General features: G+C 36.7%; 2 protein-coding genes across 5 annotated transcripts in view; one reads left to right on the top strand and one right to left on the bottom strand.

The window, feature by feature from the left end:
- Positions 1-3,943, top strand: part of LOC144974986 (dnaJ homolog subfamily C member 2-like) — a 62,816-nt gene extending 58,873 nt beyond the window's left edge. The window contains exon 18 of the mRNA XM_078918596.1: positions 3,258-3,943. Coding sequence (XP_078774722.1) covers positions 3,258-3,326 — 69 coding nt within the window. The 3' untranslated portion in view covers positions 3,327-3,943. The remainder of the gene's footprint in view (positions 1-3,257) is intronic.
- A 15,814-nt stretch (positions 3,944-19,757) lies between these two features.
- On the bottom strand, positions 19,758-70,901 carry LOC144974985 (scm-like with four MBT domains protein 1). Of its 4 annotated transcripts, none has more exons than XR_013645840.1 (17): positions 70,807-70,848; positions 63,901-65,305; positions 58,963-59,051; positions 56,666-56,906; positions 50,860-50,948; positions 50,191-50,440; positions 46,799-46,902; positions 45,455-45,713; positions 44,616-44,698; positions 41,852-42,132; positions 41,471-41,529; positions 39,881-40,118; positions 32,780-32,955; positions 28,650-28,825; positions 27,336-27,596; positions 25,382-25,524; positions 19,758-20,300 (listed from the first exon to the last, which is right to left on the bottom strand). XR_013645840.1 is itself a non-coding variant. In XM_078918593.1 (17 exons), exons 1-17 carry the CDS (start codon positions 70,879-70,881, stop codon positions 20,157-20,159), a joined length of 4,143 nt encoding a protein of 1,380 aa, XP_078774719.1. In that variant the 5' UTR covers positions 70,882-70,901; the 3' UTR covers positions 19,758-20,156. The 4 variants fall into 4 exon arrangements, 3 of the variants coding, with proteins under 3 accessions (XP_078774719.1, XP_078774720.1, XP_078774721.1); XM_078918593.1 differs by having other exon boundaries at positions 25,382-25,594; positions 70,807-70,901; XM_078918594.1 differs by having other exon boundaries at positions 25,382-25,594; positions 70,665-70,852.
- Between the last annotated feature and the right edge of the window lie 1,188 nt (positions 70,902-72,089).

Here is a 72,089-nt window from a genome sequence, read left to right as displayed (position 1 = left end):
TCATCATCCCTACCACTACATCTACAACCACCGCATCATCATCCCTACCACCACTACTACTACAACCATCACCACATCATCATCCCTACCACCATTCCGTCCTAGTGGTATCAGAAATTGCTGGGAGACGCATTTTGGATTGCATCTCAGTAAATTTTAATGAAATTCAAATCTACAGGTTATTTTCGCATGGATGACTCTTATCTTCTCGCTGAAAAATTTCCTTCTTTTTTGTGACCAGTCATTCTCACCCCTGGTTACCAAAGGCTAATGATGCATCACCATGTGTGTTGCTCATTTTGGCTCAGATGCCTAATTACCTGTTTGTCCAAAATGCTATTGTCATAAATTGAGCAACAGCATGAGATTTACACTCAGAGCTTCAACATTTGACTGATGTTGACTTTGCAACACATAATAGAAAAGGATTCGAATTAACTAAGTATACTATTACATTTCTGACTATATAAGAAGCAACAATTTTTCTTCCATCTGCTTGAAAATTACATTTATTATTCACCTTTACAGCCAAGGTTTGGGATCCAGTTGCTAAGCCAATCACCTAACCTCTCTGTCTACTCAGCTATTGGTAGCTGGGTCTCTTAGATTTAGTGGAATGTATATCTGTTTCTGTATATGTTACTTCAGCCGATCTCAATGATGAGCATTATTATGCTGAAGGTGTCCAGTATACTCTGAAAAACAAAGCTTGAATTCCACTGCCTAAGAGCCGAAAGAGTAGATTTAAAAGATTCACTTGTGGTATATGTAAGTGATTTCAGTCTCGGATGGCACTTTGTGATAGATCAGTGTGGGCGGTAAACTCCAGGACTCCATGAGCCTCATTGCCCTGAAAGATTACTTAAAGTTGGGTTGCTTGATTTGTAGAATATCCAACTACAACAGGCCTGGTTAGAGTTTCACATGGAATAATCTTTTTTGCCGACCCTGTCCATCAGGCAACAGTTGGGATTATATATTTTACATTAGATCTTCCAGGAATTGAGATTGCTTGGTTTTTATTGGTCCTGGCAGGGATCCTTAGCTGAGAGGGAAGCAGTCAAATATATAGTTTTTTTGTTTTTTTTGAGAGATGATATTTTTTTTCATGAAAATCATCTTTTTGTTATGTCTATTACTATTACAGGTTTTGTAATATAAATACAGTAGAATTACCCGAAATTTTGGGGACCTTCTAAACCATTTCGGTTTAAAGACATTTTGATTTAAAGCAAGTTCCCGTTTTGCAATGTTTTTCAAGGGTAGTAGCTATTTAAGGACTTTGCTCATTTAATCATATCATGGGTTTCCCGTTAAATGGAGTTGTTGAATAAATGCTGTCTTCGTAACCATTAATTTATTTATTTTTTTGTGTGTGTTTTAAAAATACTTTTGGGGGTTTTCGTTTTCAATTCAAAATTATTGAAAGAGTTGAGTTCGGGATGCCGTGTATTTTACATATCTCCGTCTTGATCAACTTTTTTTTATCGACTTCACATAGTATTTTGATTTTAAACCTCAATGTGTAAGCACAGTGCTTTCTTTTAGTAAAATGCAAAGCTAAAATAAGATCGAAAGTTCTTGTGCGATAATTGATAATGAATGATGCGCAGCTACTCAGAGGTGAAGTGAAATGGAAATGAAAAGGCGTGTCAGTGCTAAGCTGTCTACTACACATCTCTCTTTTGTTGAAAAGCCATAAGGTTCAAAGGCCTAATTACATAGAACCTCCCCACCCTCACACACACACACTTAAACAAAGTGGAAATGAAATGGCATGTCAATGGCAAGTTGTCTACCACCACCCCCTCCTTATTGAATTGTCGTGTTGAAAATCCAGTCAGTTCCAAAGCATCAACACATGAGCGAGAACATCTTGCTTGCGTGATTCTACACCCCAACTCCCCCTCTTTCCTCAAACTAGGATATGCAGATGACTGGGCCTTAGCATACCAATCAAGAAACTGGGAAGATATAGAAACAACGCTTAGCAAAGACACCACGGCCATGAAAAGGTATTTTGACAGATGGTATTTAAAAATGAATACGACAAAAACAGTTGCAACTGCATTTCATCTTAACAACAGGGAATCAAAACGATCAAGATTTATGACACAACACTACCAACTGATCTTGAGGGTACAGCAAGAAAGCTAGGGAAACGAAACTGTCTACTCAGAAAACTGGCAGGAACAACATGGGGAGCATCGCAAACTCTTCTCAGAACATCAACCCTGGCCCTTTGCTACAGTGTGGCAGAATATTGTGCTCCTGTTTGGACGAGAAGTGCCCATACAAACCTTGTTGATGCGAATCTAAGAGACTCGATGCGAATAGTAACTGGATGCCTGAAATCAACTCCCAACACAATGGCTGCCAGTCATGAGCACTATAGCACTTGAGGAGAGAGGATGCAACACAGAAATGGATATCCAGAGCAGAAGAAGATAGTGGAACTCCTCTGCAAACCATATACAAAACTGCGCCCCCAACATCAAGACGAAAATCTTGTTCACCTTTCTACCTATCAAAGCAAGAAGCCTGGTGCGAGGAATGGAAAAGGAATAAACCAACAGGAGGGGAACTAATTGAAGATCCCTGTAAAAGTCTCCCAGGTCTACATGATCAACCAAGAAAATACTGGGTAGCTCCAAATAGACTACGGTCAAAACATACAAGAACAGCTGCGAACATGCACAAATGGGGGCTCCAAGAATCACCAACATGCCCAAAGTGCAACCAGCACCACAAGATGCAAACCACCTCGTACTAGATTGCACAGAGACAAAACTTGAAGGGGGATTTGAAACCATCAACAAATCTGATGATGACTTCCGAACCTGGATTGATACCTTGAACATAGAAGTGTAGCCGAACGATACTACTACTACTACTGTATATCATATGTATTTGGTAAAGTTTTGAGTGTATCCTTCATAGGCACAATGATCTCGTGGATCTTTTGATAACCTTACTTGAGCCAGTCCCCTTTATCTAACTTTTTCTTTGGTGCTTTTAACTTCAGATCTATAACTTTTCCCCTATCATCTTCCGTTTTACAAGTGCTGAAATGACTATAAGTGACGCTCGCACTGGCTTCTAACAAAACTTGTCAGCGTCTTATTTAAAGGGGTTGCAACAAATAAATGCTAGACTCCACAGGTGTGTTGTCTTTTAAATTATGATTTTGATTTATTCACTCCACCCCTTTTTACTTTTTCACGCCCACTCCCCCCCCCCCCCCCCCTCTCATACAGGAACTATGTGAACTTGTGAAGGCCAAGAAACAAGCTCAGGGTGCTGTGGCAGCCAAAAAAAAGTCTTGACAATTGGAAAACTACTGATATTTATTTTAGCAGTCATCCAGTTTGTTGATAATTTCAGACTATTAATATTTTACATAACTTCTGGAGGAGTCACTCACCCTCTTCCGAGTTGATCCTTCCTTCCAATGAATCATTGGCTAAGGATTCACACAGGAATATACTCTTCTTCAAATGAATAAATCTTTATATCTGTGGTTAGTCACTTATTTTTATGGTAAACATTAGAAAACTATAAATTCTGCAAATATATATTTACCAATAGAATTGTGAGAAATTATTGAGTTAACGTTATCAAAAGTAAACTTCTTCATTTTGGATTATAACTAGTTTTGTAATATTATTATTTTTGTTTGCCTTATGAGCATAGGAATATAGGGATATATGCTCTTTTTTTTGTATTTTCACATGTTAAAACGGACGTTTTATTAAATCATTGCAAATCATTTATCAGTGATATTTAGAAAAAAAATATAAAAGTACTTTTGTGTATTGAATTTTACATCTTAATGCATTGCTAACGCAGATAAATGCTCTTGTAATGACAATTAATTATTATTATTAACTCACGAATTATGCTTATCAGACGTGAAAGCTGTAATAAAACATGTAAAAAATAATTTCATGTCTTGTTTTATATATCTATCCTCCTATGCTTTATTTTGAAATGTAGCTTGATGGGCTCCCATCTATCTCTCCCTGTTCGTTGATCACCTTGGTGGGACTCTGCCACTTGAACTCTCTTGTGAAACAACACTGGATCCCTTCAGCCCGCCATCCACGATACAGGTTTCCTTTGAGCCTGTTCAAACCAAAATTCCAACCCTCAAGGCTGCCTCATGAATTCTGTCAGTGACAGATATTTCATGCCAAGCCTTGAGGCCAGAGTACTGGTAGAAAAATAGCCAGGTATATAAAAGTTATCAAAATTGAAATTAGACTTCAGATTCGTAATTAGCCTCTAATTTTAATGCGGAAAAATATCAAAAACTATAACTACAGTGGAGTCCGGATAAGACGATGCCCAGGGGAACCGTGAAAAAAATCGACTTAACCGAAAATCAAGTTAACCGGAGTGTAATCAAATTAGCAAAAATGTATGTGAACAAAGCAAGCCAATCTAGAATATGTCCCTTCTTGTCGCGCTTTTCGCTGACGTTGCTTGGTTGCGTTGAATTGACCTGAGAAGTAGAGGTCCTGTAGTGGTCATCAGAGACTCCTACCAATAGCGAATCAGAATACATAAAAAACGGAATTTGAGATCAAAAAGCGGAATCAACTTACTGTTATTGACTATGACATACTTTGCAACAGAAAATGTAATAGACAATCCAAAAGTACTCAAATGATAAAATATAAAATGTGTACAAATGTGCAGATAATGTAAAGAGTACAAAGGGGATCAAATAATAATAGAGGACACACAGGTCCTGGCAGTCTCAGAGTGAAGCATTGAAATTGAATGGATGTCAGGACCCTCCTACCCCCTCCCCTCAACACACACCTAATCAAACAAACGTGCGTGCCGGCACACAAATACACAGGGCTAAAATTAAATGGGGAAAGAATCTGATCGTACTCAATAATATTACCGATTGGAGCCAACATATAATATTACCTAGGTCATTGACCTCATACATTGAAGTCAACGCAATAATAATACTTCGGTCAACCCCCTCCCAAGAATATAATATTATCTGACATCAGCTGCACACACTTTGAATGGACTACTAATCAGACACAAAATGTGTGTTGATTGACCATAGGAGATGCTGATGAAATAAGCCATAGCTCACTTTTTTTTTACTAGAGATTAAAAAAATAATAATTTTCGTTGATTGGAAAGCGGAATAATGTTTGCCTTGAATGCGGAATGTAGAGCAATTAAGTTGAATAATTCCGCGAAAATCGGAAGGGTAGGAGCCTCTAGGTCAAGGTCATGCTTCTTGTAGATCGTTGAGACAGAAATAGCGGGTATGCCAATTTCTTCTGTGATGATTTTCTGTCGCATGCCAGACCTTTCAAATGCATCGATCAGCTGGACCTTTCTTTTCTCCGATAGGTTTGCCATTGTAGTTTTAGACTTGACTTGAATTCTTGATAAAGTTGATACTGATTAAAAGGACCATTACATAGGATGGTCTGGGATTAGAACTAATAATAAAAAATCTTGAAGTTGCGACGACGATGTAAAAAGTGAGATGGAAAAATCAAAGTTATTCGATACTGCTTATGTACATTGAACACGGACGTCAGGCAAAGTACCAACATCACATTGGTGTGCGCCAATCGTTCGCGGATATTCTTAACTATTGAAAATTCTTACTGGTAGCTTTTTTAATCAATGGAAATTCTTGTTTATTTGTGATTTTATTGTGGTCATGAGAGATAAGAATATCGACTTAAGCGACATCGACTTATGTGGAGTCTTTTTTTTTTTACTAATGTTATATAGGAAGAAGGGGGAGGGACCTAGAAAAAAAATCGACCTAAGCAACGTCGACGTATCCAGAGGGCACTGTATACATTTGACTGTTTCCCTCCCACCAAAGGACTCCAGCCGAGGCCATGACAATGCCAAGAAAACCGATATTGGGGGATAGAAGACACAATAAGTGCCTCCCTGTCTACTTTGGGAGGACAAGAGACCCCACCCAGAAGTTGGGTTTTTTTTTTTGTCTGGCACTAAATAAAAGTGGATACATCTGATCTTCCTTCTCTAACTTACCCTATTGTTTCACTTTTCATTATCAAAATGAAACACAAAACACACAAGCAAATCGAGTATGTTGAAACATTTAAAAAAATTTATTTTGACCATCAATTTACCTGTTCAAAAATAAAAATTGATGACTGATGATGAAAGATTGATGATGATGAAAGATTGGTGACGATGATCTGGGTGGGGTTCCCGACCTCCACAGTGGGCAGGGAGGTACTGTCTTCTATCCCCCTATAGCTGTTTTCCAATTTGCTTTCTGTCTTGGTCTTGGTGTGGGATTACTTGGTTTTGTCCTGACCCTGGCCGGAGTCCTTGGCTGGGAGGGAAACAGCCAAATGCATAGTTATTGTTTTGGGAGATGATTTTTTTTTCATTGTAAATCATCTCTCTGTCATGTATTATTATATTAGTTATTTTGAATGTATTATGAAATGTAATTATTTGAGTGTATTCCTCTTTGTTGGATCTTGTGCTCGTGTTGTCCGAATGAGACTTATAGGTGATCTCAGACTAAGTACATTGATGGTATGCTATTGGAATCTAATTCTAATCCCTATTTGTTTGCACTTCCCCTTTGTCGTAATTTTTCTTGGGTGGTTTAATTGTAATTCTATAATTTGACTATCCCATTTTCTTCCTTTTTACTGGTGCTGATATAACCTAAATGTGTTCCCTGAAAAATAAACAATTGATGATGATGATGAAAACGTTATGACAATTGATGTTGTTTTTGTCTGTTTTTAAGGATCTTGCGGCACTCGTTATACTTTTAGTTCATTTCAGCACCAGTAAAATGGAAGATAGGGCAAAAGTTGTATATCTGAATTTAAAAGCACCAATGAGAAAGCAAGACAAAAGGGACAAATATAGGGAACAGAAGATTCCACGAGCTGAATTAAAAGCACCAATGAGAAAGCAAGACAAAAGGGACAAATATAGGGAACAGAAGATTCCACGAGCCAAAGGCTAAAAGTCCCATCCAGGCAAAGATTCCCACTCTAAAGTATAAATATAAACTCAAACGTTTACACAGCGCAATATATGTTTGTGTTATTCTAAAGGGGTTTACGACGCTTGCAACACATTGTTTTGTTTTGTTTTAAGGGTTTTACGGCGCTTGCAACACATTTAGGTTATATCAGCGCCAGTAAAAAGGAAGAAAATGGGATAGTAAAAAGTTATAGAATTACAATGTAAGCACCCAAGAAAAAGTAAGACATAGGGGAACTGGGAACAAATAGGGAATCAGATGAGATTCCAAGAGCATACCACCAGTGTACTTAGTTTGAGATCACCTAAAAGTCTCATCCAGACACAAGCACAGTCCAACTAGAGGATACACTCAAATGGTTACCAATCATTTAATATAATATGTAAACTCAACATAATACAATGCAAACAGAGAGTGATTTACAAGGAAAAAAATATCATCTCCCAAAACTAAACTATACATTCGACTGTTTCCCTCCAGCCAAAGAGCTCGGCAAGGATCAGGACAAAACTAAGTAATCTCATTCCAAGACAATGACAGGAAACAATTGGAAAACGGGTATGGGGGGGATAGAAGACACAGCATGTACCTCCCCGCCCACTATGGGAGGTCAGGATCCCCACCCAGTGCAACACATTTAGGTTATTTAAGTGTCAGTAAAAATAAAGAAAATGGGATAGTCAAAAAAATTATAGACTTACCATTGAAAGCACACAAGAAAAAGTAAGACAAAAGAGAGTTCAAATAAGGAACAGAAGAAGATTCTAAGAGTACACTATTGGTGTGCTATAATTATAATTAATTGAGCTTTATATAGCACAATATCCACTAAATGTGCTCAAAGTGCTTTACAAGGGATCCCTGGACAATGGCAACATTTAACATGTAGAATTGGACATGACGCCTGTTAGACGAAATTACAATTTTTCGGACAAAGACAACGCTGTTAACGGCCAGGTACTCATTTTACACCTGAGTACGGTGAGAGAATGTGAGTAGAGCCTTTTCCAAGGACTCAACTATGCGTCGAGCGCGAGGCTAGAACCCAGGACCTTCCAATCCGAAAGCGAGTGTCATACCAACAAGACCACATAGCCGCACATGTTTATGCTTATGTTTTGTTTTTAAACGTTTTAAGTGCTTGCAACACATTTAGGTTATATCAGTGCCATAAAAAGGAAGATAATGGTATAGTCAAATTCTAGAATTACAATTAAAGCACCCAAGACAAAGTAAGACAACTGGGAACAAATAGGGATCAGATTTCAAGAGCATACCATCAATGTACTGAGTTTGAGATCACCGATGTCTCATCTGGACACAAGCACACTATCCAACAAAGAGGAATACACTCAAATGCTTATATTATACATTCAAAATAAATATAATAATACATAACAGATGATTTACAAGGAAAAAAATATCATCTCCCAAAACAATAACTATGCATTTGACTGCTTCCCTCCCAGCCAAGGACTCGGGCAAGGCTCAGGACAAAACCAACCAAGTATTCTCATTCCATTGGTTACTACTGCTGACTATGCATACCTTCACCGAAGAAGACCGGTCACCCCTGATTCCTCACACACTTTACCGGTACACCCAATGATCAACAACGACTTTCATTTCATCGGATTAATTATCCAATTTCATCGAGTTCTTCCGAACAATTTACTGGATTATATCAGTATTAAATTGACTGTGACTGTGTTATTGTGGAGAATTTAGAATTATTTGTTGTATTGGACTATTCATCCCTCTTTACCGGTGTTTGCTTGTTTTAGCTAGACTAGGCTGAGTTCGTTATAAACAATGGCAGACGCCGTGAAATCACTCCTGTCTCTTAGTGAGAGATCGGAGAAAAATGTCGCAGAAATAAACCATGATGACTTTACAAAGAAAGGTCCTAAATCGTGTTCTAAAGGGAAAAGAAGAGTCAAAAAATGAAGCGTTGAACACTAATGGTGTTACAACATCGCAGTCTACGGGACAATCATCAGCTATGACTTCTCTCTCACGCACTAATTGTGCTAAGATGAGTCGTACTAATTCCCTCGCTAATCGCGAAGAGGCGAATACGAGCCACACTAATACTCTCGCTAATTGCGAAGAGTCGAAAGGGAACAAATGCGAAAACAGTGAATTATCAATGATTAGAGAACAATTAGCGGAGTTGACTAAAATTATTCCCGTAGTTGCCGAATTGAAAACGGCGTATGATAACTATCACGAAAGTGAAACTCAACAAGATAATGAAACCTGTGATTTTCCAGGTAACGATCATGAAATGATGACTCATGTGGCTGGGACTTCCCAGGCGGATATAAACAGACATGACCAAGACGTTGCTAGTGATAACTGTAGCATCGCATACTTTAAGGACGTGTCAGGCACAGTTGTGCCATCAGGGCCCATAATCAACGATGACATTGCAGTTGGAATTTCTAATATTTTAGAGAAGGGAATAGATAATAGCACCAAAGACCGACTATATGCTAAATATGAAGTCCCGCAGAATTGTTCTAGACTTAGAGCGGTAGAATGCAATGAAGAAATTACTAAGATGGTGTCTAATCCCACTAGAGTTCGAGACACACATTTAGTCAAAGTTCAAGAAGGAATGATGAAGGGTATCACTGCGGCTATTGGCGCTTTTGACAGTTTAAGTGCACTGGACAATTTAAACAAAGATGCTAAAAATGCGGTAACAAGACTTGCGGATTCACTGGCCTTAATGGCTAACTCGTCTCATTATCTGGACATCTGTAGACGATTTTTGTTTAAAGGAGAACTTAAAAAAGAATTTTCTCAACTGTGTAGCGACTCGTATCCTGTCAAAGTCTCCTATTTGGAGAACAATTACCTGATAAAATCAAGGATGTGTGTGAAACTCAAAAAATTACACAACGGCTCACAAAACAACGTAAGGAACCATACAATACCAACCGTGCTGGGAAAAAGTTCCCTTTTTTAGGTCAAAGAACCCCGTTCTGGAAGAAAGGGGATGGGGAGGGGGGGGGGGGGGGGGGCAAAAAGGTCGTCAGATCCAGACACGAAGGCAGAACAAACTACCAAAACTACAACCACCAAACTCACAACAGGCAGCCGTACATGAAAAGGGGTTCAGGAAACAAGAAGTAAAAAGAGTAAGTTTTGAGTTTGAGAATTTAGACTATCCGTTAGGAGGGCGCACTCGACATTATTTACATACGGTATATGGAAGAAATTTACTAATGACCCTTTTGTTTTACTATGTGTTAAAGGTTGTGTAATTCAATTCAATACGGAGTTATAGTTACAAGCCGAAGCAGCCCTAACGATCGACTTACCGATCCCGTGTTCAATTTTTTCTCGCGTCCTCTCGTCTAATCTCGTCACTCCGGAATAGAAAGAGGAGGCGGAGCTTATATGATATAACGCAATGAAAGTTCTGTCCGATGACGGGTGGGGGGATATCACCTCTCCAAAACTTACCTTATTATATGAGATCTTGAGATTCTTATCCAATCATCGATTGCTCGTTTGACAGTTCGCTTGTGAACAGTTAGGAGATCATCTCTTGATTTATGGGCAGGCGGCTTTGCGTAAAGGCGGTGAGTGTTGTATGCATCAAAGAGTACCGCTGACCGATGGGTAAATAGTGGTTGTGTAACCCAAAAGCCCTGCCGACTCGACTGCAAGGTCTTGTATGTAATAGTTGCGTCACCATCTCAACGCTCAGGAATTAATTAGTGAGGCAGGACTCTCAGTATATATATATTATAAAAACAAACAACGCTTTTGAATCACACGAGATACATAAGTGTGCTCGTCGCATTGAGAATTGAAAAATGAGATATAAATCAAGAAAATCGACCGGAAAATAAAGAAACTATCATTAACTTTAAAAAAATTGAGCAATATTTTTTTCAAAATCAATCTACTAGAAACATTTTTTTTTAATTTCTAAACCTATTTTTGTGAAACAAAGATAAATGTTCTCCTTTTTGCAAGCTGATTCAAACAATGTAGTTTTCAAATTTATCGTATACGTAATCATTTGGAAGCTACAGAGAAAGGTGTTTTTGTGTAATCCCTTTCACACACACACACACACGCGCGCGCGCACACACACACACACACACATATACAAACAATACACATCCCTGGTCATCTATTGCCTATATTATTAATGTTAATGTATACATCCCATGCTGATTGTCACTACCCCCACCCCCAACCATCCAAGTACCAGCGGCCTTTTCTCTTTGATTTCGTATCATGGTCTACCCGAAGCCCAGCACCTCGGTCGTTTGTGGGTCAAACCCCCTCCCCCCACCTTCCCCCGTAATCAATTTATAATTTTCTCTCCATATAGAGCGCTACATGCACAATTATAGACTATTGAATGACACTGACCTTGCCCCTCCCCTAACACATGGTAGATCCGATGCTGCATACCGCTTGAGAGTCTTCACTATCCAGATCTCGTTCATGGTCACGTGAGAAGGCTATATCCGTTCGGGTTCGGCGTTCGGCGTCTCGTTCGGTCCGATTTCGTTAAAAGCCTAATAGTAAACCCTACCAAACAAGATTGCCCCCTGAACTGAGGTTTAATACGGAAAAATGAGACGCCCTAGACATAATGATTAAAGAAATGGAGGATCAATTAATTATTGAAAAAAGTAAATTTAATAGTGGAGATTTTATGAATAATGTACTTCTTAGTAGAGCTAAAAAGAGATGCGAATCAGGAATCAAAAAATATCGAATGATATTGAATCTCAAATGGCTTAATGAACATGTGTGCTATCAACATTTCAAAATGGAGAGTCTGGATGCTGTATGGCGAGTCTCGATATTGTTAGTGTTAGTGCTTTTCACTTTCACACCGTGCCTATTGACAACCGATTTACTCGGTACCTAAAATTTCGTCATAAGGGACAAGTGTATAAATATATAGTATTGCCTCAAGGGTTTAAAGACAGTCCTAGGATTTTTACAAAAATTTTACGCCCTATTTTAGCCCACCTTAGAAGAAAGAACTATTTGTCAAGCATGTATATTGACGATTTGTACTTACAAGGTGGCTCCTACCAAGAGACTATGGATAATATATCACATATAGTATGATGACACTTAAATCATTAGGGTTTGACATATCCCCCAAATCTACGATAGTGCCTACTCAACGACTACACCATTTGGGCTTCATACTCGACTCGTTAGATATGAGGGTTTCTTTAAGTGAAGAGAAAAGGGAAACAATCATTCTAAAAGCTTCCTCCCTTAAGATAAGGATACAGCCTTTGGACTGGCAGTACTTAATAATCGATAGTCCTTTGCTCATTGGCGGTTATGGCTTTAAAATCTTCGGTGAAGGTATGCATAGTCAGCAGTAACCAATGGAATTTAAAAATTAAATGAGGCTTACCTTAAGGTGAAATTTGATGATAATTCCATTGTTACTGCATGACATGCATATTCCTTCAACGCCCGCCCTCTGCCACCCTATACATATCAATTTTTGTGAGAAATTCATGTGGGAAGGAAATAGTATGTGTGATTCTGAAAAGGATTATATAGATCAGACAACTGCATCGTACTCTACATAACCACCAACTCGCCTTTGAATAGTGGGGAATCATGGGTGACCGGTCTTCTTCGGTGAAGGAATATGCATGTCATGCAGTAACAATGGAATTATCATCAAATCTCACCTTAAGGTAAGCCTCATTTAATTTTTAAATTCCAAGACAAAGACAGAAAGCAAATTGGAAAAAAAGCTATAAAGGGATAGACGACACAGTAAGTGCCACGATGCCCACTATGGGAGGCCAGGAACCCCAACCAGTCGATGTGCTTAATTTGAGATCACCTACAAGTTTCATCCAGACAAAAGGACAGGTGGAATTGAGAGAAATTGAAATTGAGCTTTTATATAGCGCAATATCCACTAAACACGCTTAAAGTGCTTTACAACAGCCTTTACAACAGCAACACTAAACGTGTAGGATGGGAGACATCTTATGTTAACAAGCAGGTACTCGTTTTACACCTGAGTACAGTGAGAGAATGTGGGTAAAGAGCCTTTTCCAAGGACTCAACTGCGCAGAGTGAGGCTCGATACCAGGACCTTCCAACCCGAAAGTGAGTTTCATACCACTAGACCACATAGCGATACACTCAAATGTTTACATTTACAGATCATTATTTATTCAAAAATATAATGGCCCATAGCAGAGAGATGATTTAAAAGGGAAAAAAAAATCATCTCCCAAAACTGTAACTATGCATTTGACTGTTTCCCTCCAGGCCAAGGACGGCTCTGGCCAGGGTCAAAACAAAACTAAGTAATCTCATTTCAAGATAGAAAACAAGTTGGAAAACAGAAATAGGGGGATAGAAGACACAGCAAGTGACCTCCCTGCCCACTATGGGATGTCAAAAAAACAGTGCCAAAAAAGTGCAATATATCAAAACAAATAATTATAATAATACATAAGATGATTTACAATGAAAAAAAATATCATCTATCAAAAAAAAAAGTACTTTACATTTGACTGTTTCCCTCCCAGTTTAAAAAAGAAAAAAAAAGAATGTCTGTTTTTAGGGGTTTTACAGCACTTGCGACACTTTTAGGCCATTCTGCGCCAGAAAAAAAGAAATGGAGAGGGAAAGGTTTGAGATCACTAAAGAAAAAGTAATACAAAGGGGACTGGTTCAAACAGAGAACTGAAGAATCCATCAATGTGGTTATTTTGACATGACCTAAAAGTCCCATCCAGGCACAAGCAAAGGATCCCACTGTGAAGGATACACTTAAATGTTTGTTGTTGTTTGTTTTTAAGGGTTTTACGGCGCTTGCAACACATTTAGGTTATATCAGCGCCAGTAAAAAGAAAGAAAATGGGATAGTAAAAAGTTCTAGAATTACAAATAAAGCACCCAAGGCAAAGTACGACATAGGGGAACTGGGAACAAATAGGGATCAGATGTAGATTCCAAGAGCACACTATCAATGATCAAAGTACTTAGTTTGAGACCACCTATAAGTCTCATCAGGACACAAGCACAAAATCCAACAAAGAGGAATACACTCAAATGCTTACATTATAAATTCAAAATAACAAATATAATAATACATAACAGAGAGATGATTTACAAGGAAAAAAATATCATCTCCCAAAACAATAACTATGCATTTGACTGTTTCCCTCCCAGCAAGGACTCCAGTCAGGGCCAGGACAAAACCAAGTAATCTCATTCCACGACAAAGACAGAAAGCATGTTGGAAAACAGATATAAGGGGATAGAAGACATAGTATGTACCCCCCTGCCCACTATGGGAGGTCAGGAACCCCACCCAGTTTAAATGTTTCCAGACTTGAAACGAAAATAGTAAATAATAGAGAGATGATTTACAAGAAAATGAAATCATCTCTCAAAAAAAGGAACCATACATTCAACTGCCTCCCCCTCAGCCAAGGACTTTAGTGAGGACCAGGACAAAACCAAGGAAAAGCCATTCCAAGACAAAAACAGAAAGCAACTCAGAAAACATATAAGGGAATAGGTAACATAGCAAGTGACTTCTTGTCCACCGATGATAATAATGATGATGATGATGATGATGATGATGATAATTGTAATAATAATAATAATAGTAGTAGTAGTCCTACAGTCCACTCCGGATAATCGCAACTCAGTTAATAGCAACTTTTGATTAATCGCAACATTTCCCAAAAAATAGAATTAATTCTATATAAAAGTCACTGGCTAATTGCAATAAATTTTGGTTAATCCTAACAAATTTTCGACCTCAAAAAGTGGAAAATCCAAGAAATGAATGAAACAAAATCTCATGATTAAATTTCATCATGGGTGAAATCATGACAGGTTGAAGAATCAAGAGTGGGCGGGGTTCAAAGCTACAGTAGTGTGTCACCACTCTATTAGAGACAAAAGCAGTATGGGTTTGTGAGGTCATCTGTTTGTTTTTAAGGGTTTTACAGCGCTTGCAACACATTTAGGTCATATCAGCGCCAGTAAAAAGGAAGAAAATGGGATAGTAAAAAGTTCTAGAATTACAATTAGTGTACCCAAGAAAAGGTAAGACAAAGGGGAATTGGTTCAAATAGGGAACAGGTGTAGGTTCCAAGAGCACACCATCAAAGTCCTTAGTTTGAGACACCTAAAAGTCTCATCCAGACAAACACAGGTCCCCAATAAGAGGAATGCACTCAAATGTTTACCAATAATATATATATATATAATACGTAAACCTAACATAATACAGTGCATAACAAAGAGATGATTTACAAGGGAAAAAAATATCATCTCCCAAAACTAACCATACATTTGACTGTTTCCCTCCCAACTAGGGTATCCGGCCAGGGCCAAGACAAAACTAAGTAATCTCATTCCAAGACAAAGACAGAAAGCAAATTGGAAAACTGATATATGGGGATAGAAGACACAGTAAGTGCCACCCTGCCCACTATGGGAGTCCAGGAATCCCACCCAGACAAAAAACTAAACTCAGAGGGGAAAAGTTGCAATAGTAGACAGGAAAACTTCGGTTAATTGCTGTTTTTGTTTTGTTTTGAAGGGTTTTACGGCGCTTCCAACACATTTAGGTTATATCAGCGCCAGTAAAAAGGAAGAAAATGGGATAGTAAAAAGTTATAGAATTACAATTAAAGCACCCAAGAAAAAGTAAGACAAAGGGGAACTAGGAACAAATAAGGATCAGATGTAGATTCCAAGAGCATACCACCAATGTACTTAGTTTGAGATCACCTATAAGTCTCATCCGGACACAAGCACAAAATCCAACAAAGAGGAATACACTCAAATGCTTACATTATACATTGAAAATAACAATTATAATAATACATAACAGAGAGATGATTTACAAGGAAAAAAACATCATCTCCCAAAACAATAACTATGCATTTGACTGTTTCCCTCCGAGCTAGGACTCCGGCCAGGGCCAGGATAAAACCAAGTAATCTCATTCCAAGACAAAGACAGAAAGCATGTTGGAAAACAGTTATAAGGGGATAGAAGACACAGTATGTACCCCCCTGCCTACTATGGGAGGTCAGCAACCCCACCCAGTCGGTTAATTGCAACATTTTCGCTAATCCCAAGGTGTTGCAATTATCCAGAGTGGACTGGAGTAATAAAACAACTATTGAATCACTTGGTGTTTGTATGACACTTGAATAAATTAAATTTTAAAATAATTAAATACTGCTCAGATCATGAAACAATGAAAAAAAAATATTCATCATAATACGTCAACAATACATTTTCATTCCTTCAATTGCCAATAAAGATATAAATAAGCACTTTACTAATTTCTTGACCACAATTTCTTTGTTTGTATCGTTTGTTTTTAGGGGTTTTATGGCGCTAGCAACACATTTGGGCCTTTTCAGCACCAGTAAAAAGGAAGAAAATGGGAAAGTAAATTTTTTTTTTGGTATAGATTTACGATTAAAAGCACAGAAAAAAAGGAAGACAAAGGGGAATGGTACAAATAGGGAACAGATGTGATTCCAAGAGGATACTATCATTGACCAAAGTTTGAGATTAACCTAAAAGTCTCATCCATCCACAAGCACAGAATCCTACTAAGAGAAACACGCTCAAAAGCTTACATTATAAATTCAAAACAACAAATATAACAACACATAACAGAGAGATGATTTAAAAGGAAAAAAATATCATCTCCCAAAACATTTGATTGTTTCCCTCTCAGCCAAGACTCCAATAAGGGAAAGGACAAAACCAAATCTCCTTCCAAGACAAAGACATATAGCTACTTGGAAATCAGATACAGGGGTATAGAAGACACATTAAGTGACCTTCCTGCCCACAATGGGAGGTCAGTAACTCCACCCCGGATCACAATTTGCTTTCCATATAATTTCTAAAAGTCAGAGTAATGTCTGCCATGAATAGAAGCTGAATACAGTAGCTTTCATACTACAGCTCGTTATTTTTAATTTAGTCAGTCGGAGAGATGATCAATTCCCACATAAGAAGACCAATGCTCCACAAAACTTTGTTGCAAGCATTTAACATTGTCCTACCAGCCACATCTGGTGTGTTTGACTACACTACTTATATCAACATGACATGAAAGGAAAGAGAATGTGAGAACAATTTGTGGAATAAATTATTATTCAATTAGTTCAATTAGCTTAATGATTCAATTTAAAAGTAAGATACTCTCACATAATGCAATTTTATCTTTTGACTTCTGCCAACTATTTATCAAAGGAAAAATTAACCTCCTGCCAATATTACCATCACCTCAATACTTTAAAATAATACATATCATATTACAATTTTTTTCCCCAGTCAGAATGCAGTGAAAAAAAAAATCACAGAAATTAGCTAGGCGAAACACAATATTATTCTTTGTTAAGATACAAAAACTGATCCTGTTTTAGGTGTGAGATCAAGACAAAAAAATAAATAAATAAATAAACAAAATACAAGAGCAGTCGTCCAATTCCAATAAATTCACTGATTTATTCCCTTTCAGTCAATACTCATTTTAACAGGAATTAAACCCAGTGCCTGTGACAGCAGCTTTTGAATCTTGTCATATCATGCTTTTTTGAAACACGGTCTAGAAAGTAATATGACAAAAACGCAAGTCATAAAAAGCAATATCTACTAAATATATTCACAACGCTTTACAAGGAGTCCCAAGCCGACAGTAATAATGAATATGACACTGGTGAGAAATTATTTCTTTTGGATAGGTTACCGGCCCCTACTCATTTTACACCTTGGTGCCACAAAAATTTTTGACCTACAGGAGACAAGCACAGCATCATACCACTAGACCAAGAGGCCACATACATTAATAAATCAATTGTCTTAGATAATGGAGTACAATGATATCATGTCAAGTTAAATTATGATTGTTGAAATGCTTACCACATAACATCTATTATATCAAATTTCGATAAAAATAAATAGGTATATTCATAAATTGATAAAACAACGCAAAACCTGAGGAAATTGTAAGCACCTTTGATATCTCTTACTTTGACCATTAATCAACATTAGATTAGATAACTCTTTTTTTATTAGTTATGAAGATAATTTTTACAACAGTGTTTGCTTTAAAGGATTTTATGACCCATTAGACAATATCAATACCAATATAGAGAAGATTATGGGATTGTCTAAAAAAAAAAAAAATGTAATGTGCACTTCAACTTCAAGCCACCCAAGACAAAAGTATCACAAGGGAGACTAGTTAAACCGAGAAGAAGCAGATGACAAGAGTTATCTGTCCATTTGTCCAGCTATGACATAATCAAAGGATGCTATAGTGGTATGGCTGGAAAATTGGTTCTGATGGTGTGGTATCCTCACCTGACTCCACATCAGATGTTCTAGTCACATCAGCAACAATGGTGTTTACTGATATTTCACCACTCCCTTGAGCAATTTGTGACAAGGAACTATGTGTGTTATTCCAGTACCTGCCCGACCCGTCTTGAAATACGGACCAAGGAGTCAGACGCCTGTGCGAGCCGCAGGGTTTCCACTAAACCCCACAGCGAAGTAAGAGCGAGAGGCCCATGAGGGCTGAGGGCGGGATCTCCTGAGCAGCTCACCATGATTTCAATATGGGTTTTGTTTTCCAATGGTGAATATACAAGGATAAGTACTGCTGACTCATTCTGTAGCAAATTCTCTGGAAGAATTTGAAGGATATATAGTTCCCCTCCATCATGGGCACATGCTCTAATTCCTGACTCAATATCTTTTATGTTGCATGATGCTCAAATAAGTATATATTTTGCAATGTAAGTATATCTTTAAGGCGATGACACCAAACTAAGTTGACTTTCAGAATTGAGACAAATAAATTAAGACATTGCGCTGCACATGCTGAACTGACAGTTCTATGGAACTCTGTAATGACAAGACTGGTGAAAGATATCCTTTTTCTCAATCCAGCTCCATGAAGAATATGGTGAAATGTTGACACTGACAATTCCACGTGTTCCATGAATAATTATTCAAGTCATGCAGCATTTTAGAAGGGATTCCAAAGATGGGTCACCACAATGTCAGATCTTTTGTTGCCGAAGTTACCTTTTTCTTAATGGTCCTAACTTAGGCTGTCCATCCTCATGACTTTGATTTGACCTCACATTAGTTGACTGGCAACATTAACTGCCTAGCCACCACCATCGTTGAATATACAGCCAAAGCATTCCAACTGCTTGCTTACATTCTGATTTCAATAACCTTGACATTACAAAAAAAAACCTTGAAAGTGTTTTGTTTTTTGTTGTTTTTTAAAAAACACAAACTGTGAATGATCTTCACTTTATATTTCATTGAAGTAAAGGTGTAAATTTCATAACAATCCAATGACTAGGAATATGGCTTAACACAAAAATTTACACACGATAAATAGGAACAAAATACCAGTATTTCAATTAAAACAAAACAATGAATAGAAAAAAAAATGACCACCTCGCAAATGTGTGTGAAGTAAAAACCACTCATTTTCATTTACTTCACCAGTCTAAAGAGTATAAAAGTGGTGCAGAATTTAGTGGATGTATTTAGAAAGATGTGAACATCATTATTTCAAAAGAAATTTCATCTCTCTACCTCTATCAACAGGAATTTTCGAAAATGATAATATAATAATATTTTCGACAAAGATTTTTCCATTTTTTAATTGAAATTGTTTTTTTTTTGTTTGTTTTTTTTTTGGGGGGGGGGGGGGGGATAGTATATTTTTTTTTGCCCATCAAACCCATTAGCTTTCAGCAAAATTAACCAGTCAGTGCCCTAGCAAGGAGTCATATTATCACCCCTGCTCAGCAAAAGGAAAGAGATTAATGTACAAATGATAGAGCACGTTTTATGATTATGAGCCTTTATGATAGCAAATAGGAATTGCTTTCTAACTCCTTCGTAGAGAATCACTAGCAATTTAGAGGAAAACAAAGTGGGGGGACAGATGAGGCAGCAAAAATAAGTGTATTTTGAAACTCTCCTCATCCTACGAGAGAGAAGGGAGAGAAAACTCAGTGACTACTAAATTCATATCTATTTGATAGCTAACCAGTCAAGTATTAAGTCATCACTTGGTGGCAAAATCTTCATAAAAGGCAAGCTTAATACGTTCAATCAGATGGCACAGTTTAATGGCCGGACCCAACTTGATCCCCATGTACTCCTGAACATTGGGAAGTGTCAGCAAAAGGAGAGCTTGACCGTCAATTTCCTGGAGAAAGCAGAAAAGAAATAAGATAACCATGTCTGACCAATTCATCTGAATACAATTGTTAAACAGCTAATTTAAAATTGAAATAAAAGAACAGATAACAGAGTTTAAAATAATTTGAGTATATTGCCATTTTTTTCCAATTCATTTGGTTCTCAGTCAATATTTGTTTATAATTTTATTCACACTTTTCTCTCAAATGCATTAAAATTACTATCATTCACATAAAACATAATTCAGTCCCATCAACTCAGCAATGTGAATTCTGTGTTTTAAGGATTTTATAACACTTGTTACACTTGTGGAACATTTCATCATTTTAAGAAGGAAGATATGGGAAAGTTATGAAATTACAGATCTGCATATACAGATATAAAAAGAAAGTGGGCTGAGGCAGGGGAAAGCAGTGAAGAGGTATTCTGTCCATGTGTCAGTTTGAGCCAATCATGTAACTATTATTAAAAAATTCAATATTAGTAGATGATTTCGATTGTTAACCTTTATGCATGGGGATAGTAAACTTTCTGAGAAAATCCAAGTCAACTTTTACTTCTCTACAAGTCAAAAGCCTATATTCCCATTTCTAACTTTCTAGTTTTGCTGAAGGGGTTAATGTTACTAATTTGAATCTAAACAACGCACTTTTTCAACATAAGCAATAGGGTTGCTTGAGGGAATATACTGTGACAGGTTTTATCCATTTTGGCACCCAATATCAAAATTGATTTACATACTTAAATACTTCAACTATTCAACGCATAAGTTATCAATTTTTTAAAAATCACTGAATTTTACAGGATATCCAATGTATGTAAATTTCAAGCCCATCAAAATAAGTTTCCAACACAACATTCATCCCTTAGTAACAATAATTCCATGAAATCAGTATTTTTATGTCTTATACCTATATGGTTGAAAAGATTAGATTGAATCCCAAAAGATGGTGTAAATCATCGATATATATATATATATTTTATCCATTACTTGAAAATTCCCCGTTTTGACAGTCATTACCAAAGCCATTAGATTTCCATTTCAGCTTATACAGCTTTTTACTCAAATTGTTCTTTTTTTATTTTGACTAATATAAGTTAATTTCCTTCAAAAGTTTTAACTTAGAGCCTTGAAATTTCATGACAGCAAAGATGAGAATTTTATCTAAAATATTACATAAGGTTCTCTTTCATATTGTAAAAAGTGTACTTGTTTTGAATTTTATATTCCAGGAAATTTGTAAACTTTGATAGTTTTATTACCTAAATTTCTAAATTTTCATCAAAATATTTTTAAACAAATAACTTTTAATCTCAAAAAGCTTGTACAATATAATAAGACAATTGGGTTATATCATTTATGTTAATGTAATTTTAAAATTTCATTTTCTGCAGCATGTCCACTTAAAAATCATGAGAGTCATGCAACCTTGTTTTCAACAAGACAAAATTTTCAATATGGATTGAATCATGCAATCTAGCCGTCTATAACTCACTGAACTCACAATGAGATGTGATATCTCCATCAACACTGCTATCTCCATCCTCCACACATTTTGTAAAATTATCCCAATTTCATCAAACAAATTCATTGTTCAGTTTTTTCATGACTTAAGACATGACAATTTTGATGGCAACCGTGGACAAGCAATGTTTGTCCTGATTACCCCATCATCGTTTAACTACCAAACTTTCTACCTCTTTTAGTCAAAACAATTTCTCTCCTTTCTTGGTTTCAATGGACAATTTTGTACGTAAATTACCCGACTTGGACAGGACAATAATAGACCAAACAAAATTTTTTTAAAACCCAAACAACTGATGGCCGCACATGTCCATCACTACAAGAATCAGTATAACAAATTGGATTGTATTTCATTTTAATCTATTTGTTCAATTATGATTGCATATCTGTTTTAGTCTTGGTTTCTATTTTGTTATTATTATTATTATTATTATTATTAGATATAGCGCTGGTGTCCACAAATATGTAGTGCTTAGAAGGGCTTTACAATCAATTTATGGTCCCACAAAAGTTCATTCATTTGACTACAAAATCAACAGTCAATTACATATAGTTGAAGTTCACTTAACAGAATGAAGAAGATTGGTTTTAAAATGCAAAACCATGATCAGAAAACTTTGTTCTTGGGATGTTTTTCTCCATTAGTAAAGAGCTAGCAGACCACAGAGAGTTGTTTAATTGTTTTTTGTTTTTAAGGGTTTTACAGCTCTTGCAACACCTTTAGGTCATATCAGCACCAGTAAAAAGGAAGAAAATTGGATAGTAAAGACAATCTAGATGTTTAATTAAAAGTATTTGAGGAAAAAGTAAGACAAAGGTGAATGATTCAAATAGGGAACAGACGTAGATTCCTAGAGCATATGATCAGTGTGCTTAGTTTGAGATTACCCAAAAGTCTCACCTAGACACCAGCACAAGATCCCACTAAGAGGAATACACTCAAATATTTACAAATCACATGTTAAAAATAAAAAACAAAATAACAGTACAGAACAGAGATATGATTTACAAGGGGGAAAAATATAAAACTATAACCATACATTCAACTGCTTCCCTCCCAGCCAAGGACTCCGGCCAGGGTCAGGACAAAACTAAGTAATCTTATTCCAAGACAAAGACAGAAAGCAATTGGATAACACATAGAGGTGGATAGAAAACACAGCAAGTACCTCTCTGCCCACTATGGGAGGTCGATTTCGAACAACTGAGTTTGTCCTTTTCTGTTTTTTTTTAACACAATCAGCTCGATTTTATCCTCATTGAATTTAAGCTTGTTGTTTTTTAAGCTTGTTGTTTGTCATCCACGTTTTAACTTTATAATAATAATAATAATAATAATAATAATAATAATAATAATGAATTTATATAGCGCCTAGTTCCAATCAAAATTGCTCACTGGCACTTTACATCAACACATCATACATCATACCCATTTATAGAACTGACATGTAAAATACCACATTGATATGATAATAAAATAAATTCTAATAAAATAAATACTAAGAGTCTAAATGATATGCCCTACAGAAAAGTTCAGTTTTTAACCGTTTTCTAAAAATAAGCGGATTTTCACTATTTAAAAATTTTTTTTTCAATTCTGATGGAGTTCCACAATCGGGGGTCAAAGCATTTCTCATGAAAAAACTAATGTTTTGGGGGTTCCCTTAGGAGATTTAAATTACAGACTTTAAATTTTGACTGGGTTCATAAAGGTGGATAAGTTCTTGAAGTCAACAGGAGCAGAATTGTTTAAGCAATTGAAAACGTGGGTAAGTATTTTAAATTCAATTCTAAACTTTACAGGTAGCCAGTGTGGGTCCTCTAAAATGTGGCAATATGTTCGCGCTTTTTATATAATGTTATCAACTGCTTTGTTCTGTATATTTTGGAGTCGATTAATGACATTATTATCACAACCATAGAGCAAGCTATTGTAATGATCAAGGCTACTAAAAATTATAGAGACAACAAGAAGCTTAGTAGTATTAATATCAAGAAGCCTTCTAATAGCACCAATAGATCTAAGATAAAGATTGCAGGATCTGATTACATTACTGACACGGGCAGACATGATTAATTTAGACCTGTAAATGGCAATTGTTTCTTATAATTAGGTACCCACATCAGTGAAGAAACGGTCAACCAGTTTGTTTACAACGTGAGGCAATCGAGAAATGCTTGTAGCAATCATATAACTTTCGATTTGAAGGTGTCTTCATAACGCACTTCTGGCATTCGCATTAGTTTTTTAATACTTTTAGGTTCTGCCAAGTAGATGTGGTCAATTTTGGCGGCTCAGTTAAAATTGGCTACCAATGAGATCACGACAGATTTGGAAAGTGAAAAGATAATTTCATGAAGGCTGTGTGATAATACACTGGGGTGTGTTCAGACATGGCAATTCTAAGAAGCGTCGCTTAGCCGTGGCAATATATCCATCGTAAATATAAACGGCCATTGAGCTATGCGTAGCGCTGTGGAACATTCCTAATTACTTCCCGGTCATTCGACTACGATTCATGAATTCTTTCTTTCTTCTTCATTTCTTTCTTTCCTTTTAAAAAATATTTGAATTTGACGAATTGACTGATTTTAGTTAATTGACTGAGAATTGACAGGTCTATTAATTTGGTATCTGTAAATCATCCGATGATGACATACAACTCCTCAGATCTATGTTGTTCATGCAATGGCTAGACTCTCAGCATTAGTTTTCACTATGTGAATGGACTTCATATATTACCAAAGGTTTAGGATGTCTTTATTTAAACTGCACGAAGACTGCTGGGATGGTGGGGAGAGCAAAAGATGCAGCAGACATGACGATGAATTTGACGGAGGAGGAACTGTGTATGGCAAAACTGTTATGCAATTATGTATCTATGAGCCCCCTACAGGGAGTATTGCAAACAAGAATGAAAACAAATCTAAAGCTGAGGGGAGTATTGCAGTCCAATAAAGACTGCTTGCAATAATAAAATAGAGTTGTCTGAAAATTGAGACTTGGAATGACTTTTGATAACAGAAATAAATCAGACATCAATGAAGTAGCAGTGCACAAATGGACTGAGGAAGGTACTGTTAAGACAAACCTAGCAAAATATAAGTAAGAGTAAGCTCTGGATATATCTTGATAAATTATGAGCCAAACAATGAACACAGCAATTATTTAGAAATATGCACTAGCCTTCAATAAACGAGGTAATACCAAATTCAACGACAGCTGGGCAAGACACTTTGTCAGCTAGCCAGATTCATTTATAAAAAATAATGATAAAAATAGCCAAATCTATATGAACAGCATGCAGCCTATGATTTCGATTGTGGCCCCCATCAGATTTCTTTTTGCTTTAACCAATGATATACAAAGCTAACCGACATCAAAGCCAACAAGAATCATTCTACTTCACCATTTGTTTGAACAGTCAATAGAAATACTTCAGCGAGAGGAGTATGGTTTTGCCAGACATGAAAAACTAAAAAGAAGAAAAATACTAAAAAGAAGAAAAAAATGTATTGAAAGGAATTTTGCAATGAATTTTAAGATCTACATTTCAACACACCTCAGTCTTGAGTCTCTGTAATAAGTCCCTGTCCTTACAATCTGTTGTCAAGAGAAATTCGCCAACTTCACCCACTGTCCATTCCAGGGGGTTTTTCTCAAGCTTCAAAGGAGGATCTGACTTGAGCACAATTGGAAGGTTCTCTGGGCGTATTGGGGAGAATGTACTATCTTTGGTATCAAAGTTATTGTACACACGAGAAGGCTGGGATGGCTTAAATATAAATACAAAAATAACAATGTCAGTTTTTTTTATATTTTGCATTTTCTAGATAAATTTTCTTTTAGAGTTGTTGCATAGCACTTACAAAACGTAAAAGTCAGATGAATGTCATGGAAAAAGTAAGATGATAGGACTACTAACAAGAGAACTATAGTAAAACTTTACATTACTACCCAAACCCTGATTCAATGCATGCATCATTTGCAGCTAATAACCATTGCCAAGGGGGAAAATTTGATTTACAACACACATGCCATTACTGCTTGCATCACTCTTGGATTGCAGAAGCCACACAAATCTTGAGACATTATTTGAAGGGGAAAAAATAGAGTATCTCTGAAAAAAAACAACCCCAAAAAACTACACAAAATTACAAATGATTACTTCTTCACCGCAAAGGCTCCTGCTGAGAGTGTAAACAAAATCAAGTCAGAAGGGGGACAAATAGCAGATATAAAGGGATATAGGAGCCCCTACCATGATATACAGATTTGATGTTGACAAATTTAAAAATCCAAGTTACAGGGACAAGTATAGTGTAGGTATAAGAAATGTGTTTAGTGTACTACAAAATGAACAAGAACAACATCATGCAAATGTGGAAACAAAATGGAAGATGCTCAAAGAAAAAAATCACACAAGCAGCAGAAAGAAGTATTGGAAGAAAAAGAGGGAAACAGAGAAAAATGGATATCAGACCAAGTATGGACAGCTATTGACAAATAAAAGAGGCTAAATTGAAAATGTTGATAAAAGACATAAAAAACAAAGGCAAACAGAAGAGTACAGAGAACTCGATAAAACAAAAAATTGGCAAGGGAAGATAAGAAAAACTGGATAGAGAATAAGACAAAAGAAGCACAAAAAGCAGCAGATGTCAATGACACGATAAGAATATATAAAATTATTAAAGAGCTGGCTGGTAAAATTGGAAATAAACCTCGTGTGCCCCTAAAAGACAAGAATGGAAATTTCTTGAAAACAAATGAAGAAGTCAAAAATAGATGGGTTGAACTTTTAAAAGAAGTCCTCAATCAACCTATCCCAGACAAACAACTAAAATTTGAAAACTTAAAATGAAATAGCACATGCAATCCAATCCAGAAATGCCAACTTAAAATTTGGCTCACAGAATAGCAGGCCCCACTTGCATAAAACAGGAATTTCTGCATACAAAAGCCTTTTCAGGACTATAAAATATGTAAACATAATGTCAAATACTATTCCAAACTCCAAAACTGAAGTGTCAGATAAAATTTCAAATTGTCAAAATTAAACGAATAGTAGTGCTGGGGGTAATGATGATGATGTAGTGGTGGTTGTAGTAGCAGTGGAAGTGATATGATGAAGGTGGTTGTTGCAGTAGTGGTTGGTGTTAATTATGATGATGATGATGATGATGATGATAATGATGATGACGGGCGGTGGTTGCAGTATTGGTGATGAAGCCTCACACCAACAACAGGCCAGAGACATCACCTAAATTCATAGTTTTACTTTACTTTACTTAACTTTATTGCCTAAACAGATATAGGAGGCGCTTAGTAAAAAATTTGTTATAATAAAAAAGAAAGAGGAAAACAAAGCAATCTTTTTTTAAAACCCAAAAATACAAGTCCAAAGTGAAATCGGGTCTTTTCTGCTAATTGATAATATATAACTGAATGATTAAGCTAGAACACAATTCACAAAATAAATCCTATATAATGAGATTCTCATTAACTATTGTTACCTCTCTCTTGACAGAGTTTGTCCTTTGTTCCCCTTCCACAATCATTATCTTCTTGTGAGTCCTTTTCTCAAAACTGTATTTAGGCAGCTTTGCGCCTCTGGTTTGGATTTCTGAAGGAGGAGGAATGTGATGTGTGTATCGTCTTTTCAGCAAATTACTGCAACTATCTTTGGTACTATTCTTTACAGAAACATCAACACGTTCTTTAGATCCTGATGTACTTGTAGAGTCAATTGTTCTTGTGTCACTGCAAACACTAGCCTATGGGAATTGGGTAAAATAAAAGCAATGGAAGGTATCATCGTAAGTTTTCATTTGCATTCATAAAAATTGCAAAATTGCAACCCAAAAAAAAAATGATTAATAAATAAATAGATAACACCAAAATTACTGAAATCAATTTTGCAGCTTTACAACTGATACAAAGGCCCATGACTCAAACAACTTAATGTTAAACAAAACAAACCGAGTGTAGCTCAAATAGTTGAATGTCTAACATACATGAAAACCAGGATGGACATATGTCAGTTTCCTTTATATTGTTTTTCATTCCTCCTTACCCACTGCCTACGAAGTAATAATTAAGTAAATCTATTTTCAAAAGTAATCCCTGACTGACCAGTGTTATGTCTTAACAAAAACCAACCGTTGTTCAGCCTGCTTGACACTCAAGTGATCAATCCCCCTTAAGTAAACCTATGTCACATTCAGCCCCTCATCTCCACAAATCAAACATTCACCGACACACGGTCAAACATGTGTTCTCATATGCCTATTTAAGGTGAACAACTGTGTATGAAGGACACCTGACAGTCTGAAATTTTTTTTTTTCTCATTATTTATCATGTAGAAGGTGGAATTTGCTGACATGGACAGATGACATCGTTACAAAGTATAGGATGGAAATCATCAAGAGATTAACCTCAATTTGTCGCATACCTAGTTTACCAGTACTGAATAAATTTGCTAGGTTTAAACCCTTTGTCCTTTGTTTACTTTAGCTCTGACGGATGGAAGGGCAATTAGCATGTCTTGCAAAGTGAAAACCACATCTTGTTGTTGACTGCTTGTTGGATCATTCAATTATCATTCTTCCTTTAAACATATGTCATCATGTCGCCATCAATATCATTGACCACAGTTTGATTACAGGCATTTAACAATATGATGTTCTGATTAATTTATTTTGGATACAATAGGTTTTGTTTGCCTCTCATATATGTGTAAGAACACTTGGCGAAGAAACGGACAGTTTCAACCTAAACAGATTTGACAGTATTTCAGAAATACAAAACAATCATTAAAAAATATCACCTTATCATCGTCGTTATCAGCTTGCTCATCTAAATTTGTCTGTGAGGAATATTTATTGATCATTCCAATTTTCTTTTTCTTCCTCCTTTTCCCTGGTTTTTTCTGTCCATTCTCAAGGTTAGTGTGGCCACCAGGAGGTCTACCAATTTTCTTCTTCCTTTTTCCATAATAATAGGCTGATGGAAACAAACAAACAAAAAAAAGTAACAGGCTTTTCAACAAAAACAAAACAATTTGTATAAATATACAGTCCACTCCGGAAAATCGCAATGCCTTGGGATCAGTGAAAACGTTGTGATTAACCGAAGTTGAGTTTCTTGTCCACTATTGCAACATTCATTTTACACAAATATGGCAACTCTAACCAGTTGTTGTAAACATTGTTCTTAGTCCACCACAGATTGAGCAATTTGATTGAAATAAAAATCTTATGGCAGCCCTATACAAATTTTGGCAAGCAAAAGCAGCTTCGATGCAAGTCGACATCTTATTCAGATTGGATTAACTTTCACTCTTTTGTTCTCAACGTTTCAAAGAGTCAAAGAGATTTGCCGTAATGAAAGACAGTAAGCTCTCACCAAACTCATTTGTCACAATGCAGAGTTGTCAATCCCAAAACAAAGGATATCGCTCAGTCCCTCTTTATAACTGTCACTGTCTGCCTTTTGTCAAGACTATGCCCAGCCCCTCGCCTCCTATTTAATGGTCACAGATGACATCACAAACCCATATTGCAAAGTCTCGTCTTCTTTTGTGTTTAATAGAGTGGTGACACACAATTGTAGCATTAAATCCCGCTCAATCTCAATTCTTCAACCTGTCACGATTACATCCATGGTGAAATTTAATCATATTTTGCCACTTTTTGAGGACGAAAATTAGTTGCGATAAATGGAAGTTTGTTGCAATTAACCAGTGACTTTTATATGGAATTAATTCTGTTTCTTGAGAAATGTTGCGATTATCCATAGTGGTATATGCAAAACATGTCATTAATTGGAAATTTCACTTATGCTCATGTGACCTTAAAAATCATTGCACGAAAACACAATTTACTGTCTATTTTATACCCAAGAAACTGGGAGCTCATGAGCTCCAAAGGATTTCTTTAATTACAAATTAATTTATTTTTAGGAATGTTAAGGAACTTGCACAACTTTCAGGTCACCAGTAAAATGGAAGATGTCAGGATAGTCAAATTTTAGATTTAAAGGGTCATGTCAAGCAGCAGTAATATAGTTGGGACAAATTAATGCTTATATTCTAATATCAGGCCTGTAAATGGTTGGTGAAAAAATTTTTGAACACGCGAAAATAGACCAACAGGACAAAAATATAGATGGATTAATAAACACAACACAGATATTACACGTCATTTGACTAGTCAAATCCTGTCACTTTCCCCAACTCATTTATAATACAAAATAAGCAGGTCCTTATTTTATGGTACCATAAAAAAAATCCAAATTATTTGAGAGAGTACACACATTTCAGGGCCCAGGTCTGAGTTAGTTGTAAAATGAAAGGAAGCGAACAATTACTACCATTTTGAAGGATGTGTATCTAGTGCTTAACATGAGAAGATGCTTTATCTTCGCTCCTGTTTGTTTGTGTTAAATTTTTAAGCCGATTCTTTCGTTTAATTGGATTCATTCTTGAAGAAGAAGAAGAAGAAGAAGAAGAAGAAGAAGAAGAAGAAGAAGAAGAAGAAGAAGAAGAAGAAGAAGAAGAAGAAGAAGAAGAAGAAGAAGAAGAAGAAGAAGAAGAAGAAGAAGAAGAGGAAGAAGAAGAAGAGGAGGTGGAGGCGTGATTGTGTGTGAAGGAGGAAAAAGAGAAAAATTTAAACAATCATGGTCGTGAGGAAAGAAAACTTCCGCTGAGAGCAGTCAATCACCGTTTGAAGAAAAATATTTATTTCGCATTATTTTTTTCTGGTTGACTTTTAGACTGAAACAAAGAAACCATTGGAAGGAAAAGAGAAATGGGGGAAATGCGTGTGTGTCAGTAGCAAAATAGAGAGAAATGACCCAGTCCCGGTCCATCACATGCTGTGCGTGCTGTTTGACTATGCATATGTGTTCAACGACCATCTGTGGCACACTAAGCAGGCAGTAAATACATCAACGTCTAGCAGAGCTTGTAGGTGGAATGATAATATACCTAGCTGACTAGACGGTCTAGTTTTGTTTTGTCTTTGATGCGACAAATAAAAAGTTTCTTTTGTTTTTTTAAAAGTTGGCTTTCGAACAAAACAAGCAGACTCATAGATAGTGGCACCAATGTCCGTTGAGTGTTTCGTGTTATAGGAATGGCTCGTATGATAGTTGGGAGTTTTATTCACAATTAATTGTTTTAAACTTCAGGCAAAGCGAGCATTTTTAATGTTAACAGGCTTATAGGCTCTGATATTTGCAACTGCTGACCTGCGTCAATTTTACCAACCAAATTTTTATTTATCCGACCTACAGATCTATTATCCGACCAAAATCTGACTTATCCGACCAATCAGCCGTCATCCGACCAAAAACCAACTTCTCTGACTTGCTGGACACTGTTTTTGTTTTTAAGGGTTTCACGGCACTTGCAACACATTTAGGTTATATCAGCGCCAGTAAAAAGGAAGAAAATGGGATAGTTAAAAGTTCTAGAATTACAATTAAAGCACCCAAGAAAAAGACAGACATAGGGGAACTGGGAACAAATGGTGATCAGATGTAGATTCCAAGAGCATACCACCAATGTACTTAGTTTGAGATCACATAAGTCTCATCCGGACACAAGCACAAAATCCAACAAAGAGGAATACACTCAAATGCTTACATTACATATTCAAAATAACAAATATAATAATACATAACAGAGAGATGATTTACAAGGAAAAAAATATCATCTCCCAAAACAATAACTATGCATTTGACTGTTTCCCTCCCAGCCAGTACTCCGGCCAAGACCAGGACAAAACCAAGTAATCTCATTCCAAGACAAAGACAGAAAGCATGTTGGAAAACAGATATAAGGGGATAGAAGACACAGTATGTACCCCCCTGCCCACTATGGGAGGTCAGGATCCCCACCCAGTTGCTGGACACCCTGGAAATGCAGGGTGTCCATCAAAGTCCACCACAAAGTTGTAAAAATCCAACCACAAAAAGAAACTGAAACAATCCAGTGACCCACCTAGCAGTTATAAACAAAATTTTGTAACGCTTACAAAATCACCAAATATAAAAGCGACTTTAATAGCTTCTGCAACAGTGTTATTGTCTATGCTTCTCCCCTCTCCCAGCCAGAATATTTTTCTTTAAAAATATACTGATCGCTTCTATTTCTATCCATGGGCAAGACAGTTTTATTAATCCTCTTCAATAAAATAAGATTGAGATGAAGAATAATTCTACATATCTTTCCTTGATGCAAAATACAATTTCATATGATGTATGATGATAATCCTCTAAACGAAATATGCTTTGCTAGCTTTTTAATCATTTCAAAAAATTATAAAAATTTTGATGATCTCAGTAATTTGCCTCTTACCCTCACTAAAAAAAAATTATTACCTTCCATGAATATCAGTATGAAAATGTCAAATTCATGAAAAATATCTGTTTACAATGATATACAATTAAAATTATTCTTACTAAAATGAAAACTGAATCTAATATATGATTCAAACTCACCAAAACTATAAAGTGTACTTTTAATAATACTGAATGCAAATATTAAAGATAGTTTAAAATCAGTAATAACTTTACTATAAATATATGAAAACTAACACAAAAATAAAGGCTGCTTCACATGAAATTCAGGTGGTGGTGGTAGGAAGTAGAAGTAGTAGTTGTAGTGATGGCAATGGTGGCATTATAGGAAATTTTTTAACATTCTCATTTATCGAACCAATGTTCATTTATTCAGACCACGGAGCAGCTCAACCGACCAAAACCTGACCTCCAAAATAGGCTTTAAAAAACTACTAAAATCCGATTTTCCGACTTTGGTGGATACCCTGAAATGAAACTGACAAATGCATATTCAATTATTAGAAAATCTGCATCTGTACCATGTTACTGTTTTTTTAAAGTCCTTTGCAACTAAATTTAAATTAAATCAATAAAAGACACATAAAGACATACTGTATTTGGTTTTTGTTAGCTGGGAGCAGTTTTCTGAGCAGTTGCCTGTAATAAGATGTGGACTGACTAAATTGGGACAGCACTGTAGCTTGATACACATGCTGCGACAAAACTCCTCTAGCTGGTTGACTCCCCTGCAGATTTCAACTTGTGCTCGATAGCTCTTTCCTTTATATCTTTAATTAAAATAAAGAATGAAGATTAAACATAATATTAGATCAAAATAATCCAGTTCGGTTACATTAAAAAAAAATATGTATACATATATATATATATATATATATATATATATATATATATATATATATATATATATATATATATATATATATATATATATATATATATATATGAGCCAAGGTCAAAAGGTGCCAATTTTTTTTCTCAAAATAAACGTGACGTAATAGTCCATTCATGTTTCTATATGTGTAGCAAAAACCCTGTACTTCATGAATCAAAGGCCCTTTAGATAACTTTAAGGTCTAACGCAGCATAATATCGTCAACAATACCTATAGGTTGCTGGTGTCACCTGTGACCGGTGACACCAAAATGAGACAAAAAACTCAATAACCAAATGATTTTTGTTGAGTATCAAACTTTATTTAGTAAGTTATAGACAAAAAGACACAATCAACAACAATCATAGTACAATGATATTACCAACTATTGGAGAAAATGTTGCTTTTTGGTGTCATCGGTCACAAGCAACATAGAATGCAAATATATTATTTCATAAAAAGGTTTGTACATTAAGAACAACAACAATATTGCATATGCTTATTACCAGCAATGTTCAGAAACTTTTGGAATAAAATGTTGGGAAATAATGTGACTAAAGCACATCTTATACAGCGACATTGTGTCACTTGTGACATTAGACCGATGACACCATTACTTATGTCACAAGCAATACCAAATTACAATTTCGACACAATATCATTAATTTCGGTAAAACCAGTGTAATAACCACAGTTAAATATGGAATTTAATAATATTTCAGAAACCAAAGACTTCAAAAATAGAAATACACATGGAAATTAGAGCATCTGAATGTGACATGTGACATAAGACCGGTGACACTATTACTTATGTCACAAGCAACACCAAATCACACTTTCGTCCATAATATATCATTATTTTCAGTCAAAAAATCACAATAACCTACTCTAAAATGAAATTCAATAATATTTTAAGAAACTAAATACTTTCAAATTGGAAATATACTTAGAAATTAGTAATACCATTGTTGCTATTACTTTGGTCAAAATCGGCACTAGAACGCAATGTTGCCTCAATAAATCAAGAATAGCAACTGAACACATGTAATATAGCCTCTTAAATGTAATTCAATGACATTTCAAGTTTTGAAGAACATGAAAACAGAAATACATTAGAAACTTCAAACTTAAGTGTCACCTGTGACATTTTAACCAATGACACCAATGGTCACAAAAAGTACCAGAAGTCACACAAACACTAGATAAATATCAGCCACGGTAATGAATTCATGTAACCATACTGTAACATCCGCCCTACTGCTCAAATCTGCTAGTTTGTAGTAATTTAGTGTGTTAATAGTAAATCAAATCAAATTTCTTGACAACCCTTCTTTTATCTGGATTCGTCAAAAGCTTGAGTTTTGTCTTTTTCTTTATTGATACAACCCTGAAACATAAAAAATTAGAATTACAAGGAAATAATTAACTGTGTCAAAATCACAGTCTTATGTGAGATGTCATAATATCATATTTGTAAATAAAATAACAGCTGAAAACATAATTTTTTGGTGGCACTTTATAATATCCAATATCAAGTGTTGCTTGTGACAATGTAAAATAGCGATGACACCAAAGTTCAACTTACCTTTTCTGCCTGGAGCCATGCTGGAAAGGCAAATGAAAGTGCTGCACTTCAAAGACTGGTAAGAAGAGTGGATCAAAATTGCGAATCGCCATTTAACGCAACAAACTTCGTCGTGTTCACGCATGCCGTGTTGCTTGTGACAAATGACACCAAAACCAATAAACCTCAATATCGTTAAAAGGGTATACATTTACTCCAAGATTTGAGTTCAGATAGTAAATCTATGCTTTTTTCTCATAATAAAACATTTTATAAACATTAAACATGAGCTTTAAATTTTCGTGTTGAGTCTTAGTATTGTGCTGTGTTTGATGACACCAAAGGTCACAAGCAACACCAACTTTTTAAGAACTCTATATGAAACTTAATAGATATGTAATATACTGCAATTGCGTTTAAAAGTAAATTTTGACTTTATACTATTAGTCAAACTTCAATCACGTGAGCTAAAACATCACATTTAATTTCTACATGATTTCTAAAAAGGTGATGCGTTGACCTCGTTCTAAGCACATGCCAAACAGCATTCAAATTTCACTTTCAAGTTGTTTATTTCATATTCTGTTGAACAGAGTATGTTGAGCTATCTCATTTTATCTCTCCTTCATATTATCAATTGATTACAAACATATATATATAGATTATTGTTATTATTATCAATATTATTACAGTATTTTGCCAAAATTTAAGTTATTATATATAAGAATCGAAATGTACACAGCAAGATTGCTTGAGCAAAACAATGGCAGAAAACTAATTTGTGCGGGAATTAATTAGGCTACTTACCATTGTTCCTTATAATTAGGTACCCAATCAGTGAAGAAACTAGAAACAGTCAACCAGTTTGTTTACGATGCAAGGCAATCGAGATGTGCTTGTAGCAATCATATAACTTTCAATTTGAAGGTGTCTACATAACGCACTTCCAGCGTTCACACTTTACCATTTCATACTTTTAACCTTAACCAGGTAAATGTGGTCAATTTTGGCTTAGACGAAACAGTGAAATTTATCGCTCAGCGGCTCAGTTATAATTGGCTACCATTGGGATCGCGACAGGTTTGGAAAATGAAAAAATAATTTCACGAAGGCTGTGTGAAAATACACTAGGCAGAGCTGCCAACCCCATCTGATGAGAATGTGTACAATGGGACCTCAAAATGGGGGAGATTTCATAAAAATGGTTACAATCCTGAAATCGACGGAAACTAACCATTGTGAAAGTAAGAGCAAGGTATACTTACATAAAGTCACACCGCACAAGCTCAATTGCAGCAACAATGATGTTCCCAAGACTATAATCCAATCCTTTCAGAATTCTACCTCCCAGCACGAAGATCATAATTGGTCAAAAAATATATGAATATCCACTTGGTCACCAAGGTTTCTCAATAGGCTAGTAATAATATGAATAACAGCGTTACACAACATCCAATGAAGATATACAAATATTTACATGTCATGTGTATTCCCTCAACTTATTGCTTAGCCAAGGCAGCAGCAGTGGCTGACTTGGCCTTTACCAACACATCCTTGGGGATTGTGTCTCTAGACGACGACTTGGCACTTTTGCACACAGACAGGGATTCAAAAAGTTTATTTGACATGCTGTTGCGAAAATCTGTTCTATTCCTACGCATCAAACTGAATAGTCGCTCACAGGCTGCGTACGAGTGAAACATGGTCAGGATGTCAAGCATGACTTTGCTAAGGACTGCATACTTTCTTCCCCCACACTGACTTTCCACCTTGGCCATCCTGAATCAATAATCAGCTGCATTTTCACTACCCTCCATAGAAGAGTCATCAGTTTGCCAGCACCTAAACTCCATCACAAGTTTGTCCATGCTTTCCTCAATGTCCACATCAGCAGGGAGCATAGCTGCCAACCCACCAAGTTTATTAAGAGAAAGTTTTGGTCAGAAAATCAGGGAGATACATAAATGTATAAATCTACATTTCAAAAGATGAAACTGACTTCTTTACTTCTTTTGAATGCTTATGAGTATGGTACTCTCAATCTGAATAATTTAATTACAATCGATATCAGCCATGTAGAGCTATTTAACTTCACTAAAAAGAACGGATTCGGTATGGGCCTTTCTGATTATAAATCTACCACAATACCAAACGACTTAAACTCACTTTCATTTATAAAATGGAGGACTGGAATTTCACATACGCCACCGAAAGAACTGAAAAGACCCGCATGGTAGGCTAACATGGGTTCTAGGCCTGGGCCTGGGCCTACAGTCAGGCTACTGCACGATAATGCGGGAGATCGGTGTGACGGGCGGGAGGGCGGGAGACAAACTAAAAATGCAGGAGTCTCCCACAATTTCCGGTAGGATTGGCAGCTATGAGGGAGTAATGAAGGAAATCTTTCCACACAAAAATTCAGGTCCACCACTGAGGAACACATTTGGTTGTTTGGGACAGCTACACAGGCATGCACAATGGCTTTATCATTTAAATTTACATTTCTTCTGAAGGTATTTGAAATATGACACAATAGATTTGTAGAATTTGTCTTGTTGCTCTACATCTAGGTCTTTCTCCACTAATTTTCTACCTTTGTAGCCCACATCAATGTCAGAATTTGGAAGCAAGTTTGACTTCTTGGAAGCATCAATTGTTAAGAAGTCAGTATCCTTTATTGCCTGGGGTTTCAGAAATCATGTGCAAAGCTCCTTGATAACAGACATCATAATAGCCCCTGACTTTGTGTACAAGGGGCACATCACTTTGCAACAGAGCATTGGTGTTTTCAAACAATGGAATGACATTGACGAGAAACAAGGCATAAGCTTTGACTTCATCACTCATCAGTTTCGTAAGGACACTTTTGGCCTTTGACTGAGTGCTATTGCTGGACGATTCCTCTGACTGACAGCTCAAGGAATAAAGCTGACAGAGGCTCCCACTGCTCTTGTAGCCGTGAGAGACAGAGGCCAAGAGACAACCACCTGGTATTTACATGTTTAAGAATTTCATGGCTTTCACATCCCAGAATCTCCTGTAACTCTCTTAGCCTCGCCACTCTCTTTGAAGATTTGTCATGAAAAAAATAAATATCAATTAGAAATTGGTCCAATTTTAAACTCAATGAGTTGGCAGCTTTAAGAGCAGCAAGATTGAGTCTGTGGCATGGGCAGCCAATGATATTTATTTTTTCATTCACTTCATGCAAATGAGCAGCCACTCCCGATTTCTCCCCTACCATGACAGCAGCATTATCAACACTAAAACTAATGCACTTTGTCAAGTCTAAAACACTTTTGTCCACCACATCTTTCATATGTGAAAAAAATGTCCTTGCCCGTAGCAGTTTTGGAAGAGAGGGTGTCGACAAACAAAATTTCAGTCACTATTTTCTCCTCACTCATGTCAGCATATCGAACAATGACAGGGAATAACTTCTGCTTGGTGTCATTCCCCCCATCCGTACTCAGAGAAAATATCCCCCTCTGCCTAACATTGTCAAGAGTCTTTGACTTCTGGTTTTCAGCCAGGACATGGACGATGGCGGTAGTTTTCGTCCGGGCACACTTATATTGCTTTGCCTCCTCACTCTTGGGGAACATTTTGCGGAATAAATCACCTGCATCGTCAGCAATAGCAAGCAGTAAATTAATCTCCATTAAAAACTTTGTGTATACAACTTCAGCATTGATGACACTATGGTCCTCCTTTTTCATATCATGGACGCCATTCCTCCACCACCAGCTGCTCTCTGTGCAGCAACCTGCTTGTGCGAAGTCATATGTCTCTTAATGTCATAAGCACCACCAGATTTAATGCTAAAATGGCTCTTGCACATCTCACAAAATGCCATTGCCGCACCTTTGTCACTTTTAACCACACCTTTAAATGTTTTTGAATATTCTGTTTTCCAAGTCTGATCATATTTCACTTTCTTTGAAGGCAGTTCCATCATGAAATTGAAATCGAAAGTCGAATCTCTAAACATAAACAAACTCAAACAATACTGAACTGACCTAGATTGTTGATCTAGAGATCTAGATCTACTTTATACTTCCCATTCCTTTGAAATTCAAACAATGCACAAGTCTTAAAGTCAATCAATTACTTTTAACACTGGGAGGTAGAGCTAGAAGATAATGAAAAGACACATTCAATAAACTTTTCTGCGAACTGAGACGGCGAAGAAAAGTGAAAATCCGTCACCCGCCAAGAGAATGACTCTGAACAAAGACACTAGGCCTAAAAGTAGAAGCTTGAAACAGACTTCCGGGCTAACGATGAATATTCGATTTCATGATATCGGACTAAAACAACAGGAGCGAGTTCACTATAGAATAATAGAGCAATGAATTGGTATCGACTACAAATTTGAATGATAACAGCGTTACAAGCATCCGGGCTATTACAACTAAAGAAAATTGAAGTGACTCCATACACTGAAAATGGGTACAATCTTGGGGGAAATGCGTACAATCATACAATCGCTGAAAATGCGTACAATTCCACATTTTTTGTGGTAGGTTGGCAGCTCTGCCTGGGATGTGTTCAGACACAGCAATTCTAAAAAGCGTTGCTTAACCTTGGCAATATATCAATGGTTAATATAAACGGCCCATGAGCTATGCCTAGAGCTGCGGAACATTCCTAATTACTTTACAGTCATTTGACTACGATTCATGAATTCTTTCTTTCTTCATTTCTTTCTTTCCTTTTTAAAAATATTTGAATTTGGCGAATTGACTGATTTCAGTTAATTGACTGAGAATTTACAGGTCTATATATATTATTCTTATTTCAACTAGAGACAGCAAAAAGTGATTATGTGTTTAAAAAACAACAAATAACATTAACCAACTCTGGAAAAGACATGCTGATAGTAATGTTTTTAGATATGTCGGAATGAAAAAAACAACCAATGCGTGTTATTTTACAGGGATGTAAATCTTTTCTAATTTTCTGGTTGTCTATTTTTAAGAGGTATATTTCTTTAATTTCTTCACTTCTAAGCTTGTATTGAACAACTGTAATTGTGCACGCAGTTAAGTTCAATTTTGTGTCTAAATCTAATGTACTGATTAACAACAGAAACATATCTTTTGTGCCAGTAGCATTTTTTGGCCAATTTACATATATTATATCCATGACCACTTCAGTTTTTATTTATAGGGGAAAAAAAGGTGAATATCCCTAAAGTTCTCTTTGTCATACTGATTCTAAATTGTCTAAAAAGAAGAAAAATGATAGTACTCACTTTGCTTTTAGCATCTGCATTGTCATACCAGGCCCTGGTCTTCCTTCAAGCTGAAGTTCCCGTAACACGCGAGAGGACTTGTAAGCAGTCTGTATCAACTTGCTCATCACTTCTTTCATTACAAGGGTCACAGGTCCAGGGCCCACACTGCGAGGTAGCTCAGCAATCCGTCCCTTACTTAAAAATGGCCCAGAAAAGCAGCGATGATTGAAAAAGACTTGGGGCCCTCCAAACAATTCTAGGTGATATTTTGTAAAATCATACATTAGTTATGTCTAAACAATAATAATAATAATCAATGGCATTCATATAGCGCTTCACCCCTTTGACAAAGGCTCTTTTTTTTTTTTTTTTGTTTGTTGCTTTAGGTCTCTTCCAACACAATTGAGGTTATATGAGAGACCGCTGAAACAAAAAAACAAGCAATCTAACAAAAAAAGTACAAATGTAAATCAAAATCATAACCTAAAGATATCATAAGCTAAATTATAAATAACCAAGAACAAACAGGCAGAAGATTTACAGAAAAAAAAATATCCCCTGTCAAAAATACAATCACAAACCAAAGAAGCAGAATAGGCTAGTAAAGAGAAGAAGAAACGACATCACTATCGGATCGTACACCCATGCTGACAAAGGCTCTAAATGCTTTACAGTGGTATAAAACAAAACATATTATAGTAAGACAAATGTAGATGGAAAAGTGACATGAATTCAATTAAACAACAATACATGATAATAGTATAGCAACTTATGACATAAAAAGATAAAACTTTAAGCGAGATTTGAAAGTCATCAATGAATCACAGCACCTCACATGTAATATGAAAGAGTTCCAGAATTGAAATGATTGCTCACATATTTTACGAAAGGTGTTATGTTTGACAAGGATTGATTGGTCATTGCTTGATCTTTTGACGCAGATACACTGGAACCAAGTTGACAGTTTGGGGTTTATTCACCAAGAAGTTATGACACCAGTCAATCAACTACCAGTGGATAATTCAGGGCATGAAGTTTTTGCATCAGTATGTCTGTATTCATGGCATTGAATGCTGATGAGAAGTCTGTGTATAGTATACGACAGTAGTTTGAGGGTGAACTTCCAAGATGAGTGGATTGATTTAAGAAATTTATCTTCAGCGCTGATTTGGCTTTGGTAGGCAAATTGGTGCAAGTAGATGATTCGTTTGTTGTATGCTGTATTGACTAACTCACATTTCATTATTTTTTCTAGACACTTCACCACGATGGAAGTTTATGCAACAAGTCAGAAGTTGTTGAGAGATGTAGGTGGCTTTATTTTAGGGATTGGGTTGATTATGGATGTTTTCCATCAAGTTGGTATGATTAATAACTGCACAAAATCCAAGAAAAATGTGACATAGAAACAAGCGTACAATATATGTCATGTCTGTTAGGCTGTTAACGAATTTGGTCATTCATTAAAAAACTATAAAATTTTTTAAAGACTATCTCAACTTATAATAATCTCTCAGAGTGGTTCAATAGCATAAATTATAGGATTTATCATGTTAAACAACCTGAGTAGTTTTCATGAGTATTGGGGATCTAATTCTCCCTACTTACCTCTGTCACCGGTGCCTTGGTTCTGTGATGGTTGTGTTCCTTTACTTTCATCTGCCATTCTGTTTACATAAAGAACAAAAGAATCCAATTAAGAACAGTAAAATGACTTTTTTTTTCTATAAGAGACCTAAATAAAATTTCACATCTTTCAAGCAAGAAAAAAAACACTCTCACCCTCCCTCCCTTCCCCCCCCCCCCCCCCCTCCCTCTCTCTCTCTCTCTCTCTCTCTCTCTCTCTCTCTCTCTCTCTCTCTCTCTCTCTCTCTCTCTCTCTCTCTCCCTTTCTTTCTTTCTCTCTTTCTTACACTCACTCTCTCACTTTTTCAAAGCACACTTTTGTTTTACAGTTTCAAAAAAAAAAAAACATTGAGTACTACATACTCCGGTTGCACAATGGCTACACGTTTCCTTGAAGCAGCTGTAAATGACCTTCTTGGAGATTGCAGTTGATATCCATTGCTGACACACCAATTTATTGGAAAGAGGTTGAGTGAATGCACACTCTCAACATGGCTGTCCATCACTTTACGGCTGCTATCAAGATGTACCCACAACAAGGGGCCTGCCACTTTAGTAACAGTGGCTGCACAGATCTGGTTGTCCTGATGGGGGTTAATCACTTCCAGTTTCATTCCACACTCAAACTCATGATCAACATTTTTCTGAAAATATTTAAATGAAACAGTATCACTAATAAATAAATACATTATAAAAATTTAAATAGTTTTGTTAGTTAAATCATAGGTGTCACGGGGCACCCTCTCATTAAAAAAAACACATCTCAACTGGATTTAGTTGGGGGTTTTTTACAATTAGGCCAGTAAATTTAAGATTTGACCTTGGATGAATTTGTACTAAATTAAATTTTATTCTGATGAAACAAGACCATGGTCTAAGCATCTCATGAAAAATCCATCAAGATCTGTCCATGGGGGAAAAAAATTACAGCTGTTTAAATTAAATATCGGTGTCACAACATTTTCCTCTTTGTATTTGTTAAAGGAATTAATTAAACCAAATTTCATTATTTCCTTCAACATATATGAAGAAGATAAAAGAAATTGAGTCGCCTCTCAATTCATTATGTACCCATTATTTTACAGGAATTCAGGCATAATGTAGATATTTCCAAAACATTTATAAATAGTGGGCGGAATTCCTCTCAGGACACAGGAATGATGAATCATTTGCCTTTCCCATGTAAATGTGTCCTTAATCTGAAATGATATCATTTTGTTCACCTGGGCTCTGCCTGGCGTCTTGTAGAGAGGGAAACAGATATATTTATCTTTTAGTGAGAGATGATTTCATTGTAAATCATCTCATTTATAGACTATGTCATTGTTAAGTTTGATATGTTTATTTTGTAACCATCTAAAACTATCCCTTTTGGCGGAGATCCAGTAGCAATAAAAATATAAAATATAGCTCTTGGGTTTAATTCTGATAGGTGAAAAGTCCCCTTTATCCTATGTTTTTTCTAGCAAGAGATAAAGCGACTGGTTTGGACATCATCTGCAGTCCATGAAAAACCTGCCGCCTATTCCAGTCATCGAGTATTGCATGACATCCAAATCGCCTTCCTTCATCTCTGCCCCACCATAAAACAACATAGGAAATACAGATAGGCAGAACTGATATTTAAACTTAACATCCTGTCATCTCACGGCATGAATTTGAGACTAGACCTCAATGACATATAACACAACCTTTATCTTTTGCCCTTCCAACTCCCTTGGTCATCCATCACTTTTTCTTCAAAATATACACGACTATCATCGCCACTAGTACTACTACTAATGGTAGCACGTCTGACCAGTAATCAAAGGGTCTGAGGTTTGATCCCTAGTTGAGGTCGACTGATTTTTTGGGATGTTTTTTTTTCTGATGGGGGTTGCAGTAGTGGTGGTAGTGATGCGATGATGATGTAATAGTAGTGAACGTGGTGATGGTTGCAGCAGAAAGTGATGATGGGGTGGTGGGTGTTGTAGTGGTGGTAGTGATGATGGTGATGATGATGATGTTGGTGATGCAGTAGTGATGGTAATGATGATATGGTAGTGGTTGCAGTAGTAGTGGTAGTGGCAATGTGGTCTTGTGGTATGAAACTCACTTTCATATCGGAAGGTCCTGGGTTCAAGCCTCGCTCTGCTCATAATTGAGTGTCTGGAAAAGGCTCTTTACTCACATTCTCTCACCTTACTCAGGTGTAAAACGGGTACCTGGCCATTAACAGCATTGTCTCTGTCCAAAAAAAATTGTAATATCGCCTAACAGACGTCATGTCCCGTCCTACATGTTAAGTGTTGCTGTAGGCCAGGGGCCCTTTGTAAAGAGCTTTGAGCATGTTTAGTGGAGATTGCGCTATATAAAAGCTCAATTTTTAAAACTTTTTTTTTTCAATTAACAGCATTTTGTTTGTCTTGCTTGACACAAAGCAGGATGATCACTCCTAGCCCGAATGTCTACATCAAATTTCTTTTCCATTCTGTTATGATCTGATGCTCATGATATTACAAGCTTACACCATCTCATCAAACACAAAATGACAAATTTCATGTCAATCTGCTTTGAACATATGCGCATGATGTCATCAAAGGAATTTTGATTGTTTTTAGAGGGTTTACAGTGCAACCTTATCATTTCAAATCAATACTTGTAAAATGTAAGGTAAAATTTTTTTTTAAAGATAACATAATCTGTAAATCTAAAAATATAAGGAGAATTTAGAGGTGTTTCTAGTGCCTCAACCAAACATACTCATAATTCTTTTTTAAGTGATAATTTAAACAAAAAGAAGTATATCTTCATTCATCTATAATTTTTTTTCCCCACAGTTAGACTTTGATGGATATTTGTTATGTTTATCAGCATAAATTGCTCACCAAAATAAGTTAAACTTAGCTTGGTGTCAATTTATTTTTGGTAACCCTATTTTTCAGCTTAAATCTACTGGACTAAATGCAAGACTTTTTTGCGATTATCGAAAGACAATATATCTGCATCCAATAGATATCCACAACACACCTGTGCCCTAAATAAAAGGTCTATATATCCAAGAAGCTATGAGACATTGTTCATTTATCATTTGTTTAATAAAAGGCTAATCATAAAGACATCAGTCATGCAGGTAAAAAAATCTCACCAAATTAAAAATATCCTCAGGTGCAGGTGTACCTTTGCTAATCTCTAGGTAAGTTTTCCATGTGAATTCTTTTTCTCCCCAACCTGAGAAAAAGGATGAAAATGGTGGATCATCGTTTCTTTTTAAAACATAGATAAATCTTTGCTCTTGATATAAAATGCAAAATGTATTTGTATTCAAATTCTGCAACGTGTGATTTCTGTGCTGAAATTTTTGAAGTACTCTACATTTAGTTGACACAATTTTTATCAATATTTTCATTTCAGCTGAGAGAAAAATGTTATTAGTTCTAAAAAATATAATATTGGCCATGCATTTAAAAAACTAGCAAAAACAAAGTGGATGGTTAATTATTGATACTTGTATAGAGGAGAATTGAAATGTTAGCTCACTTAATAGATAAAATATTATAGATTCTATAAAGAAGAACAATGCAGGAGGGCACAATATTTTATCAATAAATCACCTAAAGTAGAATATTCTATTATAATAAATTTTCTGGATACCAATAGAGAATTTTTTAGATCAAACAGTTTGATTCACTGTATATGGTCTGGACTACATTTCTTTGAGTGAATATATATTTTTCAATTATATGTATTATCAGAAGTTGCTGCATTAAATCCATTTTTTTCTAAAAATAATGTTCCATATTTTGAAAAACATCAGTTTAAAAATGACACATTAATAGACAAGCAAACACATATATACCAAAGACAAACAATATGCACACATTACAGGCACACACATACAACACACACACACACACACACACACACACACACACACACATAACTGTTGATTCAAGGCCTCATTACACTTTTAAAACTAAAACTTACCAGGTGGTGCAGTCAATTTGATACCTCTTTTGCTGGCCCAGTCCATGGGGAAGATATTATGAGAATTGTAGTGACAATAGAACTGAGTTTTATTTCTTGTTGATTCTTGTGAAAACAAGTCATCAATTTCCACACAAAAATATTTGCTGTCAATCACCTCAGATACAGTAGCTGGACAAATATTGGTAAGACTTACAGGGTCGACAGCTTCTAACTTCATTCCTTCCTTGAAACCGTGGGATTCAATCTCTTTTTTATCCTGTAATGAGGAACAATTAGTTACATATAATAGATAGAGATCCTCTTTCCAATTATTATGATTTTGATGAATGGTTATTACATAAAATATGAACTCCTTTACCGTGTTATACTTATCTTCTTTCCAACTATTATGATTCTGATGAATAGTTATCAACTGAAATACAGATCCTTATATTGTTTTATACTTTATCTCTTGAAGATGTATAATCATATTAATCATGAACTCATGAGTTAAAACATGTGTTGTATTTTGTAATTGTAACAGTTTAATATAGCTATGTCTGGTCTAAATTATGTAACTGCAATGCATCAATGTGTCATTATCAACAATCTTTCTGAATTTCTGAAGTTTTTAATAACTCCACCTTTACATGAATACATAAGTTGTTCCATCGAGAGAAGGACATTAGATCCGAAAAAAACAAATAACAATTATGTACCTGTACAGCAGAGTGAGTAAATAAAAAATGTGCGCATGTTTTGTCTCTAAAGTTGGTCTTCGTAACAAGTGAATTTCAAACAAAATATTAAATTATAATATAAATGGTTAAGTTGGATGTCTTAGTCTGATTTCTAACATTCAAGCCAATAATATTATTAAATTAGTATGAATAATGAATTTGCCAAATTATTAAAGATATCCATTTCTCCCCAAGATAGAAGGCTGATAAAAAAATTTAAATTTAAATCAAAAGTGCTAATTTAAGAACATAACCTATTTCGTTTATTACAAGAACATCATGTGAAATTAGAGGCAGGGAATGTTAGTACATTTTACTTCATTAAAGGGAACAAGAGGCGTTGAATTTATTTTGTTCCCAACTTAGAAATAAAATTCCCAACTACTTATTGTAGTTATCAAATCTTCTGTCAATATAGGTATTTAAGGGGAGACCCAATCCAAAAATATAAAACCATACATAATATTCTCCAAAGACATCAATGTAAATGACTTACCGAAACAAGAGCCTTTCTTCATTGTATTTTCAATACAGCTTTCAATACCGCATCGTGAAACAAGGGTGTCTTGACAAAGTCGAATTGTTTCATTATATGATTATGAAGCAAATTCAAAATATTCACCTTAAAAATGGCAGCCAGTGATCGAAGTTCCTGAGATTCCAACAAAGCAGATTCAATGTCTTGAATGAGATTCTCCTCACTTTTGTTACATGATGTCTTAACAACTGAAACAAAAAGGAAGAATTCAGAATACAGTGCAAGCCGCTTAATTGGAACAGTGCCGTTATGCAGAAATCATTCAAATTAAGTGGCAATCGAATAAACTGATTCCATGAGTGGCTTTCATCATCTGAACTATCAAGACTGCATGCATATCCTAGTGTGGTAAATATAACATTAGCAAAACAAAGCATCCTTTCAGTTGTTTATCTAAAATGTAATCATTTTTAATAACATTTAATAACACACGTGTAGGAAAAATTATAAAAGAGAATGAGTGTGAATGATGAGAGATCATATCTAATGACCACATTTATTGTACAATGAACTGTCAACACTTGGTCTAAATACAGGCAAAATGAGCTGGAGACACGTGAATCCCATTTCACCATAAAATACAATACGTTATACAATTTTAATCAAAGCGGCATTAAAATCAAATAGATCGTTGCACCAATATCCAATTATTTGTTGTTCTCCAACATGGCCAAAGGAGTATAAGGTAAAGTAAAACATACAAGAGGGACTGGTTGGTAATAGGCTTGATTCCATTTTTCATTTTGTTTATTTGAAGACAAAGGATGATTCCATTACAGTTATTCTCAATAAGGATATTTGTATTTTTGATTTCTTGGATATGCATTCGATTAACCAGTAAAAATAATACAGTGCAACATGCATTCATCAAACATTCCATGTTTTGTCAGACATCATGAACAAGGCTGTCAGACAAGGAACATAAGGTGTGATGAAGCCAACTTATCTCAATGTTTGCACACCCATGTTTCCTAGTTTGATGAAGCTATCCATGCCTTTTTGTTGGAAAAATAGGGAATATTATTCAATGTTGAAATGTTGAAACTCAAACAACACACTATGCGGGATGGCATGAGAAGGGATGTGGGTAGGGGGAAAAAAAGGGGGGGGGAATGAAGGAGCTGGTCTTCACAACTAATTAATTTAGCTGTCTTAAGATTCTGATCACCACTCAAATTTTAACACAGGCAAAAGAAAATAATACATGACATTGGGATGTATCTCAAAGCAATCCATTCATCAGTGTGTACAAATATTGTGATAAATACTCACAAACTGACAAAACATTTATATCACAACACTAAAATGAAAAATGAGTTGTAAGTGGTGCTCAATTAAATAAATGATTCCATTGGTTGAGCTTTAGAATACAACTCACAAAAATTAACTTTCTTTTCTTGTTGTATGACGAAATCTTTTGGTCAGCATCAGGCTATGAGTTCACAGAGGCTACGGCACAACTTGCTCTGCTTTATTCTCTCTCTTTGCTCAGTTTAGTTCATCAAAACCATGAAACCATTCTTGTTCGACAAACGTGTGCAAAAATTCTGTCATTTACAGAAATTCAAATTAAGCGGCTTGTCCAACAAAGTGATGTTCCAAATAACAGCTTCAAATGTATTGTGAAATAAGCAATCACAATCCTATTTATCCCTTTTCAATACTTATTCAGTGATTTTTTATCAACAGATATTGACGTTTTACATGATCTTTGAAATCAGAAAGGTTTAAATAACTTGAAAATTATTTTTCAATACATTCAACACCATAATAGTTTTGCTGGTTACAGTTATAACAAAAATCAACACAGTTATTCTTGTAACAAAACAGTAATAGAGAACAGAAATTCAGGCTTCCTGCTTTCGATGGAAAGCTTACGTCAATAAACAGGATATTGTGGTTCATTAAAACTTCTGGCGTTCTCTCTTGTTTATTCCAACAAGCCACCCTAATCTTTTCCGGAACTTTGACATGATTATACCAAGATAGTGGTCAGAGCTCACTGTCACCGTTTTGGCTGTTTTGCCTACCATATTTTAACAAATTTTCTCAGGCACACAGCTTTTTTCATGCCATGCAAGTAAAAAAACGAAGAATTAATATCGTCTTCCATATCTCTTAAACAAAGACTGACATGGATTCATTACTAAAAATGATACTACAATATGATACCAAACTCCTCCCTTCCATCCATCATTCTCTTTATTTGGATTTTTCCAATCATGACAACTGACAAAGACCTCAATGAGAGTGTACAAGCAAACCGTCAAATTTGAGGGCAGAAACAACATTCTGGATAATGACGTCATTGATTATTACCAAACAAAAATCTTCTGAAGAAAATTCCAGCAAACCTGGTTTATGATTCAAAAGTTAATAAATTGAAGACCCCAGGTTTGTTTACAAAATTATCATCGTGAATGATGACTAAATCTTGATCTAGATTTTGAAAAATGAAAGATTTTCCTGAGAGGAACAGCAAGTCTTTGTTAAATAAACAGGTTTAATACAGGCAAACATAAATTGTGAAGAGTTAATATAGATTGGAAAGCATACTCCAAATGACACACGAGCCATTTCCAGCTGGTTAATAGTAATAGTGTCTACAAGCCATTCATATTCATATATCATATGAGTACATAGATTATTTATCATTCAGTGACGTGGATATTCATTTGAAACAATTTTAACCTACACCTTTGTCAAAATTATATAAATTTTTTCTCCTTCCATGTCATGTGAATATCCTTAAATTTTCACCAACCTAAGGTCTAAGTCATCATACATGTGCTTTGTAAAACACTAACTTTTTTTTTCCCCAATGTAAAAGCTGTGTCAAATGGAAAAATAAGATTTTTTTTTTTTTGTTTGTAAGGGTTTTACTGCGCTTGTGGGACATTTAGGTCATATCAGCGCCAGTAAAAAGAAGAAAATGGAAGTCAAAATATTCTAGATTTACAATCAAAGCACCCAAGAAAAAGTAAGACAAAGAGGAATTGGTTCAAATAGGAAACAGATGTAGATTCCAAGAGCATACCATCAATGCATTTCGTTTGAGATCACCTTTAAGTCTCATCCAGACACCAGGACAGGAACCCACTAAGAGGAACACACTCAAATGTTGACAGAATACATAACTAACAATACATAACAGAGAGATGATTCACAAGGAAATTAATGTCATCTCCAAAAAAATAAACTATACATTTGACTACTTCCCTCCAGTCAGGGCTGGGACAAATCTAAGTCATCCCATTCCAAGACAAAGACAGAAAGCAACTCAGAAAACAGATATAAGGGGATAGAAGACAGTGTGACCTCCTGCCCACCATGGGAGGTCAAAGGACCCTGCCTAGAAAAATAAGATTAATGATTAAGGTAATTAAAGAACTTTCTTAATTTACGAATACTAGAAAAAGTCAGTCTTCCTTCACGAACTAGACAGATCAGTATTCAGGTCAATGAAACATTCTCACCTGCAGGAGGTATAAACTTGTGACCATTTTCATGACACCAACCAATTTGGTGAAGACGATCATCTAAGTAAAAAATCCAAAAGTCATGACAACTACTGCTGCCTCCTTCAATGCCGTGATATCGCATACAAAGGCGTCCACCAACATTCTCCAGGATTTTCACCAACCACACATGGTAAGGGTGTGAACTTGATTGGATTTCAAGCTGCATTCCCTCCCGAATTTGGTCAACTGGTGTTGCGCCTGTGGACTGTGAAATTTTTTTTTATCAATTTGGTAAATAAGACAGGAATCCAGAACCATTCTAATCCCAACCCCCCCCCCCCCCCCCCCCCCGCAATCTAAACAAATATTTTGCTGGGGGGGGGGGGGGGTGTGAATTATAGTAGCCTATTAACTAATATGAAAAAAGAAAAGCTTTCTAAAATCAAATTTGAATTTTTTTAAAGTATATTTCCAAGAAAAGCATTCAATGGCAAAATGCTGAAAATGTTATTCTTGTCAGATAATTCCCCTCACAAAGTCCTCTGCCCAGGATTTCCTGAACTCTCCACACTGTGTCCCTATGATTTTCAAGAATCTGATTTGCCATTTTATTTAAGAAATATAAAAGCCTAGAGATTTCAATAAATATTAATCACTAAAATTAATTTTAAATTAATTACTCACTTTGTCAAGTAGATATGATGGAGCTAAGATTGAATCTTTGAGAGCATTTTGCAAGAGTACATTCCAATCCGTGTACTTTTCTTGAATTGCTGAAAACCGATATGGGGAAAAAGAAAAGATTTAATGTGATTTTGTTTAAGTAATGATAAAAGTAAATATAATACAGCTGTCAGCTTTTTAATAATCGGAAACGTTATGTAGGTCTGCCATTACCCTATCCTATCAACTTGGCAGATACCTTCATCGTAAACGTTTTTATTTCGGACGAGTCTCAAAACGTTATGGATAACATGCATCGACAATTGGTGTCGTGCAATAATGAGATTGAACGGCGTCACAGTAATGAGTGTTCACATTTATTTTATTAAATTTTTATTTTAGTAAGAACTGAATTCATCTCATTCCAGTTATATTTCGGTAGGCTTAGAAAAACTTTACCTTCTAATATTAGATCATCTTTCCTTTACTAGCCTTCCCTCGAATTAATTTCAAATTCGTGAATACTTTTCGTTCTACATTCTGTCACGTAGCCACTTATTATACAAGCTGATAGGTCTAATATTCTACACACACTTCTCTCTACAACTGTTCCATTCCTCACATTATTTGTATATACTTAAAGACTTTTATCTTTTGGGACTTTGTATGAATTTTGATTTCCACCACAAAGACGCCGGAGCTTTTGCCTTTACCAGATCACTCATCTAAGAGCAAGGATCAAACCTGAGCCCACCGTTGGAGGAAAAATACAACCCTTCTCAACTAGATGTGGAACCTCACAGGCCTACCCGTCAGATATCATATTGTCATATGTTACGTAATATCTCAATCTATCTATTTGTAACTGCCATTATCATTATTCATCTCATTTAATTAAATTTCATCTTTCTTTTTATTTCATCTTAAACAAATCGTTAATTGTTCTTCATTTAAAGTAACTAGTAAATTCTGGGGCCTTAATCTTCACATCTTTATTCTATGCATAGTCGAGTAGCTCTTTACTCATTTGAGACCATGACAAACGGCACTTGTCATCATCGCCTCAACAAGTAGCATTGGCAGTGGTGCAGGATTACAAAACTGACGACCTTATAACCACCAATTTACCAATCTTGGAATGCGGGATCAGCATGAAACTACAGAGGACGTGTCGTTCGAAGTCCAGCTTTCCTCTGAACAAAAAAAACACCAACTGGAGCATCGTTTCAAATCACCAACATGTTTTCAGTAACGTGTAATCTGTCCGAGCAAAAGATCAGCCTTACTTCTGACATGCCTGTTCACCTCCATCCATAAGCAGTATCATTTGCTCTACATGAATCCTTACAAGAATTGCAGTTGATGGAATGACTGGGTAAAATAAGAAAGAGCGAATCACTTTATTCCTTACCAGTCCCCCTCGGGATCTTCAACCTTGACGCAGTGAGGGGGCTTGAGGCATATCGAGGGCAAAGGTGTAAACCCCGGTTGACCGTCACAAGACCATCCCGGGTATCGAGCCTAAGCCACCTGAGCTGCTCACCCAATATGTGACTAATGGAGATCCAACCCGGTGCCCAAATGGCCTCTGCCATCTCGAGCTCCACACTAATATGTTCATGATAGTACACAATCAACAAGTTTCTCAATGGCGAAGCGGTCGGCCGCCTACCCAAATACTACCGCATTCGTGTTGCCAGGGTCGTCGGCATGTTCGAAAAATAAGCGAACGTCCCAATATATCTTCAACTGGAAAATGCTATATCGGGAATAGCGACCTGACGCATATACTATCCCTCAATATCGATAGTCAGAGTATGACAAAAAATGAGCTTTTGTCAAAGCTACTGGCTGTCCATAGCGTCGATATTCTCCTGTTAAAAGGAGACTCACCTTTACAGGCATGCAACCTTCCTGATTCCAGATCCCAGGCTATACGGTGGTCCAACGAGAGGACACTTCGGGGCTCAAAGGCGGGGTTAGCGTTTACGCTAAAGAGCCATCGAAGGTAAGGGTCATTGAGAGTGTAACGGATAGCAATGGGGTGAACCGAATTTCCATGGAAGTAGGTGGACTGTGTTTGCATAATATCTACAAAGCACCTAGAGCGATTTGGACTACATTTGGTCAGCCATCCTTCCATCTGTCTGGGAGACTTTAATAGCCACCATCACGAATGGAGCTACTGAGACTGCAATGAGGCAGGTAGACAACTCCACTCATGGATGGACTGCAACGATCTACACCTAGTGTATGATCCTACAGCCAAGGGTACCCGCCATAAGTGGAGTACACTCCTAACCTCACCCTCGTTACGAAAGGTGCGAATGGCGAACAGTCCCGGGGACTTTCCGCATAGCCAGCATAGGCCGGTTCTTGTCACAGCGGGGGTAACAATACCGAGGGTGCAGTCTCTCCCACTTCGCAGATGGAACTTCAGGAAGGCTAACTGGGAGGAATTCAGTTCCTACATCGAGCAGATTTGCTCTGCCATATCTCCCAAGTCCGAGAATATAACCAGATTTAACAGGCTACTGGTAAAGAGCACTCAACGCTCTATTCCACGGGGCAAACAGAAATTCTATACCCCTTGGAAAAGTCTGAAAAGCTGTACAAGGAGTACCAGCAGACCCAGTCCCAGGACGTAACAGATAGACTACTTCAGTCTCTGGCAGAAGGAAGAAAGCAACGGTGGCAGGAGCCGTGGAAAATCTTGACTTTACACACTCCAGCCGCCACGCTTGGCGTTAGATAAAGAAATTGGATCCGGACCGGAATTACGTGAAGGCTGCACCAGAATGTGAGACAGACACAATTGCCAAGAATATAAAGAACCGTAGCAAACGGGTCCCTTGTCTCGCTCTTAAGCGCTGCGTCGTACCGTACGATTCTGGACTCGCTACCTGCAGAGGAATCCGACTGGACATCCCCGTTCAGTGGGTGCAGCCATTAGCGAGGTAAAGAACGGCAAAGCAGCAGGGATAGACAGCGTATATCCCGATATGGTGACGCATCTGGGCCCCAGAGCACAGGCCTGGCTGGCAGAGGCAATGTCTGACGTCCTTGCAAAAGGAAAGCTCCCACAAGTGTGGCCAACAGTTACAGACCCATATCTCTACTGAGCTGTTTTTACAAATTGTTGGAGCAAGTTCTATTAAACCGATGGGGGCCGGTCCTAGACGCTGCTCTGCTACCCGAGCAGGTGGGCTTCAGGGAAGGGAGGTGCACCGCGGAACAGGTCATTGCCCTTGCAGAGCATATTGAGCCAGGGTACGAGAGAAAACAGCAAACAGGTGCTGTATTTATAGACCTAAAGACGGCGTACAATACGGTCTGGTGGGAAGGATTAATGCTCAAACTTACAAAGATGTTCTCTTCAATCTTAGGGGAAAGACAATTCCACGTCACGCTGGGAGACGCTACGAGTAAAGTAAGGAAATTGAAGATTGGGGTCCATCAGGGTTCGGTACTAGCGCCAATCTTGTTTAACGTCTACATTAGCGACATGCAGAACACTTCCTCCCTGAGGCTGGGATACTCGGACGACTGGGCACTTGTTACTCAAAATAAAGTGTGGACCCATCTCGAGAGCGTACTCAGCGAGGACGTCACCAGACTCAAATCCTACTTCAACAAGTGGTATCTGAAGATGAACACTTCAAAAACCGTAGCGAAAGTCAACTCTCGTTTTGAATGCGTCACTAATGGTTGCATTTTAAAATTTGAAATTGTACAACTTATTGCAAATATTTATGTTGAATTATTATGATTTTATGTAGAAAAATGTAGTTTCTGAAATTACCAAAATTATCAAAAACTGAAATTTGATTATTTTGACCATTTTCACTTTAAAACAGATTTTCTTCGTTTTCCAAATCCCGACTTAATACCGCTTCATGGTGTAGGGTCACATATAATATGTAAACAAAGCATAAGATAGTGTATAACAAAAGAAATGATTTACAAGACAAAAAAATCATCTCCCAAAGCTAACTATACATTTGACTGTTTTCCTCCCAGCCAGGGGCCAGGATAAAACCAAGTAATCTCATTCCAAGACTAAGACAGAAAGCATGTTGGAAAACAGCTATCGGGGGACAGATGATACAGTAAGTGCCTCCCTGCCCACTATAGGAGGTAATGAATTTTCCTTTCCTTAAAACATTAAAAAAATAAAAATACAAGAGATTCAGAATAAACTTTTGGTCAAAAGGCCTGAAAGTATTTGTTTTTACTTGTTTTATCTTTGTTACTAGTGACCAGGGGTTACGGATCTTACAAATAATAAATTAAAACTGTAAAACATTATAAAAACAAAGGTAAAAAGATTAACCTAAGCTGAGCACCCTTGTAATTGTAACTGATTAATATCATCTCTCAATAACCAGATGCATGAAAAAAAAAAAAGAGAGAGAGAGAGAGAGAGAGAGAGAGAGAGAGAGAGAGAGAGAGAGAGAGAGAGAGAGAGAGAGAGAGGAAGAGAGAGAGAGAGAGAGAGAGAGAGAGAGAGAGAGAGAGAGAGAGAGAGAGAGAGAGAGAGAGAGAGAGAGAGAGAGAGAGAGGGGGTGGTTTAATTGATGGGTTTGGGTTTTTTTTCTAATTAGGGGGAAGATATAATTATCTTTTTAAACGGACCTTTAACTGTACTACCAATCTTGACCTACTTACAAATAAAAATCGAGACTCATTTACCCTCCCCCCCAACCCCATCCCCTTCCTTTTCAACCATCAATTGTCGTCTCACTTTTGGCATCTGGCATCAGTTAGTCTAGACTGGCGCCATAAAAATGGGAGTGTCACTATCATTCATGCAACTAAGCACAGGTGTCAAACTATGACACAAGACATGAAGGTGATTTTTTCACGGATCCATCACTTGACCTGATCTTTTATCAGTGGAAAAAGTTGGGCATAGCAAAATCAGCAAAAAATTTATGAGAAAGTCCCAAAATCCTGGAATTCCAAGATCCGCGGAAGATTCTCGTCACTGTCTAATAGTATTCACAAAGACAATCGGACTCAATTTTTAGAGTGCTGGAGATAAAGCTTTTCCTTTCAATTAATTCTCTGCAACACCCCTACCCCCCCCCCCCCCCCCCCCCCCCCCCCACCCTTCTCTATATATCTCTCTCAGTCTCTCTACTCCCATGTTCACTCCTCTTCTCCCTCCCTTTTATTTTCTCTTCATTTTCCGCGTGTTTTGTCTGTTGCCTGACAAAGCAGAAGGCTGAAACATTGTATTTTTGTACTGTTTTACTATATGAGTCATATTTCCTCTATTTTTGTTACATTTTGACTGGCACTTTTACCTTTTAAGTGTGCACTCAATATTGGAATGTTACATTTGTTCTTAATTCCAACTCCCTAAAGTCAAATCCCAAAGTGAGTCCCAAATGATTTTGTCCTGTCTATTGTTACAAATACATTGGATCAACAAGTTTTCATGACAATGTAAATCTGTCTTCACAAATTTAATGTACTTTAATATTAAAGTACTAATGCACAGTGACACCCGATCAGCTATGACAATGAGATGAGGGGTAGGGTAAATGATCCATATTCACATGATTATAAGGGCCATTGAGTGGGTTGAAGAGAGAAAGTATGAGGATTAAGTTATGAAATTGAAAACTAAGTGCTCTTCACAAAAATCATTTGAAAAATGAACATACTTTGAACTATGAGACGTGATGCATGCAACATACTTTTTAGTTCCTAGTTATACAAATAAGTTTGGCTCACAATTAACAAATAATATCGCAACAAATTTAATTTTGTGGCATTTCACCATTAATTTCCACCGAAATCATGACAAAATATACCATACCTATCGGAGGCTGCAATATCTTAGCATTTTTGTCACACCATCCAACTGGATGAATATCTGAGGTCATGGGGTCACTCCAAAAATCAGCAGAACTGTTCTCCTTGAAACCCTCATACCTCAATCTGAGGAGGGGCCCACATGTCATCACCACTGCGGCAACCCAGTAAGTATTGGGGTTCTGTTTGTTTGGTGCCTCCAACTTCATGCCTTTGACAAATCCACTCTGTAAACTAAGTTCAACCTTTGAGGTTGAAAAAGTCATGAAAATAATAAAAAATTAATTATTGAATGAATCAATCAATGAATAATATGATCATAATTTTTATTTAAAAAAACAAAATAATAGCCTTTACTGTACAGCTCACATTATGGCTCATACAACATATTACGAGAAAAAGTGTAAGATTGCTTTTAAAAAGGATAAGACTTAAATAAACACTGTTCAATTTGAAAAGGTAACCATTTTTATTTGTTGTTGTTGTTGTTGTTGTTGAACGTTTTTTTTTTAAATGACAACAAACAATGCATTTGCCAGCATGACTGTACAAAAACCACGAATACACTAGCAAACAAATAGATAATAATTATAAAATGTGTCAGATAAAGGTGTAAGCACATCTAAACCATATTTTATGGTAGAACATTATTGACGAATGAACATAAATAATATTTTAAAAGCAGCTTTACCTTGGAAAATACAAGCTGTGGCATAAAACTACTAAGTCAATCTACACACCTAAAACAAACACCAAAATGTCATAAACAGTATCCTCAACTTCTCAACACACAACATATATAGGCCCTACAGTGAAATCTGCATAAAGTCAACTCTTAATCTTAAAGTAAACTTTTTCACTTTTCTGCTTTAAAACCAGTGATGCCAACAGAAAAAAATGAAAAAGGAGGAAGATGATCGACGTCTCACCATGCCCCCCAAAGGCGGGCTCAGGCTGCCGAAGGCAGACTCCTACTAGGGGGATCCGGGGGCATGCCCCCCTGGAAAATTCTTTTTTTTAAAGTGTTATTTATTTTTATTTTTAAGGGTTTTACGGCGCTTGCAACACATTAAGATCATATCAGCGCCAGTAAAAAGGAAGAAAATGGTTCTAGAATTACAATAAAGTACCCAAGAAAAGAGAAGACAAAGGGGAATTGGTTCAAATAAGAAACAGGTGTAGATTCCAAAAGCACACTATCATCTTGAGATCACTAAAAGTCTCATCCAGACACAAGCACAGGTCCCCACTAAGAGGAATACACTCAAATGTTTTACAAATTATACATAATATAAAGAATCATAATGCAGTGCATAACAGAGAGATGATTTACAAGGAAAAAAATATCATTTCCCAAAACAATAACTATGCATTTGACTGTTTCCCTCCCAGCTAGGACTCCGGCCAGGGCCAAGACAAAACCAAGTAATCTCATTCCAAGACAAAGACAGAAAGCATGTTGGAAACAGATATAGGGGGGTAGAAGAGACAGTATGTACCTCCCTGCCCACTATGGGAGGTCAGGAACCCCACCCAGTTTTTTACAGTGCCAAATAAGGCTATCTGGGACTAATTCCCATGAATTTGGGAACATTTATTATCCATTCAAAGATCAAGTGAAGGAGTCATAAAACACATAAAACTTTTTTTAAAAATTTAATGTATATATTGCAGTTATATTTTATATGATATCACCATCATATTGCAAAGATTACGAGGATCATATTGTGTGATGGTTAAGGTAGCAGTTGTGGTGATGGTGATGTAAGTAATAGTAGCAGAGACAGCAAACTAATAATTTAGAAGTTAAAGTATAATAATGCATCAATTTTTTTTTTTTTAATTTTAAAAAAAAATCTATTTTTTTTTTTTTTTGCGAACGGAGGAAAAATGGGAGGAACCGAGGAAAAAAGGGAGAAACCTCCAAAAAGGAGGAATTCCTCGGATCCGCGGAAGATTGGCATCACTGTAAAACACAGCCAAACTTAACTAAAACTTGAATAGGTTCTAAATTCAACAATCTCCAGAATGTCAATTATGCGACCACCCGTAAGATAGAATTTATCCCCTACTTTTCAAATACAGCAGGCTTTAAGACCTCATGCACCATCTGTTCCCTCCATATCCTTATACAGAAAACACTAGCCTAAAGCAGAATGGAAAAACTGAAAAAGGTCTCTACATTAACAACCTGGCATGGGACTAAGGGCACAATCTCAAATGTGTCTGGATCAGAAACAACAACAGTAATAAATAATGGTCTTTAAAAAAAACTACGAATAACATTCAATAAAAACTCACATGTTTGAATGCTGTGGGAGGAACTGCTGAAGCTCCAGTCTCTTTTAGGTAATCATCCCAAACAAATTCTGCTTCTTCGAAATCCTCCACTGAAAATAGAGGAAAGTTGTGTGAATCATTACCAGCGATCCCTTGGATGAATCTTCCGAGTACATTTCAATCCCCACACTGAGCACCTTCCCTACACAAAACATAAGAACTGTAGACTTTTTTTGTATGTTTTGTTTTGTTTTTAAGGGTTTTACGGCGCTTGCAACACATTTAGGTTATATCAGCGCCAGTAAAAAGGAAGAAAATGGATAGTAAAAAGTTCTAGAATTACAATTAAAGCACCCAAGAAAAGGTAAGACAAAGGGGAACTGGGAACAAATAGGGATTAGATGTAGATTCCAAGAGCATACCACCAATGTACTTAGTTTGAGATCACCTAAAAGTCCCATCCGGACACAAGCACAAGATCCAACAAAGAGGAATACACTCAAATGCTTACATTATACATTCAAAATAAATATAATAATACATAACAGAGAGATGATTTACAAGGAAAAAAATATCATCTCCCAAAACAATAACTCTATGCATTTGACTGTTTCCCTCCCAGCCAGGACTCCGGCCAGGGCCAGGACAAAACCAAGAAATCTCATTCCAAGACAAAGACAGAGAGCATGTTGGAAAACAGATAGAAGGGGATAGAAGACACAGTATAGACTTTTTTTGTATAAGGATGACAAAAGTATCACTTCATGGTAAGATCACTTTCATGTTGATAATTATATTCTTATCTTGTTTTTTTCAATTATCTTTCTGTTCCCTATTATGATAAATAAGGACGGTTTGTGCAAGCTGTTCTCAATAATTGGCATTGAAATTAGGTAAACCAGTCTAATGAAAATAGGAGCCAGAGACAAAAAAATTGGAATTTGCACTTCTGCTCCCATACATCACAAATTTAATACAAAAATATAATTCATTTGTCTACGTTTGAAATTACATTTTGCCTCTCAATGTATTAGTAAATCTAAAAAATTTTTAATGATTTTTTTAAATTTACCAAATCAATCAAACTTTTTTGTAAATTTCCCATTAAATTCATTTACAATATACACAACTATCAAATACATTATCGAAAAAGTAGTAAAATTACATAGGGATTTTTATAAATTAAAATTTTTATAAAATTTCATAATTTAAAAATCAAAGAGATCCTCCCAAGAGTGGAAAAGTTGGCACGACTGGTGACTGCATGGAGATCCTTATATATTGAAAGAACTCGCATGATCCTTTGTCTTCTATGCATACTATTGCAACCATAAGGAAATTGTGTCAAGAAACACTACAGTAATCGTTGTGTTTGGTGAGTATATGGATGGATAAACGATGCTTGATGCACATTGAGATATGAAGTGAGTAGAAAAGTGCCAGAAGACAATAGAGAATAAAAAATTTTTCGCGGCGGTGGTGGGGTTTGAACCTGCGACCTTATTGGTACGACAACTCCGCCTGGCAGGTGAGAGCGTGGCTCTACCGTGTGAGCTATCCACGAACACAAAATATTCGTTTCAAACTCAAAGTCATTACTAGATCCCTCTCTCACCTACTTCTTGAGACCGCCGATTCGTTCGTACACCACCATCGCGAATAATTTTGACCAGCAGTTAAGCTTAATAGCCAATATTCTCATCACAAACATATAACATAGAAACGATTGAAACATTGAGTATGCTCCGGTGTATGGGGTGAATTTTAATTCAGAAAAGTGAGTGGAGCAGGCACTTATGTTGGTAACAACAAGATATGAAGTGAATAGAAAAGTGCCAGAAGACAATAGAGAATAAAAAATTTTTTATTCTCTATTGTCTTCTGGCACTTTTCTATTCACTTCATATCTTGTTGTTACCAACATAAGTGCCTGCTCCACTCACTTTTCTGAATTAAAATTCACCCCATACACCGGAGCATACTCAATGTCTCAATCGTTTCTATGTTATATGTTTGTGTTGAGAATATTGGCTATTAAGCTTAACTGCTGGTCAAAATTACTTCGCGATGGTGGTGTGCGAACGAATCGGCGGTCTCAAGAAGTGGGTGAGAGAGGGATCTAGAAATGACTTGGGTTTGAAACGAATATTTTTGTGTTCGTGGATAGCTCACACGGTAGAGCCACGCTCTCACCTGCCAGGCGGAGTTGTCGTACCAATAAGGTCGCAGGTTCAAACCCCACCACCGCCGCGAAAAATTTTTTATTCTCTATTGTCTTCTGGCACTTTTCTACTCACTTCATATCTTGTTGTTACCAACATAAGTGCCTGCTCCACTCACTTTGCTTGATGCACATTGCAATACTTTTTGGTTCAACAGGATATCTCAACATCCCCTCATTTTTCTATTTACATATTCATTGTCTTCTTTCTTTTCCTTCTACAGATGAAAAATTAATGTGGTCTGAACCGAAGCCATCATAGAATGTAAATAGCTTAAGAGTATAAAATTCCTTATTTATATTATGGAACTCTAATGGACAAATTATCCTTAAGAAGGCTATATAAATATGAGGGAATTTTGGAGTATAGGTTGGACAGATGTCTTTACACAGCTTTAGTAAACAAAGTGATTTGCTTGACACCCTAACATTTTACTTAGAATGAACAAAAATAACAGATCAACAACAAGTTTAAAGATATAATCAAATATCAAAATCTGATTCAAATCATTAAGAGAACAGAATCCCATAATTATTTTCAGGAAACCTCTCTCTCTCTCTGTGGCATATCACTTGGACGTAGCCTCCCACACAGTCCTTCGGAAGAAGTCTCTGTCTTGTGCCCATCTGCCACATTCCGTCACGCCGTTGTTGAGCCATTCCTGTATATCCTGTTGCCATCTTCTTTGTGGTCTTCCTCTGCCTCTTTTGCCCTCCGCCATGCCCTCCAGTACATCTCTCTCTAGTGTGTCGTGTCTTTTCAAGTGCCCAAAGTAATTGAGTTTCAGCTTTTTTATCTTACTCATTAGCAGGGACTTTTTTAGTCCTAGTGTTTTCATGATGTTCGCATTGCTTTCTTTGTTTGTCCACGGGATGCGTAAGATTTTTCTATAGCATTTCATTTCGAAGGCGGTTATTCTCTTTTCTGATTCTTTGGTTATAGACCATGTCTCGCATCCATATATTGCAGTGGGAAAAATACAGGATGTTAGGATCTTCATTTTCAGTCTGACTTCCTCGCTCTTCCAGATTGCCATCATTTTGTTGAGTTTGTTGCTTGCAATTGCAAGTCTTCTTCTGATATCTGGTGCCGATTTTCCAGGCTTCTATTTGTGCTCCAAGGTAAATGAAATTTGTAACATTTTCCAGTTGTTCTCCTTCTATTTCGACCTGAGCAGTGCTGCTTTTATCTGTGCTCATTATTTTCGTTTTCTTTGCGTTTAATAATAGGTCTTTGTCTTCACTATGTTTTTTTACCGATTTTACTAGTTTGTTGAGACCTGTTGATGTTGTTGACAATAGCGCCGTGTCGTCTGCATATCGTAGGTCAGAGATCTTCCTGCCATTTATCTTAACGGCACTGTACTCTTCATCTTTTTCTTCTGTCATTACATCACGCATTATTGTTTCGGTGTATAGGCTGAATAGTGAAGGAGAAAGGATGCACCCTGCCTCACTCCCCGCTTTATTGGGAACCATTTTGTAAGTCCATATTCTAGTCTAACCGATGCTGTCTGTTGTTGGTAAAGATTGTTTATGAGGTTGACTATTTTGTAGTGGCAGTTTAAGTTCTTCAAAGTTGTTACTATTTGTTCGTGATTTACGCAGTCAAACGCTTTGCTGAAATCTATGAAGCACATGTGTAGATCTATGTTTGCCTCCCTGCTTTTTTCAATCAGTGTCCTGATATTAAATATTTGGTCTCTTGTTCCCCTGTTTGGTCTAAAGCCTGCTTGAGTTTGGCTGACTTCTTCCTTCACCACGTTCTCTAATCTCTTCAAAATAATTTTCAGTAAGATCTTGCTTGCATGGCTCAAAAACTAGGGAAGCAAAAATAATTTGTAACCAAACAGGGCCTTTAAGGATGGTTTTTAGCATAATCGTATTTACAACAATGTTGATGGGAGCCGTTTTTATTAGATATTCAGCCAGGCAAAGTTTTGTCCTTTATTGGCTCCAACGGTGAGAAGAAATCATGAGGAAAAACAGAAGCAAAGTTGAAGAGAATTTAGGCTCGTGTTCACTATTTATGGACTGCCGTTACCAGTTTCAGCTCCCTTCTATCCTGATTCACGGACCAGCGTGTTATTTGAGTAAAGATAATACCTTCTAGAATTGATGCTTGGGATTACCATCATAATCTTCTACTGCGGCCATCACAGTTCTATAACCAATGAAATGCCACACATGCTTTCAAAAAATTGCCACCACAGTTCTCTACGAGTGAGCTGCCCCAAAGAAGCTGCTATCATAGTCTTCCACAAACAAACTTCCAGAAGTCCTCTACCAATGTATTGTCACTAAAATTCTCTTAATGAGCTGCCACGAGTGGCCATCATTGTCTTCTATCACCTTAGTCCTCTACAAATGATCTGCAGAGTTTTCAACCAATAATGGCCTGTCAGCAGACGAAGAAGTCAGAAACATAACATTTCCAGTCCTTTTGAACTTTCAGGGACATTATGTTTAGTTACAATTTTGATCAGTGTATTCACATAACCAAATAAAATATGGAATTCACATTAAAACACAGTATTTCTTCTTCTGTTGGGTTCATACAATGGAGCCTTTTAACTCTTGGCAGATTGCCCTGGTCAGTCTCATATCAGATGAACACGGTCGAGGTTCTGACCTACAGGGGTTTGACATATGTCCCCTCCACCTCTCTCTCTCTCCTGCCTGCCCCCCCCCCCCCCCCCCCCCACCCTAAACACACATCTCCTAGGCACAGTACTTACCATCAGCTAAATCTCCCTGTGCATCAGACTTCTGGAAACTGTCCACACCTTCAGACGGAGTGGGAGATTGTCTAGCTCCAAAACCCTCTGGAGTCTTTCTCTCATTTTCTTCATAAGCTTCAAGCTTTACATCTGTCAATGAATGACTCATGGGTGAATCTCTTTCAATACTTTCCACAGGACCAGAGAAATTAGATGCATGCTCGTCATCTTCCTCAGAATCATCTTCTTCATCAGTTTGGTTTTCAAGAAGAGCTTTGGACTGGTGATATCTAGGATCCACATCTCTGTCAGGATCAACAGGAGTGAATTTCATTCGAGCACATCCACTAGTGGCTTTAGATATTATGTTGCTTTTTGTTTTTTCTGACTGTGCCAATTTGTATTGCATATTGTTTAACATTTCCCCTGAACTTGACACTAAATTAGTTGAAGTGGTTGCAATGCTGCAAGCAATATTTCCAGTGGTACTGCTGACAATAGACTCTGGAACAGCTGCAAATGATTGAGATCTTTCATTTTCTTCCAGAAAATGTGTTGTGTCAGGTGACAATTTATTATTTTGTTCTTGTGATATCATGGGAGATATTGTAGCAGTTGCTTGAACTGGACCCATCATATTAAAACTAGCAGAAGTTGCTGCTGTTGATGATGATGGTGGTAATGATGGTGTTGGTTGTGCTATCACAGAAATCGAGGTTGCTTGAGTGGTGAGGGCATTGATAGTGTTCCTAAGTTGGTGACCTCCAATCATTATTGGTATTTGTCCGAATGGTTGAGGTATAAATTGAGATTGACCAGCAGACTGATTGGGAGGCATTGTAAGAATGGTCTGATTCATAAAGTTGATGCCTGGTGTAGTTAATGTGGATCCAACAACTTGATTTAATGGAATTGTTGAAGAATTGGAACCTCCTGGTCCTGGACTTTGAGCAATAGTTATAGATTGAGGAGTAACAGTCATATTTGTTGGGTGCTGTTGAGGCTGATTTTGTTGATTGAGGGGTAAATTCAATGACTGTTGCTGTGGTATGGAGATGGAGTGCATAAATTGAGGATTCATAATTCTAGGATTGAGATTAAAAACTGAACCAACAGGCAAAGCATTTAGTTGCGTAGCTGATGCAGGTGAAGTAACTGTGTTGGTAGAAGGGAGGGCGACTCCGGAAGAGACGTTTACAGAATTCAAGCCACCAGGAAAACAAAAAGTCTGTTGGGGAAGAGAAACAATTCCTGCACCACCATGTCCTTGGGAGTCCAGGACAATAGGATTTATGGTGACAGGGCTTGTCTGCATTCCATGAATAGGATTGCCTGGTTGAGGAGAGGACAAGGCTGTTATTGGTGCTGTTTGTGAAGGTACTCCATCCCCTTGAGCCGAGACTGATGTCATAGTTACTTTGTTCTGAGGAGAAAAAAATGTTATGATTTAAATTTATGGGTGGGGAGGCGGCTATGGTATACTACAAAAACCAATATTAAATCTTTGTTGCTTGATTATATACACAAACCTTCCAAAAAAATTTTCATGTTTTTCCAATAAGTGGTGACATGGTTAAAATGCTGACTCAACGTTTTACACATTATTTTGAGTAGATCTCAAAACATATTCTAGTTTAAAGGCCTGATATATGGCATGATAACTCCTAAGGAATCCTCTTACACCTTACAGAACTGATTATGAGTTTCCTTATCATACTTCTACATATTCCGCCTAAAAGTGTCCCATTATTAGAATTTATCGAGGTCTCTTAATTTAAAGGATAATTACAGAGAAAAATTTCCTAACTCAAAAAATAAAATAGCTAATTTAATAATATCTTTGTAATGTGATAAATTTATATCTATTAAACATTGTGACAAATTACAGCAAATTCTGGCAGTTACCTTTTGAGATCTACTTAAAATAATGGGTAGGTTGGCATTGTTCTGCTACGCCACTTTCTGCCCAGGAAAGCCAGGACGGGAATAAACTTGATGGGTTTAAATATATACAAGGGATCAAGATCATCCATGTTTAACTCACTCCCTGTCTGAGGGAACGTTTGTCCTCATTAAGAGTGTCAAATGTGGTGAGATGAAAAATTTTATGCAAATTTTAAAAACCAGAAATATATCTTCTTCTTCTAGGTTCCATGCCTGGTCCAGGCTTCGGATACTGCATGAATTATCTCTCTCCATTCCTCCCTGTCTCTTGCCTTTTCAAACAGCTCTGATTGTTAGGCTGGTGAAGCCCTTCAGTTGGTCTATGAGTGTTTTTCTTTGTCTCCCCCGGGCGCGTTTACCAGATATTTTTCCACAACTTGCCAGGTATTCATTCTTATCTTTCCTTACTATGTGTCCGAAAAAGGATAGTTGTCGATCCACTATTAAGGGCATTAGTTTCCTTTGTTGGTATGTTTGTTTTAGCACTTCTTCGTTCGTTTTGTGTGCAGTATACGGTATTCTCTGCATCCTTCTCAAGCACCACATTTCAAAAGCTTCAATGTTCTTTTGTGTTTCTGCATTTGTAGTCCAGCTTTCGCATCCGTATAACAAGATTGGCCACACGTAGCACTTCAAGACTCGGAATCTAATCCCGAACGACATCTGTTTGTTTTTCAAAATGTTTCCCAGGTCCATGAAGGCCTGTTTGGCTTGAAATATATAACCAACTGAAATAGTTATAGTGATAAACGTGGCCTTTGAATATCACCAAAACATTATCATTAAAGTGGAACGCGGATTCAACAGGGTTTGTGGGATTAGCAAAAGAAATCCCTGTTGTAGTCGAGTCCTGTAATTATATCCATGCATAAGGCAAAAGTGAAGGAAATAAAAAGTGCACGGAACATATTACAGGTTATCTCCCTAACTAATAAATCACACGATAGGACTGTGACTTCCATCCATTTAACTCCAACTTCCCCCCACACACACAATCACCCCTCATCCCCCACCCCCACCCCCCTTCTCTACCACTTAATTCAGGAGAAAAGACAAGTGGGAATAATCTAACGTTTAAATTCTACCACACTACTTTCCAACCATCCCAACTCTGACACTCAGCCACTATCACTACTAACTGCACTATACCCATGATAAGCAAAAATAGCCTTGGGCATAACATAAAGCTCATCATCCACCACTCATTTCTCAATAGGTATAGTTACCTAAGCAGTCAGGAGTAATAAAAAAATATATAAAAAAGAGCCATTAAGGCCCATGGAGTTGACGTTAATCCCGGACAATAACAATTGCTTGCTATCCTTTTGATAGGATACTAGTCTATCGCAAAGTACTTTGTTGTTTGTTTTTTGTTTTAAGGGTTTTACGGCGCTTGTAACACATTAAGGTCATATCAGCGCCAGTAAAAAGGAAGAAAATGGGATAGTAAAAAGTTCTAGAATTACAATAAAGCATCCAAGAAAAGGGAAGACAAAGGGGAATTGGTTCAAATAAGAAACAGGTGTAGATTCCAAAAGCACTCTATCAAAGTACTTAGTTTGAGATCACTAAAAGTCTCATCCAGACACAAGCACAGGTCCCCGCTAAGAGGAACACACTCAAATGTTTTACAAATCATATAATATAAAGAAAGCATAATACAGTGCATAACAGAGAGATGATTTACAATGAAAAAATATCATCTCCCAAAACTAACTATACATTCGACTGTTTCCCTCTCAGCCAGGGGATCTGGCCAGGACCAGGACAAAACCAAGTAATCTCATTCCAAGACAAAGACGGAAAGCATGTTGGAAAACAGATATAAGGGGATAGAAGACACAGTATGTACCCCCCTGCCCACTTTCCACCAAATCTAACAGACTCAGCTACTCATTCACTGCTGGTGGACAGGGGGTCAGAGAAATCTTGACTACACCCGGGATCAATCTTGGTTCCTTTGCGTGTGAAGTGAGTGCTCTACCAATTGAGCAATCGGGACCCCCTAGACAGAAGTATCATATCCCTAAATCTACACATATGGTAGGCCTTAATGTGTCAACTTTTTGTCGGTCAGTATTGCGCCTCTCAATTGCCTTTTGTTGCCCAATCAGGGTATGCAACACAAAGTACACATGATACATTAATGGTACACACAATAACTACTATTATTCAACCCACACACAATCTCCGTTCCCATTGTTATGTATGCTATGTGTGCTTTTCTCTTTTCTTCTTGAGTAGTTTGTTTTTCCAAACTGTGTAATAAATTTTCAACTCACACCCCTATTGTAGCTGTGGCCATGTTTCAAGAAATCTTAGCCCATTATAGCCATACATGATTTTTATAAAAATCTAATGTCCTCGAGAAAGCAGTTCCAAATTTGAGGCCCTGCAAATTTAAAAGATCTTTCACCATATAAACCATATGTTTTTAGCTTCACTTTGGGTTTTTTAAATGACACTGACTTAGATGATCGTAAATTGTGCCCAAGTAAATAAAAGCTAAGATGATCTTTATGGTAGGATGACACTTCGTTATTTTCTCCTTGAGAGATAATTTGGTGGCAAATGCATGCTAGTTTATAATACGTGCCTCAACAGGCAACCAATGAAGATTGAAGATTCATGAGTGATTGTCTAGTTTGTAAAGTAGTTCGGGTGACAATACGTGCTGCAATGTTTTCAATGCGCTGTCATTTAGAAATTTGTTTCCCTGGAAGGCTTACCAAAAGAGAATTACAATAATCTAGACGAGAAAGTATAAATGTGGAAGTGATTTTCTTTGCTGCAGACAAGGATAGATAAGGTCTTATGAACCCGAGTTTTCTAATTTCTTTAAAAAGACACTGACATACTTTACTTATTTGAAAATCTATACTGAGATTTTGATCAAAATAAATTCCGAAATATTTTATGGTTTTGTCGTACGGAACTACAGATGAATCTCTTGTCATTGAGGTGAGATTGATAATTTAAATTTTATGAGGTGTAGAGCATGACATTAACTCTGTCTTTTCTGCGCGGCTATGTGGTATAGTGGTATGACACTTGCTTTCGGGTCGGAAGGTCCTGGGTTCAAGCCTCACTCAGTGAAAAAGTTAAGTCCTTGGAAAAGGTTCTTTACTCACATTCTCTCACTGTACTCAGGTGTAAAATGAGTACCTGGCCGTTAACAGCATTGTCTATATCGCCTAACAGGCGTCATGTCCCGTCCTACATGTTTAGTGGATATTGCGATAGCTAAATTTTTGTTGTTCACTTTAAATTTTTTTTGCATGCATCTATTTGTTGACATATTCTATACAGGTTTGAATAATATGGGCGCATTCTTGAATGTTCTCAATTGGTACAGATTGGTACAGTTGTCAGTCATCGGCATAAAAATGATAATTAATATTGTGAGAAATCAGTTTGCCAAGTGGCTGAGTGTACATTACATAACCAAACCATGCAGCACACAAAATTCAAGAGATTGGGTTTTGAACAAGAAATTATTTATAGTTATCTCTGCCGTCTTAAGGAAAAAGACTATGTGGCCTCTTATTCCAAGTAAACATGAGGTCTTTTTCCTTAACACAGCAGATTTGTTGGCTAGTGGTCTAAAGCTGGCTAAATTGAGACCGTGTCCTGTGGGCAAGTCTCTCTATGCTCATGACTATAATATAGTATTAGTATAGACTAGAATACTTTTCAATTATAGTCAGTTTGAGTTGGTAGTCTGATATCCAGCCTATAGACAGGTGCCGATTAGCCATTGGAAAAGTGAAGCGCTAGCTTGGGTTACAATTTGAATGACACAATTTCACATAATCACTGCTGCATTATTTTTCACAGTATCTGAATGTTCTAGTATCATTTTAAAGAGCAGATGTCAAGCTTTTTAAAAAATGTTATTGAAATCAATGTAGGCACATTATGTCAAAAATTATAATTTCATAAAAATTACATCCTTTTAAAACGTTTGTCAAATTTTTCAAAATTGAGAAAGCACAAAAATAAAAGAAAAGGCATCTAGATAATTCATTTATCTATGTCTATGCCAACTTTTATCAATATTGAAGGCAGCGCAGTATGTTTACTTTTACTTTTGGCAGCCAATGACTGACCCTATTTTCTCAGTGCTGAAGTCCCGTTTTAGTAAGTGGTCGGCTTATCGAGAGGCCGTCCAGTTGAGGAATTGCCAGTCATAGATTTTGAGCTTTTTGCAATATATTTTGAGTAGTAAAATCATCATAACTTTGGAACCGCTTATCCTAGATCTAAAAGTAAGGTATCATATTTAAGTAAGGTATCATATTAAATGGTCTATCTGTCTATGTAGAAAATAATTATAAATTATTATTTTTCTAGATAGTTTGTTGACTTGTTTTTGTATGCATGGATTTGTTTTTTGGAACAATCAGATGGGACTATGAGAATGAGTTTCTGCTGTAACAGTGAAAAGATAAGCAACAGTACAGTAAAAGAAATGATAGAGGCTTTATCTTAGTAAAATCGACATTAGCAAACGAACATTTTTTTTTAAGGCGATAGATATGCAGGCGATATTGATATAAACAACTTCTACAAGACAATACTCGCTGCGAAAAAAAAAATGAACAAAATCCCGTTCGCCTAGTTAATATGGGAGATAAAAGGAAAAAAACACCAGATTATTTGTATAGTTTCCAAATTGTATTTTTCCTCTAGCGTAAGTCTTCCATCAATAATACTGTAAACAATACATACAGTGTACGCTTTCAATGCTGATAGGTCTAGTGACAATGTCAACAGCATAATAGTAGACGATGCCCCGTGGAGCATGTAAAGGATTTTGAAAAAATAAAAATGTTTACCTGTACAATATTCAAGGCACCTATAATCAAAACATGAATTTGATATTCAAGAATCGCATAATAAAAAGAAAAACAAGAAATATGAAGATTATCCCGTTCATTTCATTAAAAATACAGTGCAACAAATAGACTTCATCCTCACCGTAAAAATACACAGCAAGATGGCAACTTGTTGGGAGCGCATGCGCATGATCTGATGAATCCAATGGGAATCCATCCCTCTCAGTCCAGCCGATAGTGCCCGTTCGCAGGTCTGATCACCCGAATTATTTTGGGTTCCGTGCTGTAATGGAACGTCATGGTGTACTCTCATGATATGAAGTGAGTAGAAAAGTGCCAGAAGACAATAGAGAATAAAAATTTTTCGCGGCGGTGGTGGGGTTTGAACCTGCGACCTTATTGGTACGACAACTCCGCCTGGCAGGAGAGAGCGTGGCTCTACCGTGTGAGCTATCCACGAACATACCACCGTAAAATATTGTCCATTACAACAATTTTAAATGAAGCCCATAGCTGCGTTTGGTTATCATACCTGCAAATATGTGCACCTACTCTCAGGCATTCCGGTCCAGTCGAATTAGCTGAACAAATTTCAAAATTTTATGGTTTTGTTTTGAGTTGTCTCTTTTTAAAATGATATATTATGTGTATGTACCCGAATCATGGCCCGAATAGATAGCACGAAATTGCCGTCACTCAGCTCTTTGTTATTGTTTCTCGCCATCCATTTTTATGAGTAGTTCTCATTATATTGTATTAATCAGACTATAAACGTTTAAGGTTACACATAGTTTTATGTGTTGATATGTTATATCGAACTGGCGGATAGTTGTTTTTGTTTTACGCAATGCATCGATTGAAAATCAAGAACTGCAGCTGTTTCGGAAGTTGTGAAAAATGATTGTTTTTTGTAGCCAATTGGAGTCAATAAAGTACTGATGATAAAGAGGAAGCTTCTCCCGACTCCGATCTCGTCATATCTATTGTGGTGCTATGAGGTCTAGTGGTATAACACTTGCCTTCGGATCGGAATGTCCAGGGTTCGAGTCCTGCTCAGAGTGGTGCAAGTTGAGTCCTTAGAAAAGGCTCTTTATTCTCATCTCACCGTGCTCAGGTGTAAAATAAGTACTTGGCCGTAAACAGCGCAATCTCTATCGTTTTGCTCACAATCGTGATTACTTCTCACTAAATTATATCAATCTGACTATGGAAGAAACGAAATTGACGTCACTCAACTCTTTGTTATTGATTTAAGACAGCCATTTTGGTGTTTAGTTCACACTAAATTATTATAGTGCGCTTGGCTAAGAAACCCACAACATTGCCATCCGGAAATAAAACGGACCAACACACACAACTATGGGTAATCTTGAACGTAAATGTCTGGTTCATACAGTTTAATGAGAATGACTCATAAGCATGGAT

The sequence above is a fragment of the Berghia stephanieae genome, chromosome 6, assembly GCF_034508935.2.
Source record: "Berghia stephanieae isolate SIO BIC M18660-M18661 chromosome 6, UCSD_Bste_1.3, whole genome shotgun sequence".
NCBI lineage: Eukaryota > Metazoa > Mollusca > Gastropoda > Nudibranchia > Aeolidiidae > Berghia > Berghia stephanieae.
The sequence above is the reverse complement of the archived record's forward strand: the minus strand, read 5'-3'. Positions and strand labels throughout refer to the sequence as shown.

Bases quoted from the DNA above. Each gene is read 5' to 3' on its own strand.
- LOC144974985 (XM_078918593.1), bottom strand. From the start codon at position 70,881: ATGGATTCCCATTGGATTCATCAGATCATGCGCATGCGCTCCCAACAA. The intron at 65,306-70,806 runs GTGAGGATGAAG...TTTTCTCCTCAG, and splicing joins TCTTGCTGTGTATTTTTACG to AACAAAGTAACTATGACATC. The intron at 44,699-45,454 runs GTAAGTTTTAGT...CCTTTTTCTCAG, and splicing joins CAAATTGACTGCACCACCTG to GTTGGGGAGAAAAAGAATTC.